At 35.8% G+C, this 72089-nt stretch overlaps 2 protein-coding genes across 3 annotated transcripts; both read right to left on the bottom strand.

Annotated features, from left to right (window-relative positions):
• Window positions 1-25993: 25993 nt before the first annotated feature.
• Window positions 25994-29416, bottom strand: LOC132180286 (pentatricopeptide repeat-containing protein At3g58590). 2 transcript variants are annotated; one of them, XM_059593051.1, is made up of 2 exons: window positions 27957-29416; window positions 25994-27824 (listed from the first exon to the last, which is right to left on the bottom strand). In XM_059593051.1, exons 1-2 carry the CDS (start codon window positions 29291-29293, stop codon window positions 27041-27043), a joined length of 2121 nt encoding a protein of 706 aa, XP_059449034.1. In that variant the 5' UTR covers window positions 29294-29416; the 3' UTR covers window positions 25994-27040. The 2 variants fall into 2 exon arrangements, with proteins under 2 accessions (XP_059449034.1, XP_059449033.1); XM_059593050.1 differs by having other exon boundaries at window positions 25994-29416.
• A 25122-nt stretch (window positions 29417-54538) lies between these two features.
• LOC132181829 (uncharacterized) lies at window positions 54539-55009 on the bottom strand. The gene has a single exon (XM_059595060.1). The coding sequence runs from the start codon at window positions 55007-55009 to the stop codon at window positions 54539-54541; it is 471 nt and encodes a 156-aa protein (XP_059451043.1).
• Window positions 55010-72089: the final 17080 nt, after the last annotated feature.

The raw sequence follows: 72089 nt of genomic DNA, 5'->3' as shown, positions 1-72089 counted from the left end.
ATTTATAGTTTGAGGAGTAGATTGTCGTTGATGTGGTAGTTTGAGGGGGATAAAAGGACTTTAATCTAAATTATAAATCACAAATATAAATATCAATAGATTCCAAAGCAGATTACGTACGAGAAAAAAACTTTAAAATCTTTTACAAAATGATGTAATCGGAAAATATTTTGATACAATTCCCATGTACTTTTGGCCTTTTTGACATTACAAGATTCTAGTTTTAATTTTGCAAATTTGAGAACCGAATTTACAATTATTCTAAATTAACGACTTTGGTCTATTTTTTTTGTCAAATAAATTAACAAAAATAATAAAAATAAAATAAAAATCATGCCCCTCTTATTTAATATTAAAAAAATATAACATAAAAATTGAAAAAAGAAATGAAGAAAAAAAAAAAAAGAGAGGTTGGGGACATATGGCCTAGATAGCTACTATGGCATGATCGAGCTGTGGTGGCTAGTGGGTTTTTTCAACAAAACAATGCAAGTTGGGGAGATCAACTGCATTATGATAAGTGTCAAAATATTTATATTTTAGCTCTTAACTTATATTTTGTTAATTCCTTAGTTTTGTTCGTTTGTACTATTTTATTTATTTTCTGTGTTTTTGTAGGATTTTGAAAGAAAATAAAGCATTTCTGCAAGTATCGGGCTTAAAGAGCAAATTTGAAAAAAGCTAGAGGTTCTGACAGTGCGATCGATCGCTGGGGACCTACGCTCAAGCGCACTACCAGAGAGCGTCAAGACAGCATGCTTGCGCTCATGCGCACAAAAGGAGACTCAATCGCAGACGTGCAATCGAGTGCACACGGACCGCAATCGAGCGCACCCGTGAGCAGGAGAATTTTAGATGCGGCGCCAGAATTCTTTTGCTTTTCATATTAGGGTTTTTCTAATCCCAATTGCACTAGGACTTAACCTTACAAGTTTACTAGGCTTTCTAGGATTTCTAAAGTATTCATAAGCCTATAAATAGACCATTAAGCCTATAGAATAGACACAACCTTCGGGAGGGAATTGGAGGCTACTTCAAGGAGTCGTTTTCGGTTTTTTCTTTTCCTTTCCTTTTTAGTTTTATTTTAATTATGTGTAACTAAACCTTTAGTAGGGCTAGATTGATGCCCTAATTATGCTTATTTAATATTTCAATATTGGCACTTTTGTAATAATCATATTGTGATGTTTAACTTGATTAATTCCTGTTTTATTGAATTCCTCATATGTGTGTGACCGGCTATGATATGCATGTGGTATGGATTAGTTATTAAAGTCAATTTAGATGATCGAGTCATGGGCTTAATAGAGTGAAAAAAGAATTCCTTACGGGTTCTTGGGTTAATCAACATGGAAAATCGGGAGTAGACACCCATGCCCTAGGTTCCATGTGTTTGTCGATTTCCACAGATTTATGTTTTTTTAAAGAATAACTTAGTAGACACTCATGCTAAATCATTTAAGAAAGAAAAGAATTAGAGTAGACACTCATGCCTAATTCATTACTTAGGGAAATCAATAGCTTAAGGAGTAAACCCCCATACCCGTAGGTTGGCAAACATTAGGTATTCATAATATGATTAGAGTATTGGCATATTATTATATTATTTGAGCATGATTAGTGGTGGATATCAAAGTCCTACCTTTTATTTATCTTAATTTATTTTTAATATATCAATATCAATTTAGTGACAACTTGATATTTTAATCAATTCTAAGGCTCTGTTTTCTTCGACGTAAAATGGTTTCCAGAAAATGATTTCTGCATTTTACGGTGTTTACTTCGATGTAAAATAGTGGTCAACGGAAAATATTTTCTTTTGACCAAAAATTTGTCTTTGATTTTCAAAAAATAGTTTACAGTTTTGAAAAACTGTAAACCATTTTTCAACTATGAGCATCTCATTCTTAAATCGATGGACCTTGCTAAGACCCGCACAGAACCTCGGTGGGACTTGATCGGGACTCTCCTAGGACCCGCTTTGGACCGTGCCAGGCTTTGCCCGAGACCTGATCGAACTTGAACGGGACCCGCCCGGACCTGATCGGGACCCACCCGGGACCTACCCAGGACACGCTCTGGACGTGACTAGAACTCACCCGTGACTTGCCCAGGACCCACCAAGGACTTGACTAGGACTTGCCTAGGACCCGCCTAGGACTTGACCTGGACTTGCCCGGGACGCCGTCGGGACCTGCTCGAGACTTAACCGGGACCTGCTCGGGACCTGACCGGGACCCACCCGGGACCTTGCCGAGACCTGCCTAGGACCCCGCGCGGGACTTGCCAGGTACTTGATCGGGACACCGCCGGGACTTGACTGAGACCCACTCGAGACTTGCCTGAAACCTTCTTGAGACTTGATCGAGACTTGCCCGGAACCACGCCGAGACCTGACGAGGACCCGTCCGGGAACCGCCTGGGACCCCGCCGGCCTGGACCTGACCTTGACCCTACAGGGACTTGACTGGGACCTGAACTGTACTTGCCCGGGAGCTGATTGGGACTCGCTCGGGACTTGATCGAACTTACCTTGGACTTGACTGGGACTTGATAAAGACCTAACCAGGACCCGCCCGGGACTTGCCCAGGACCCCGTCGGGACCCGCTCAGGACTTGATCGGATCTGTCCGGGACTTGCCTGGTCGGGTCCCGGTCAAGTCCCGTCTGGGTCTCGGGCAGGTCTTGGTCAAGTTCCGGCAATGTCCCGAGTGGGTCCCATCAAGTCCCTAGTAAGTCACGGCGGGGTCCCGGGCGGGTCCCTGTTAGGTCCCGGTCATGTCTTGGGCGGGTCCTGGTCAAGTCCCGGGCAGGTCCAGACGAGGTCCCGGACAAGTCCTGGTCAAGTCCCGGCGGGGTTCCGGGCATGTCCCGAACAAGTCCCATGCAAGTCCCTGTGGGGACTTTATTGGAAAAAAAATATATAAAAAATATATTAAGAAAAATTATTTTCCGTGTGCACGGTAAACATCGTGAAATATTTTCGACGGAAAACATTTTCAGGGAAAATGGCTTCCCTGAAAATATTTTCCGTCGGAAACCATTTTACGTCGAAGTAAACAGAGCCTAAGCAAAATCAACAATCTTTGTGGGAATGATCTCGTACTTGTTGCACTATACTATCGTTTGATCTTGTGCACTTGTGAGTAAAACGTACCAATTATATCTATTAATTTATGTAGTATTTGGCACAACATATTACTTGTGTGTGACCATAACAATACCTACTCATTAGGAGCCGCACAAGAGGAGTCTAGATGGTGGGAACCGCAGGTGCTCCCTTAAGTCTAACTATGTCATAGCTTGACCTAGTCCCATGAGGGCATTACTAAGACTCAAGGTGGCTAATATTAATAAGATTGAGAATTTCTATTTCGAGATTCGAGTTCTTACCCTAGTACATGCTCACTTACTTTAGAGATTTCTTTGAGGTCACTAGACCACCACCATTAATAGTAACTAGGGTGGCTAGGGTTGAGCCATAACCATGATGACTAGATACCCAACCACCCTAACCATCACAATTGGGTTGTAACCAACTATAGCTATGGTTGGGCTATCCTAGCCATATCAAGTCGTAACCAACCACTGTGTCTAGATAAAGGTAGGGCAAAGTCGTACCAACTATTGTTGTGGCTCGGTTAGCTACTCATGGTGGCTAGGCACAACTTAGCTACTTGTGATTTAAAATGATTGTAAACTTGGATCTCAAAACTGACAAATTTTAAAACTCAAGTCTTAATGCTAAAACTATGAAAAGTATAAAGGGGTCTATTAATATTTCCCAAAGAAATGGAAAATGTATAATCAATACAACATTAAGTAAAAAAAAGACCTTTTTTTTTTTTAGGGAATCTTTCAAATTTCATTCATATACAATCTAGAGCATAACAACTCTATCATTACAGAACATAAGCCTTAACATAGCATAGTCAATTGCTATGCTATTACAAAGTCATAAATACAATTAAAAAATTCTTACAATCAAAGTCTATCTATGACAGCAACATCCGCTAACCCACGAACAACTTTAGTTATAAAATAGATATGCTCCGACCTCTAAAAATAGACTAAATCTATGACATAGGTAGCCCATATTTCCCCTAATCTTTATTTTTTTAGCCGTGAAAGATAATCCCCTACACCGATCTAACCCTCATCAGCCCAAACGTCAAGAGAAAAATTGTAACACCCTAGTGAAATGAACTAATTGGTAATTAACTCCATAGTTCTCAACCCAACCTTATTCTTCTCGGAACAAGACTCAGGGATCTCATCCTCTCCGAAGAGAGACGGAGACTATGACTAAGATACAAAGATAGCAATGATTTGAAATCACAATCATAACAACTAGAGTGAAACTAAAAACATCATAACATATATAAGTCTCCCAGTATTGGTCATAGACCAGTCATCAAAATATAATACACATCATTACAAACTATTCTGAATAAACTAGGGCCTACATTTAATCAAATAAAACATAAAGATGATCGCGAGCAACTCATGACACATAGACCTGTCAGCGTCCCACATCGACTTGAGCCATACATGGTCTAAATCTTCAAAAATGATCATGAGCAAATCTTTCATAATGACTAAGCGTTTCCCCTGATCCATCCTCATCTAAGCTGGCTAAAGAGTGCAATTATACATAATGGAGGGGAAAGAATACAAAGGTAAGTCTGACAACTCAGTAAGTAAAAATGCACACAATGTACAAACCATTTGAATGATGAACTCAATTGTCGATAAACCACATGCAACATTATGAGATGACAGTTTATCATAAATGCAATATAGATATAGTATATACTGTAATTATGAGAATCAAGTCATAGTTCCCACTATGTGGTTTACCAAGATATTACCCATTCTCATAAAGGTTGGTGCTATCCCGAATGACGTGTAATACAATACAGGTGCCCCGGCTATTGCACACTATCGTCCATAACGCTAGTAGCCCGATCAAGTTTAACCTCGGGTGGCCTACACTACTATTGATGTACGTCCTGTAGTGACCCACCAATCATGAAACAGCCATTGGTAAGCCCATGGCTATTATCCCACACGAACCGGTAGACCATGTCATACGATGCAATTAATCTTTTTCGTATTTTACATGCATGCTCTTACAAATCTCACCATGTTCATTATCTTTCTTAAGCAACACACATTTTCACAAAATAGAGTTCATAGTAGATTAAAATATATTTCATGAGAGTTATAAAGATGCATGTTTTGGTATAGATAAAATAATCGTGCAGTGCGAAAAAGTAACAACAATTATTCATGTAAGTTTGTATTCACTTGTGTCGTAAGGTTCCTCCAAATACTTCTCCAAATGTTTCTCGCTCTCCAAATCTGTGAAAAGACCTGTCATCAGTCCTAAATTTGAGCTAAAACGAGTCCTAGACCTAGAAATATTTAAAACAAAGTTTCTGCCTGGCCACCAAACGTTATGTCCAGATAGCGCAAACGTTAGGGCTCGAAGCTGAACGTTCGGCCAGAAGGGTGCGAACGTTTCTCTGCTAGGCAGAAGACCCATTTTGAACCAAACAGCCTTTTTATCGCTGCGAAGTTAGTCCTAAGGCAACAACAATATCCTTAATATACTCTTAACCAAAAATAACACTTCCATGCAAAATAAAATACATCTAACAAGTATAAAACGTTAACCCTTACTTAAGTCAAGATTCGAACCTAAAATAACAATATAAGGCAAAATCTAGCAACTAAACTTTGGAAAATATTTAACTAGCATAACAACTAGGTAAAGAACAAGTTAAGTTAAAAAAGTTACCTCTCTAGAACAAGGATCTCCAAGAAAACTTTCATTCTTCTTATCACAACTCACAAAACACTTAAACAAGGTTTCTCTAGGACTCATAGAGTAGAGTGAGGCTTAGAAGGGCATGGGAGAGGGTATTTAAGGATTGGAAAAGCTAAGGGCGTTGGTGTGACAGTCCTACAAGTCAGCAAACATTCATTGGTCCTCAGACGAATGTTCGATGTACTATTGCATAGTGGTTCTAGGGCTACAGGTCGAACGTTTGGTCATTACAAAGTGGGTCAAAATTTAGTCAACGAACATTGGATAGTCCCCCCGTGAACATTCAGTGTACTATTATTACCCAGTGGTTCTAGGGTTGTAGAGTGAACATTCGGTGGTTCCCTTACGAACGTTCGGTCAGAACCCAAAATTCCAAAATCTTACTTTCAATGAACCCTAATGAATCGAAAAATCTTGCCAACCCTCCAACTAAGCTAAACATAGCCTAGTTAAACTAGATCTAAAATAGATCTGAGTTCAAAAAAATATATCTAAAATAAAACCATAAAAAACGGAGACCGAAAGAGACAACAAAAAAGACACTAGGCACTGCTACTAGGGGAAGGAAAGAGGGAGAGGGACATTGAAGGGGGGAGGAGGGAAGAACGACATCACCGCTCTTCCCTCCTCTCTGTTTTTTCTCCTTTCAAGTAAAAAAGACCTAGCATGGTCTCAAAGTCAAATCCAAGTTGGTCAAGTTCTCCTATGGTCTTATTTAATTGGCATCATTGTAATGACCAAAATAATTAACTGGGCCAAGATAGCTTGGTTAGAGGATTAATTGGACTCTTGGGTCACTAGGGATAGCAGAAGGGGTATTCTATGAAGTTTTGGAATTTCTAACCGAACATTCTGCAGTGGGGACCAACTGAACGTTCGCCTGCAATAGTACATGAACGTTCATTTGGGGACCAGCCCGAACGTTCGTTGACTTCTGGTTGACCACTAATTAATGCTCGAGTGTGCAATTGTAACCCTAAAACCATTGAGTAAACAATACACGAATGTTTGGCACAATCGTACATGAACAATTGCTGCACTACTGGCATGCTCCTACAGAGTTCACAGCTTTTCCTACCCTATAAACACCACCTCTCACACCCTTCACCAACCCATTCTACCCTATGAGCCCTAAAGAAACCCTGCTTGAGTGTTGTGAGATTTTAAGGGATTTCCTTGGTGTTCTTGAAGAAGGATGAGGAACCTTTTGGAGAGTGTTGCTATGTAGAGGTGACTATCTATCTATAGTATTTTTCTTAGGTTGTTATGCTAGCCTTGTATTTGTACAGTAGCTTAGTTGTTAGAAATCTAGAAGTATAGGTCTTAATCTTGTTTTGAGTGTTTCCTTTCCATTAGACGTATTCTTGTTGCATGATGGTGTTGTTTGGGGTTGGGATATGTTAGAAGTCCTTGTTGTAGCTTTAGGACCAATTTAGAACTACTTAGGAGATCATTGGACCAAGTGGAGTTCTGCCTGAAACACTTTGGCCAAACGCTTGGCCTCAAGCCCGAACATTCGCCTAAATGCGTTTCCAGGGATGAACGTCATTTTGCCCAATCATTCAATAGCTTCTGTTTTCAACGTTCTAGGGTCTATGTTCATTTTAGCATGAGCTTAGAACTAATACTAGGTTTTTCATAGATTTGGAGAACTTGGAACCATTAGAGGGATTTTTTGAGGATTTATACAATCCCGGTGAGTACAAACTCACATGATACTAGCCATTATTTTTTTCACATTTCACGACTATTTTGTCTACCAAACATGCATTTTTATAACTCTCATGAAATACATTTTGCTATGTTACGAATTCTAAATTTTGTGAAAATGTGCTACTTAACAATATAACGAATATGATGAGATTGTAAGAGCATCCATGTAAAATATAGATAAGACTAATTGCATCGTATAACATGGTACACCGGTATGTGCGGGATAACAGCCATGAGCTTATTATACATGTTAACTCTATGGTCAAAAGTGTGTGTGGAGATGTGATATATGGGCATTAAATCCAATGGTTATTTCGAGACCGGCACAGCCTTAATTGGCAGGTCAGTACTGGACGTACATCATTAGTAGCGTGGGCTACCCAAGGTCAGACTGGGTCGGGCTGTTAGTGTTATGGACGGTAGTGTACAATGGTCAGGGCACCAGCATTGTATTAAAGGTCCATTGGGACAGCACCAACCCTACTGAAAATGGGTGATATCTCGAGTAAACAATACAGCTAAACTATCATTGATTCACATGATTATAGTATGTACTATATCTATACAGCATTCATGAATAGTTGTCATGCCAAAATGCTGCATAATTTATCAAACGACATAAGTACCATGTGTATAATTCATCATTAACTGGCATAAGTACCACGTGTACTTTTATTCTCTAAGTCTTTAGACTCATCCCTTGTATTTTCCCCCCTCCAATATGTATAGATTGCACGGTTTAGCTAGCTTAGTAGATGATGAATTCGGACAGCTAGCAAGAGGTGGCGAAGGACTTGATACAAGTCATCTTCAAGGACTTAGACCCGGTGTGGCTCAAGGCCATGTGGGATGGCGAAGGATCCATCCTATATGGCAAAGGCTTAGACGTTGATGTTATTACAAAACAATTGCTTATGGTCTGTAATATTTGAGAATCTATATATGTTATGATGCTTCTTATTACTCTGGTTACCATGATTGTGGTTTTTAGTTATTGTTATATTTATCCTATAGTTAAAAGTCTTCCGTTGTAGTCTCTCTTAGGAGAGGTTATGATTCCTAAGTCTTGTTCTCTGAGGAACAAGCCTGGGAGGTAAACCATGGAATCAATTACTAGTTAATTGATTTCCACAGGGCGTTACAATCATGTACCTCTATACCTTTTTAAGACAAAATCAAGCGCGGTGAGAGGAGTTATAATTTACTTCTGTGGGAGTGTAATTATATGTTGCTTATTAATTCAATTATATAAATATGTTGTGAGCGCACTTGTGAGTATTAAGTCTCACATTGAGAAAATATATATATATATATATATATATATATAATAAAAAATAAAAAAAGTAGTTAATATACCCAAGTGGACCCAAGCCTATTAGCTTAAGCTTTTAGGCTAGAGTGGTGTCCAATTATATATATTAATGTACTCTTAGTTATAACTGTTTTATCTCCCAACAAGTAGTATCAGAGCCATGGTTAGCTTTCTGTGACAGATGTCTGGGTGTCTAGACACATTGGGTTTGGAGTTGTGTCCACTTCCGCAACTCTTAACGCGTGACACTTTTTGAAATATAAAAAGAGTCACAAGTGGGGGAGATTATTGTTGACGTGGTGTCTCTTTAAACCCAGCAATGGGTGGGAACCATGGCTTTTGCCTTGTCCTATTGACTGTAGGAGACTCTTTTACAAGTTGTACTCGGAGGAGTATTTTACGGCTTTTTGTTGAAGTCCTACATAAATGTGGACTTGTATTTCTCCCTTTAGCCGACTTAGGCTTCTGTAAAAGAGAGAGCCTCTCTTTGGTTGATGTGTGCACAAGAGAAGCAACATAGACGCACATCAAAGTGGGTTGTTGTGCTTAAGGTTCAACAAGCACTGTCAATCACATTATAGAGCCGCACAAAAAGGCAAGTCTCTAAAGGAGAGAAAGAGTGGGTTGTTGTGTGTGATAGAAGAGGGTGTCAACTATTTTCTTCTTGGTTTTAGAGGAGCTAAAACAAAAGAGAAAAAAAGAAAGGGTGCTTCTTGGAAGGAAGAAAAATAGAAGATACCAGCCGCCATTGTATCCCAGCAAAAGAAGAAAATTTTGTATTCCGATCTTTTGTATTTTCTTTGAGAAATAATTTCTATTATGTGATAGTGAGATTTTGGTATATTAGGGTTTTGGGTCTGAGTGATTTTCTCTCAACTATATTTTGTACTCCATTGTCATAGTAAATTTCTTCGTGATTGCCTCCACTAGTGGAGGTACCTAACATTAAGTGAGGCAACGACTTAAATATTGGTGTTATTTTGTACGTGATTATTCTCACCTTATTTACCGTAATTGTGATCGTGTCTTTGCACAACATAATATATATATATATATATAAGAAGCTGTAGATTATAATAATAGTTCTACATTTAATTCCGAAAAATTATAAAATAAAGTTTATAACACGAAAAGGTTATCATATAAATCAAGTCACTCATTCAACTTTTTGGTGAAAAAGTTAACGAGAATAGCAAACACAAGATGTCCTATATTTAAGATGAATTTAAACTCATTGTTTCACATTGTAAAATTTCTCGGTATATTTAAGATATGCGTTTAGTGTCTCATTTTCTTACACCTCTTATTTTTTTTATTTTTTTTTAATTCACCATTAAATTTATAAGACTCACACAAGAGATAAACAAATTCACCATTAAACATATTCAATGGTAAATTTGTCCGTCTCTAATACGAAGATGGACAAGATCAAGATCAATGGGTAGAAGAATCAAATCAAACATTTTTCAATATTTAATATTCAAATGATTATTTACTTTCTGATTAGATTGACCAAATTCTTTTTATTTATTTTAAGTGGCCTAGGCTGCGCATCTTTTTCGAATTCATGTTAAACCTAGCTTTTCTTGACCAGGCCTGACTTTGAAAACCAACAGAACTTAAATATATTTACTCATTTTTTTAATAAAAAAAGAATTAGTGGGGATATATAATTACGCCAATACTAACTTGCACCTGCTCAGAAAAAAAATAAATAAATAAAAATAAAAATGTTGCACCTAAATGCGTGGTTCCACCACTACGTACACATTTGAATACGGACGAATAAGCTACATTATGTGTGAAATTGCCAGTATAATAATTTAACTTTAATATATATATATATATATAGTTAAAAGATTGGCTTGGGTATGATTGCCTAAAAGTGGTGGATGTCCCTAGTGAGGCCTGGGACGGCGGATCCCCACGAAAAGCAGCAAAGCTTTAGCATATTAAGTTTATATATATATATATATATATATATATATATATATATATAATACTGTCACGCAAATAGTTCTTAATTATGGTTATATATGCCATTAAAATTCTCACAAAAAACAGATTATAATATTATATTGAAATAAATTCAAAATAACAACGTACACCCACATTAAAAGTTAGAAATTAAAAAAGAAGACAAAAGAAAAGAACAGAAAATTGCGTGTTATGGGCGTAAAAGTTTCACCCTGCACAACATGCAAATTACTCCATCATATATATATGTATATATATAGCGTCAAAAATTGCACAGAAAACCAGCACGTTATTCAATCTCCATTTCTTGTCTCAAACATTAATAATATTCCTGCTGGATGATGATCATTAGTGATGGTCCTGATTTGGTCCTCCTGGTACAACTCTATCCGTCATCGAACCAGAATTGGCCAACCTTCGATAATGCTCAACTCTTGAGACATCAAAACCCAACTTCTTCCAAAGATGTTGACTGTGCGTGGCTTGGCGTCCATGAAGAACACGTGCCTCGGAGTCCACGAAAAAACCCGAGAAGCCGACCAAGAACATTATGCAGACCGCAGCTATGGTGATTGTGTTTGCCATGTTAATCGGAAAAAACTGAAGAAATAGGGGGAGTAAGCGGAACAAGTAGTGATCAGCAGATTGAATGAAGTAGGGTAAATGGGAAATGGGTGTTCCTTTTTATAAACAAAAACACAGAGGACAACTTTAATTATTACAAGTGGAGAGAGAAGAAAACGTACACATATATAAATAAGTATAAATATAAATATAATAGCTTTAATATATAAAGCCACAAAATCCTAGTAAATGTAAATTGTCATCTACTGAAAGTAGTGGAGATTTTCGTCTGTTGCTGAATATCATATTGGTCGAGCCAATGTTGGAGTACCAGGCGCTATGGGGGTGAAGCAATCTGCCGTAGACTAATGTTTTCTGGATTCTCTCTCTCCAAAATGATATAGGATTGATATCGATCCTCGCTTTTAGAATCCAAACAAAAGTCTTTAACAGATATGCCAATTTGATGGATTTCGATCTTCTCTGGATCATTTGAACCGTAGAGAAGCAAGTTGGCAAAAATATTGTCCAAAACATTGAAATAAGTACTATTTTGTGCTTCTTTTCAAAAGAGAGGATTTGGTTCCAAATTTGATATGAGTGCTATTTTTTCTTAGGATAATACTAGACATCCTAACATTTTTTTTCAAATTCCTTTTCCTAAATGATCTAGTCCATTCAATAAATAAATAGATTTATATATATATATATATATATATATATATATATTCTTAAATGAATGTAGGATCCAGATCATTTGAGAAAGAGAATTTGAGAAAAAGTGTTGAGATGTCTAACAGCTCTCTCTTTCTTAAGAAAGAAAATCCTAAAAGTACTAAAACTTTTACTATGAAATCATTTACAAATTGATGTGACAATTCATAATTGATGAAATAATTAAGAAAAACTGAGCACTTTGATTTTATTTTATTTTTACTTAATTATTTCATTACTTAAGAATTGCTACATCAGGTTGTAAATGATTCATATATATAGCATCACTTTTCTACAAAACTTTTGCAACTTATCGATTATGTTAGTGATTAATATAATATTATAATTGGGCTCAAATCTATAATCTTGAAATTTTTGAATATTAGGTATTGTATGATCAACGTGTGATATTATATGGGCTTACTAGAAGCAAGGCTCATCAAAATATTAGAAAAAATGGTGGTGTCTATCATATATAATATCATATGTTGAATCCTTGTCGTTCTCTCTCCCCAAAATAATATGGGATTGCTTGGAATGCTATTTTGTATTGCATGCTCGTGGGCGAGCAGAATCTAACTTTTACACACCAATAAACCCAAAGATGCATCTTGGCATAGATCAGACTGCATGCATTGAATTTTTAATAAAGTAAAAAGCAAAAAAGAAAATAACCTCGATCCCCTTACAGATATGCCAAATTTGAAATGGGTGCTATTTTTACTTACAAAGAAAATGCTAGGTGTTCGAACAGTTTCTATCAATTATCTATGTTAGGAATAAATTCACACTACAAGCCTACCAAATTCTGGGCCCAATGGCTAAGGATAGGCTCACGAAGATATTAATAAGCAAAGGATATTAATTGATAAGAAATATTCCAATTAGGATAATATCGGAATGAAGAAGCTCAATTCCAGGTCAAACTCCTACGAATCCTAAGCTTATCTCTACAAGATAACTAACTATTCAAGATTATCTCTACAAGGTGACTTCCCAAGATTATCTCCACAAGATAATTGTTCAGGTTTATCTCTACATGATAGTTGTTGAAGGTTTATCTTTACATGATAGCTATTGAGTTCTATGTTAACTCTGGACTCTCAAACCAACTCAAATAAGGAGAACTAGTTCAAGTCTACTTCAACCTTCGAGCCTATAAATAGGCCCCTACACAAGGTACAAAGATACCTTCTCATACCCTCTGAATATTATCTCTCAGAGCTCAACTAATCCCTTTGAGCATATTGAATGATTGTACGCCGAAGCACGATCTCTCTCGGTTTCTGACTTTGGAGACCGGGGCCCCCTTTGACAATTGCTCTTTTAGTGATTTGGAGTGCACGACGATCAATTGCTTGCTTATAAGAAGGGAAAATTACAGTTTACCCCCCTAAAGTTGACAGTGTTTTTCAATTCGAACACTAAAGTTTCAATTTTTGCAATCCACCCCCCCCAAAGTTCCCAAAACTTCCCATATTGCCCCTAATTTTTATTTTTTTATTTTTTATAAAAATAAATAAATAAAAATAAAAATAAAAATAAAAAAATTCAAGGTGGTCGTAGCCACCCATTTGCCCATCTGGCCATTTTTGCAACCCCAATTTTTTTTTCATAAAAAATAAAAAAATAAAATAAAATCAGGGGCAATATGGGAATTTTGGGATAATATTGGTCGAATTGAAAAAAATTGAAACTTTGTGGGGGTGGATTGCAAAAATTGAAACTTTGATGTTCAAATTGAAAAACGCTGTCAACTTTGGGGGGGGGATAAACTATAATTTTCTCTTATAAGAATATGTAGAACAATTAAAAAAAAAAAAAGAGATGTAATCTTCTCCTTTTATAAGCAAGGCAGCATATATAGATCATCCCACCAAAATTACGAGGAGTCCCATTTAACCTCTCCATAGCAGTGTGATGTACAAATTTAATTGTATTCGCAAGCGTACGAGTCATGTGCAGTAAAGTGTGTGCAAGTGCGAGGTCAATCCACAGGAAATTGTATTTGCAAAATTCAATTTCTAATTTAAATCACTCATATTTTAACCTAGTTCCACGTTTCGTGATTTTGACATGTAAACAAAACATAAACTAAAGAAAATAATGAAATCAAATGAATTAAAACACCAAGGTTTCAGAATTCACTTCGCCAAATCTTAACTCTATATTCTCGTATTTGCTTATACAACCGACAAACTATTATGCTCAAAATGTTGTTCGATGTTTGACAAAAATGTAGTTTAAATCATTAGATGAATCCACCAATTTTTACAAATCACAACAAATATCCGATTGAAATTAAATCATCCTATGTATCTGTTTAATTAACGAATCATAACGGATATCCGATTTCAATTGAATGATTTGATGTATCGGAAGGGTGAAACTCATCAAATATCCAACTCCAATACATAATCGCTTATAACATTCAATTAAAAGAGATAAATCAACCAATTGAATAGAAAACTACAACATTCTTATTCAAAGTCATACAAACAACTAACGAGAATATATGAGTTTGTCAATGACGAAGCTTCATCTTCAACCTTAGTTGAAGGACTTAGCCTCTCATGACTGAACACAACATAATGAATTCAATTGAGAGAATAAAATTAATCATACTTACAAAAGAATGCAAAATATGAACTCGAAAATCGTGAAAACTCGAAAAGAGTTAGAGAATGGGGCCTCCAATATGTTTTTACAAGAGAAAAATTATGTTATTTATAACCTAATCTAGGGTTTCGTCGTTGCTAGGTCAGCGTGGCTGCGCTCGATTGCACACTAGGTTCACTCGAGCGCACTCGGGACTTCATCAGATCTTCCACGGTACAGGCACGCACTTGAGCGTGCCTTGCATGGGCTTGAGCACAGATGCGCTCGATGGTCGCACTATGCGCTCGATAGCTCTTCCAAAGAACTTCAACTTCTTTGTAATTTCCACCTTTTAAACTGCAATTTTCTCTCAATGACCTGCAAAACAAAAAAACACAACAACTACCAAAAAAAACATCAGAAAATAACAAAGCTAAGAGCCTAACAAATACAAGTTAAGGGGCCGAAATATACAATATTTGGCACTCATCAAATACCCTCAAACTTTCATTTTGCTAGTCCCTTAACAAAACAAAATGAAAAACAACATCAAAACAAGAAACATAAGTTTGCTGTCGTGGGAGAAATGATTGCATTTAACATATGCAACAATCCTTTTAAACCCCTAGGCATCCCTAGTGGACAAGTGAAGTCTATTGAGGGTTTACCAACAATAATACGCACAAACATTTCAAACACTATGTTATTGACAAACAATGATTTCCACGCAGACACATGGTTTATACATCATGAGCAAGTTTAACCAAATGAACACCACAATCATCAAGACATCCAAAAATCATTCAACTCAACACATGCTCCAATAAGTGCAAAGTGAGACTAACGTAGACTTATGTGGTTTAAACTATTCTCAAAGCTTGTGTACCCCAAAATTTATAAGAATTCAATCAGATGAAAAACAACCAATGCTTGAATCACAATGTGCAATTTTTTTGTGTAGGCTGTGCAATACTTGACTCCATTGTACTTCTAATTGACCTATGTAACGAGTGTTGAGCCAGTGACTCTCAAACCAGATAGTTTTAGGGCATTGGATATAGAAACATCCATAAAGGCTTAATTAATTACTCAAGTCAAAAAGAGCTACGAAACCAAACTACCCATACAATCAATCAACTCGAATTTCTCATCGTTTTACGCAAACACTTATTTCTTAGTGAGGCAAGAGGTCCGGTTACTCAATGAGAAACTCAAACTAATGATGATTTTTTTTTTTTTAAGCCAAGGTTTTCATCAACAAATCCTCCTACAAATCTCAAGACACACATTCCTCAAGTCAAATCTCATACCTCACAGACCTTATACTAAAGTGCATGTGATAAACAACTAAAACACGTGAAGTCTTTCTAAACCAACAAATGAGTCAAAAATCTCAGATTTCTAATGGTATGCAATGTTCAAGGTGTTAAACATACAAATGACATACAAACCACAACTGAAGTGTAATCATGCTCAATCAATAACATAGCAAATTTTTTATTTTTTACTTTTACTTTTTATTTTTATTTATTTATTACACACAAACAACAAGAATAATCAAGGAAAACAACAGGAAAGGTCTACCCCACCCCCAAACTAAAACGGCACATTGTCCCCAATGCGTCTAGACATACAATACCAGATGAGCGGCGCAAGTCGGGTGTAACGTCGGAGAACACTCCCCCAAACTTGAATGGCAGACACTTGACCTGAAAAACACAACAAAAACAAAACAGACAAACAAGATCAAATGACAATGGAAAAGAATAAGGATTGCCTTCCACAAGCACTAAGTTTTAAGTCTTCAACCAAACTCTCCACAATAGACGACAATCACTCTAAATAACTTGGGTCCTCCAACAATGTCATCTCAAACTCCATATCCCTCCCCTCCAAGAATGGTTTTATCCTCTGTCCATTCACCTTGAAGGTGTTTCCATTCTTCTGATACTCAATCTCGATGGCCCCATGAGAAAAAACTGACTGAATAATAAATGGGCTTGTCCATTGAGATTTCAACTTACCTGGGAAGAGATGCAATCTTGAATTGTGGAGAAGGACTTTCTGACCAGGCTCAAAAGATCATCTCAAAATACTTTGGTCATGAGCCTTCTTCATCTGTGCCTTGTACAATTTTGCACAATCATATGCGTCATTCCTCAGCTCCTCTAATTCATTGAGTTGGAGCTCCCTTTATGAGCCAGCCTCCAAAAGATTGAAGTTTAGCTGCTTGATTGCCCAGTATGCTCAATGCTCCAACTCCACAGGAAGATGACATGCCTTCCTGTACACAAGTTGATAGGGTGACATCCCAATCGGTGTCTTAAATGTTGTACGATACACCTATAGTGCATCATTCAACCTGAGAGACCAATCTTTCCTTGTAGGGTTCACCGTCTTCTCCAAAATGTGTTTGATCTCTTGATTGGATATCTCCACTTTTCCACTCGTCTATGAGTGATACAGGGTGGCAACCTTGTGAGTGATGAAATACTTCTTCATCAGCTGCTCAAAAATCCGGTTGCAAAAGTGCTTACCTCCATCACTTATGATTGCTCGAGGAGTACCAAAACGAGCAAAAATAGTCTCTCAGAAACTGGACCACGACTCTGTGGTCATTGGTCTTGTATGCAACTGCCTCCACCCATTTGGACATATAGTCCACAGCAACCAAAATGTATAGATAGTCGAAGGAGTTCGGGAAAGGTCCCATAAAATCAATGCCCCACACATCAAAAATCTCCACAATCAAAATGGGGTGGAGGGGCATCATATTTCTCCTTGAGATACTCCCAAGCTTCTGACAACGCTCACATACAACACAATATGCATGAGAGTCACGGAACAGGGTAGGCCAATAGAATCCACACTGCAAAATCTTTGCAACGGTCTTCTTAGCACTAAAGTGGCCTCCACAAGCATGATCATGACAAAAGAAGATGACATTGGATTGGTCATGCTCAAGTATACACCTCCTAATGATCTGATCGGGACAATACTTGAACAGGTAATGATCATCCCAGAAAAAATACTTCACCATGGACAAAAATTTGAACCTATCTTGTCGCCCCCAATGCAAAGGCATTTGGCCAGTGACAAGATAGTTCACTATGTCAGCAAACCATGGTGTGGGATTGTGAGCAATGTGCATCAATTGCTCACTAGGGAAGGTCTTAGAAATGGGGCTGGTGTCCTTGGTGTAATCCACAGTCAATCTAGACAAATGATCCGCCACCACCTTTTTGGAACCCTTCTTATCCATAATTTCTATGTCAAACTCCTGAAGTAACAAAATCCACCGGATAAGACGAGATTTAGCATATTTTTTGGAAATAAGATACTTCAATGTTGCGTGATCCGAGTATATGATGATTTTAGATCCTAACAAATATGATCTAAACTTGTCCAATGCATAAACGACAACAACTCCTTCTCAGTGGTAGAGTAATTGAGTTGTGCATCGTTCAGAGTCCTGCTCGCATTGTAAATGGCATGGGGGATTCTATCAACACGCTGCCCCAAAATAGCTCTGACTGCATAATTTGATGCATCACACATGATCTCAAATGGCACACCCCAGTTGGGTGGCTGAATAATGGGTGTTGACATAAGAATTCTCTTTAGATCCCCAAATGCTATCTTGCAGTCCTCATCAAGTACAAATGGGGAATCCTTCACCAATAACTTGCACAAAGGCCTGGCGATCTTGCTAAAGTCCTGGATGAATCGTCTATAAAATCCTACATGGCCTAGAAAAGAACGAACCTCCTTCACCGTACGTGGGGGTGGAAGGTTAGAAATCAGGTCCACCTTTGCTTTGTCAACCTCAATCCCCCGATGAGATATGACGTGCCCCAGTATAATGCCTTACTTCACCATGAAATGGTACTTCTCCCAATTGAGCACTAGGTTCTTCTCCTTGCACCGCACTAAGACCAAGGTGTGGCGGTGCAGACACTCCTTAAACAATGAACCAAAGACAAAGAAGTCACCCATGAAAACCTCAAGGAAACATTCTACCATGTCAGAAAAATACTGATCATGCACCACTGAAAAGCAGCAAGTGCATTGCATAACCCAAAGGGCATGCGACGGTAGGCAAACGTCCCAAAATGGCAAGTAAACATCGTCTTCTCTTGGTCTTCGGAGTCCACAGGGACCTAGTTATATCCAAAATAACCATCCAAGAGGCAATAGTATGCGTGCCCAACCAAGTGCTCCACCATCTGATCAATGAATGGGAGTGGAAAGTGATCCTTCCTGGTGGCGGCATTTAGCTTGCGGTAGTCTATGCAAACTCTCTATCCTGACTAAATATGAGTTGGGACCAACTCGTCATCTTTGTTATTTACCGCCGTCAATCCAGCTCGCTTTGGTACTGCATGAATTGGGCTCACCCACTTGCTATCGGAAATTGGATAGATAATCCCTGTATCCAACAACTTTATCACTTCGGTCCTCACAACTTCCTGCATAGCTGGGTTAAGCCTCCTTTGTGGCTCCCTCAATGGTTTGGCATCCTCCTCCAGATGTATTTTGTGCATTACCACTGAGGGGCTGATCCCCTTTATATCCTCAATTGTCCAGCCAATAGCTTCCTTGTGCTCTCTTAGAACCTCCAACAATTTCTCTTCTTGAGCATCAACCAAGTCTGAAGCTATAATCACAGGCAAAGAATTTGCTGGACCTAGGAACTTACACTTAAGATTGTCCGGAAGAGGCTTAAGTTTCTTCTTGGGGGGATCAGGTACTGTTATCTCCTCCTTCTCACTACTCACCAGAGGAGCAGTCTCCAAAATCGCGTCCGCTTGCTTAAGCAATTTATCCAAGTCTAAATCCTCTCCAAACTGAGCAAAGCATGCCTCCAAGGGGTCCTCAATGCTTGATTCATCCACAGTCTCCTCCATGATCTCCTCTATGAAGCATACATGTCTCACTTCATCATATTCTAGTGGTTGCTTGCTGATATCAAAGATATTCAGCTTCACTGTCATTTTTCCAAAGGAAATCTTCATCACCATTGTCCTACAATTGACCAGGGCGTTAGCCGTAGCTAAGAATGGTCACCCTAGAATCACCGGTATCTAAATCCCAACATTTTGGACCGGTTTTGTGTCTAGCACAATGAAGTCCACGGGAAAGTAAAACTTATCCACCTTGATCAAAACATCCTCAATGATTCCCATGGTATCTTAACGGACCTGTTAGCCAATTGAAGCGTCATGGATGTGGGCTTCAACTCTCCTAACCCCAATTGCAGGTAAACTGAATAGGGTAGGAGATTCACACTCGCCCTAAGGTCTAAAAGAGCCTTCTCAATTCGGCTGACTCCTATTGTGCAAGAGATGGTAGGACACCCAGGGTCCTTATACTTAATGGGCAACTTGCACTGAAGGATAAAGCTAACTTGCTTGGTCAGAAATGCCTTCTTTGGGACATTCGTTCTCCACTTAACTGTGATCAAGTCCTTCAATAACTTGGCATATGAAGGCACTTTGTTGGATGGCATCCAAAAATGAGATATTGATTTGGACCTGCTTGAACACCTCCTGAATGTCCTCAAACTTCCCTCCTTTCTTGGGCGTTTGTAATCTTTCAAGATAAGGCGCTTTAGGTACAAATGACCTAGGAGGATCCTCAATAGTGGGTGTGGCTGTAGATGGCTCAGCATCTCTCTTCTCCTTGTTGCCACTCTCTTGCCCTTGTCACACAACAGGGTTCTCTTCAGGAACAACCACTTGATTGTCCACTTATCTCCCTCACCTCAGTGTGACAATCGACTGCACATGTTCTTGCCCGAGTGCAAGACTTGAGGAATTTCCAACCATATATTGTCCTTTTGAGTTGGGCACGGGCTAACTGGGAAACTTTCCCTTTTCTCTCTCACCCAAGTGATTGGCTATCTATCCAATCTGACTCTCCATCTTCATAATTGCTTGGGTGTTAACCATGGTGGCATTCTTCACTTCATCTATCGCTTGGGTGTTTGCCATAGCAGAGTTTTTGAGCTCTTGTATGGTCTGGCTATTCGATTGTATGAATGCCTTCATTGTTTCTTCCAGCGATGATTGTGACAAAGATGCAGGAGGTTGCACTAGTTGAGCCGAGCGACCATGATTCTGACTATGTGGGGGAAATCGAGAAGGGTATTGATTTTGGGCATGATGAGGGGCCCCTCCTTGATTCATTGGATGGCTCTGCTTCCATGAGAAATTAGGGTGGTTACCCTGGATTGTATGTTTCCAAATAGGGTCCGCTCGCTTGCTTTCTAAAGTCGTTGAAAGCGTTGACTTGTTCTGTGGAGCACTCGGCAAAAGCTGGTGAAGATGGACAATTTTGTGCTAAGTGCATAGGGCTAGCACAGATTGAACAACCATCAACATTGAATGTGTTGGCAGCATTTATGGATTGACCTACTACAATAGCTTTAACCTTCTTGGTTAGGGCATCTTTCTTTATCCTCAAATTAGTGTCCTCCTTAACCTCATAGATGCCTCCTTTCTTTGGGGATACAGGCAAATTTATCTTGACAACTCGAAAAATCCCACTACTATGAGCTGTTGGACAACTTGTCCAATGCCTTATACGCTTCATCCCTCGTCAAACTTAAGAATGGCCCCCTCATTCATTGACTCGATCATACTATGGTTCGATTGGGTCAATCCTTGGTAGAAAAACTGAATGAGTCTCCACTTCTCATATCCATGTGGAAGGCATCTTATCAACAACTCCTTAAATCTCTCCCAACTCTCCGAAAATTTCTCGTCCTCCTCCTGAGTGAAGGAACTTATCTCCTTTCTGCATTCATTGACCTTTGACATTGGGAAAAACTTGTTGTAGAACTTGCTTAACAAGCATTCCCAAGATGTAATGCATCCAGGCGTGTTGGAATCCAACCATGCCTTGGCTTTATCGTGCAGAGAGAAAGAAAATAGTCTGAGCTGGACAAACTCTTTGGAAAAATTTTGAAATTTGAAAGTGATGCACATGTCCTTGAATATCTTTACTTGATTGGAAGGATTTTTAAGTTCTAGGCCATGGAATGATGGTAGGAGTTGGATGACATGTGCTTCAAATCAAAATGGGTAGCATTGGTTGGTGGCAACACTATACACGAATGGGAGTTAGTCACAACGGGTGCGAACAAATCCCTAATTGATGTAGTGAAGTCCATGTTCCAAGCTCTAGCCTGCTCGGGATTCCTAGCTCTAGCATCCTCATGCTCAACCCTAGGTTGCTCCACATTCTGGGGTATATTATCTCGTTGATCTCCCATTTCACCTCTATTCTCACTCTCAATAGGTACTCTCCGAGTTCTCCTAAGAGTTCTATCAATGTCGAGATCCAAAGGTGTCAAATCTAAATTCAGGGATCTCCGACCAAGCATATACCAATCACAAGTGCTCAAACAAACTAACTAAACAACAATGAAATATTCACAAAAAGAAAACAAACAAACAAAAGATAATAAAAACAGAGACAAAAATTTAAAAATAAAAATAAACAGAAGAAATTTCAAAAAAAAAATTGTGCTTAGCTGCTTCTGGTATGCTGATGCGGCCTATGGAGTTGCGCTCGAGCGAAGGTAAAATGCGATCGAGCGTGAGTGCGTGTGGTACCCTCTGCTAGTGCGCTCGATCGTCACTGGAGTGCGATCGAGTGTGCGTGCGCTTGAGCGCAGGTGTGCTTGCTCGCTACTCAATGTGGAAGTGCGCTCGATCGTCCCTATGGTGCGATCGATCGCACTGGCAGGGACCGAAATTCTCTGAAACTACAGAAAAACAGAAACAACTAACGCCCGCTTTTTTTTTTTTTTTTTTTAAGATCAAAATGGTAGAAACAAAAAAATAAAAATAAAAATAAAATAATTTTTAACAAAAACAAAAACTCCCCAGCAACAGCGCCAAAATTTGATGTACAAATTTAATTGTACTCGCAAGCGCATGAGTCGTGTGCAGTAAAGTGTGTGCAAGTGCGAGGTCGATCCACAGCGAATTGTGTTTGCAAAAATCAGTTTCTAATTTAAATCAATCCTATTTTAACCTAGTTCCGCGTTTCATGATTTTGACGTGTAAACAAAACATAAACTAAAGAAAATAATGAAATCAAATGAATTAAAACACCAAGGTTTCAGAATTCACTTCGCCAAATCTTAACTCTATATTCTCGTATTTGCTTATACAACCAACAAACTATTATGCTCAAAATGTTGTTCGATGTTTTACAAAAATATAGTTTAAATCATTCAATGAATCCACCCATTTTTACAAATTACAATAAATATCCGATTGAAATTAAATCATCCTATGTATCTGTTGGATTAACGAATCATAACGGATGTCCGATTTCAATCGAATGATTTGATGTATCCGAAGGGTGAAACACATCAAATATCCAACTCCAATACATAATCACTATAACATTCAATTAAAAGAGATGAATCAACCAATTGAATGGAAAACTACAACATTCTTTTTCAAAGTTAGAATTGTACAAACAACTAACGAGAATATATGAGTTTATCAATGACGAAGCTTCATCTTCAACCATAGTTGAAGGACTTAGCCTCTCATGACTGAACACAACATAATGAATTCAATTGAGAGCATAAAATTAATCATACTTACAAAAGAACGCAAAATAGGAACTCGAAAATCGTGAAAGCTCAAAAATAGTCAAAGAATGGCGCCTCCAATATGTTTTTACAAGAAAAAAAATATGTTATTTATAACCTAATCTAGGGTTTCGGCATTGCCAGATCAACGCGGGTGCGCTCAATTGCACACTAGGTGCACTCGAGCGCACTCGGGACTTCATCAGATCTTCCGCGGTGCAGGCGCGCACTCGAGCGTGGCTTGCATGGGCTCAAGTGCAGATGCGCCCGATCGCTGCACCATGCGTTCGATCGCTCTTCCAGAGAACTTCAACTTCTTTCTAATTTCCACCTTTCAAACTGCAGTTTTCTCTCAATGATCTGCAAAACACTAAAACACCAATACTACCAAAAAAAAAAAAAAATTAGAAAATAACAAAGCTAAGAGCCTAACAAATACAAGTGAAGGGGCCCAAATATACAATATTTGGCACTCATCAGAGTGCATCCCGAGATTGTAGGAAGCTTTATCCTTATCCCAAATTCTCGGAGCTAAGATTTAGGAGCTCGTTGCTCACCAGTGGTCTCGAAAGCTTTATATCTTCCTCCGTGTAATGAGGGCGATGGCTCCCAAATTTGGAAATAAGAACATTTGAACGCTTCCAAAACAATTTGAAACTCTTCCCCTCTTTTAAAAGGGGAACTTCTAGCATTACTCCATTTAGCGTAGTAATTCTAGAAGTCACTCCTGTATCCTTCTTGTGTCGCTCCAAGAATGAGGTGGCTTTTAAAATCACCATTTGATCAAAATTCAATAATGATCAATTACAAGCCCGATGGTGATTTTAGAAGCCATATCATTCTTAGAATGACACAAGAGGGATGTAAGAGTGACTTTTAGCATTACTCCTCTTAACCCCCCAAAATTCTATAAAATTATTGGGTCCCTAAAAAAAATCTAAAAGATCCCCACGGATCCTTAAAAAAGAGAAGAAAAAAAAGGGCTTTTTTTTTTTAATAAAAAACCTAAAAGTTTGAGCCCTATAAATTTTCTAAAAGCCAGAAGAAAGTCTTTTTCTAAAATGCAGAAAGAGTGGCACAAATTCCTCCATTCAATCTTCCCTAAGTTTCTTCAACCCCTTTCTTTAAGACCACAACTTATAACAAACAGTAAATGTCTCACTCTTATCTAAAAAGTCATATTAGTGAAGTTATCAAATTTAAGGGCAAACACCACAAAGATAATCACTAAAATCCAAACTATAAGAAAATAAATCAATGCAAGATATTGGTTACGAAGTTGAAATATTTTGAAGAACTATTCAAAAGTAAAATCATTTTGGGAGCTAGTCAACCTCGAAAGTATTGATTATAAAAAAAAATCATGTTATAGATTGATTTTCCTTACAAAACCTTTATATGTAACGCTCAAACTAGATCAGGGTTATACCTAAATAGGATAGGTAGAGTTGGATTAGTCATTAAACCTAGAAGGACGAGAAAAATGAGATTTTTGACACTGGTAGAATTATTCACAAAATGTTCGACCAATTGGTAACAATGAAATAGGAAAAACGTTTGAACGATCCTTGGACCATTCTAACTAACAATACACCTCAATAAAATGTTCTAATGATACTTTTAAAATTTTTGAACGATGATAAAAGTTTACATGTACACATGGAGCCATTTCAGCATGGACTCGTGAAGGGGGCTTATTTAACGGTTAAGGTTGAACTCTAGAGAGAGATTTTGCCTCTTTCAGCGCCTATGCCCGAGAGAGAGAGGAGGAGGAGGAGGAAGGAGAGGTTTTGGAGGTCTTAAGATTCTAGCTTCAAGGAAGGTCACCTCTATACCTTAAACTAGGAATATATTGGTTTGATTTTGTGGATTCATCTTGTTTGTGCTTCTGTGTTGTGTTTATTTATTTATTTTTTTTGACATGTCCGCACAAGAGGGAGGAGGGAGATTCGAACTAGTGACGGTCATTTCATTAGGCGTAGTCTCAGCCGATTGAACTATCTCTTGGGGACATTGTGTTTATTTTCTTGTGTGTTGGTAGAAGTTTAAGCTAAAGGTTTTATTGTGTATACTGATTATTTTCTGCTTAGGAAGTTGGAGTTCATTGGATGGTTTGCATTATTTTCTTTCTCATATTATTTATGTTGGGATCGGAAGTTAAGCCTTCTTTTAAGGCAAGCAGCTTGGCAATTTCAATAGCTTCTTCTTTTCTTTTTCTTTTTTCTTTCCTTATTTCTTAAAGGTAAACAGTTGTCCAAGGCCTGAAAATTACAAGAAAATAGAACATGCAACTTGTCCCCAGGACTCAAACATCTGATATATATGCTCAAACTTGTCTCAGTATGAGCAAATCATATATTTTACAAAAATATTTCTTTCATTGAATACCAAAAAATTAAAATGATGCTGATATTCATATCAGAAGTGCCATTTGAAAAATTGGTTTAAGAGGATGACCCACTTAATTGGAAAGTCATACAATTTCATGTCTCTGTCTTGCTTAAAAGACCCAAAATAACACATAAACAAGGTCCTCCAGATATTTTTTTTCTTTCTCTTTTTCCTTTTCTTTTTATTATTTCAAGATTGGCAAGAAAGACATTTTTTGGACCTGAATCACAAACAAGTCGTAGTTTTTTCTTTTAGATATATAATAATCTCATAAAGCAGCCAGAAAGAACCAATTGAATTTCAACCCACAACAACAAAACACAGCACACGAAGAAGAACATGGTTCTCATATCTTTCTGCCTACATATCAACCGCTGTTGAAACCAGCAAATTTTGTCAGCTTTGCAAATTGATCAATCAAACAGACTCAATTCCACAAACGCAAAGCAAACTCAGAGAACCCAAAATGGAGTGCAATTAAAGAAAGCAACCAACCAACAGGCAACAACTACAATACAAATAAAAATATAAAATGGAAAACCCCTTTTAGAAAATATAAAATGAACTGCAATTGTTTTTTGAGCAAAAAATTTTGTAAAAGAAATGAAATTCAACTACTTGAATGTATAACTAATTAATAATCTATAGAAAACTACTTAAACCTTAATTAATCAAGGTGATTTTTTTTTTTTCCTTTTCCTTTGCTTTCCTAAGCTTTCTTAGTTGCCAAACAGTAATTTTTCGGCAAACAAGAGAGATCCAAACTGTGAATCTCTTTGCACTTCATAGTGATCAATGCCAGCCCCAAATCGCTCACCCGCAGGTGGTGATGCAAAGCCATAACTTATAACTAGGGGTCAAAGATCTCTGCCGTCCATGTACAACGACACTGTGATCCCCATGGAGCAGTCAGTGGCCAGGGAGATCCCGTCGGAACAAGAACTGGCCACTCAGCACAACCAGAACCCCCAAGAAGAAAATGGCCTCGTGGTTTCACTACCCCTCGTTAACATGTGATATGGGTTCAACTCCATAAAGTAAAACCAAACGGGCTCTCAGGTGATCTGGGTGCCACATACTAAAGAGAAGTGGATGCTTGATGGGCCACAATCTGTTGGATTTACAAAAGACACGACAACATAAAACCTGTAGAGCATCTCTCACCAAAGTGTGTATAACGTACAGAAGGATACACCCAAATATCGAGCAAGGAGGCAAAGGAAACATCCGTTGAGTCCTTCCCCGCTCTGGCTTCCATCCTTGTTAAGTGGAGCTCAGTCTGACCTTTACATAAGGGAACTGCACGGATAAACAGTGGCATTGCCTAATCTCCCATAGAAAGGTATTTGCTGGGCTGATCCGAATTTGGATGTTTTATGCCTTGATCCACTGCATTTCCTTGTCTCTTATGGCCTTCAAGGATACTACGCCATATAATGGCATCAGGTTGGAAAGGCATGCTGGCAATCATTTTCTCTGCTTCTCTAACATGTCCGTACTTAGCCAACAAGTCCACCACACAATGGTAATGATCCATTTCGGGTTCAACTCCATAACTCCTCATTCGTCCAAACAATTCCATCCCTTCTCTCACTAAGCCACCATGTCTGCACGAAGTAAGCACTGCAATCAGAGATATCCTATCAGGCTTAAACCCCAGCAGCTCCATTTCTCTGAACTTTCCTAATGCCTCATGAGCAAAACCATTAAGTCCAAAGGCAGATATTAGAGCTGTCCACGTGATGAGATTTCTATTCGTCATTTTGTCAAAGATTTTCACTGAACTTTCTACACTCCCACATTTCCCATACATATTGATTAACACATTGCAAACAAATGTATCACAGCGATTGAAATCTGCTTTGATCATTACACCATGGATGGAACTTCCTAAAGCAAAGTTGCAAAGTTTAGCGCACACGCTCAAAAGGCTAACATACGTGTAATTATCTGGATGGATGTGAAACATATGCATGTGTTTGAAAAGCTCAAAAACCTCTTTGTAATCATTGTTGCGAGCACAAGCTGCAATCACAATGTTCCAAGATACAAGGTCAGGTTCTTCAAGTAGAGAAAGCAGCTTTAGTGTTTCATTGTATTGACCACTTCTGTTATAAATTCCAGCAATGATGTTAGAGGGGACAACAGGGAGTGGATTGTAAGAAGCAGTGACAAAGACCAGGGCATCAGATATGAGACCATTTTTGGCATATGAGGTAACAAGATAGCTTGACACATACTCATTACTGAGGTAGCCCATTCTTATAATTAAACCATGAAGCTGCTGGACTTCCAATGCTAGCGATGACCTAAGAACAGCCGAAAATGAGAATTCATTAGGTCGGAAATCCAATCGCAGCATATCTTGGAGTAAAAATATAGAAGTGGAAGAGCATTTATTTGAGTAACCCAAAATCAGAGCATTCCAAGAAACCACATTCTTCTCATATATCTCATCGAAACAGTGATGGGCATCTACCAATTTATCGCATTTAGCATAAAAGTCAACCAATGCACTACCCACATATACATCAGATTCAAAAGCACTCCTAAATGTTTTAGCATGAATGAATTCTCCATACATTGGAATCTCCAGACTCGTACAAGAGTTAATAACACTTACAAATGCGGGCTGGCTAGGCAACACTCCAGTCATGCACATTTTCAAAAAGAGTTCCAATGCTTTTCCAGGTATCTCACTATTTGCCACGGTAGAAATAATTGTATTCCATGATGAAACATCCAGATCGGTCACCGTCTCAAAGAGTTTCTCTGCTGAGCATATGCCGGCACATTTCACATACAGATTGATAAGAGAATTCACAACAGAAACTTCATTATCAAACCCATTTTTAGTCAGTAGACCATGTATTTGTGTCCCATACGCCAAATCTCGTTGACACGAAATTCCAGACAAAACACTAACAAAAGAACTTTCAGACAGAGCAGTCTCCACCGTCAAGAGCTCACGGAACAAAAAAATACAATCTTCAACAAGCCCATGATGTCCAAACAAAGACAACATTGAATTCCATGTCACCAAGCTCTTACAAGGCATATCTTCAAATGAAAGAACCGCGTCTTCCACGCAACCGTGCCTCCCAAACAAACCCAAGAAAGCAGTCCCCACAAAAGCGTCAGCATGAAACAGTCCGTTCTTTAAAACCAACGCCTGCAGCTGAACACCTCGATGAAGATCCAGTGCCCCACACGATACTAACCCACCGAACGTGAACTGAGTCGGCCTGAATCCGACACCCCTCATCTCAGAAAACAAACTCCAAGCTTCCTCTACATCCCCACATCTACTATAAGCACTAATTATCGTATTATATGAGACTACATTTCTCTGGGGCATTTTATCAAACAACTGACGTGCAAACAATAGTTCGCCAAGCGTAACATAACAAGAAACGATATTGTTGTAAGGAAAAATGGGTTGGTTCGGGACTGGGCCCGTTGTGATGGTGAGCGCGTGGAGGGATTTTGTTGTTCTGAGAGATGGGAGGGTTGCGCATGTTTGTAGAAGCTGAAGGAGACGGCGGTGTTGTTTGGAGAAATTTCCATGGAAGCACATGCAGCCGTTGATGTTAGCATATGCGGATTAGACTTCGATATTTGACGAGTACAAGAGTGTGTATAGTAGACCTTATTTTGATGTGCAAAACCCCAAACAATTGGCCACTTGATTGGGAAACAGGCTTTTATGATGATGGGCCATTCTGTGATGGCCTTTTTATTTCCTTGGAGCTAATCACAGAGCTTTGAGATCAATTGAATATCTACCTTTAAGGGTTGGCTTCAAGTTAGATACATCTTGTGTAACTCTTTCACAATGTTATATAGGTTGAGTTCGGGATTGCAATTTTAAAATATGTGAATTTTAAAAATGTAGTCAAGTGTTTGGTAAAATTGAGATTTGGCCTTTAAAATCGCAGTTTATCCTTTAAAATTGTGTGTTTTCAAAAAAGTACCTTATTACCTTTTATTTGAAAACACATATTTTATGTGTTTTCATTGCAAATTTTTTAAAAAGGCAATCCCAAACAATCAGTTTTCTCTAATTTAGTTTAAAATTGCACTTTTTGTTTATAATATTGCAATTCCAAATGCACCCATAGTTTAGTAATTTTTCATCACATTAATATTTTGTTCATTTATTAGATTATATGGAAAAATACACATACTTTCTTCAAACTACCACAACTTCATTGTCAATATCCCTCCTCCCAAATTATTAACTGAGTTAATGTCCTCTCAAACTACCAAAAATTGTCAATGTCCTTTAAAAAAAAAAGAAAAAAAAAAAGAACGAAACCACCCCTAGGCTCGCCAAAGGGGATGGCTCGCCCACCCCTCAAAACCTCCACTTTTTTTTTTTCTTTTTTTTTTTTGTAAGAAAAATAGTTTTTTTGTTTTTCTTTTCTTTAAATAATTTATTTTTTAAAATATTTTATAAATGGTATTTTTGTCATTTGGGGACATTGACAAATTTTTTTGTAGTTTTTTTTTTTGGGGGGGGGAGGAACATTAACACAATTAATTCGTTAGAAGGACTCTAACAATTTTTAAGTAGGTATGTATACTTTTCCCCAAATTATTTGACTTTCGCATACCCATAGTACCTACCAAATATTGAGATCATTAAAGATTAAGAACTACTTTATCTATAACAAAAAAATGATTATATATTTTAAAAAAAATGTTCAAAACAAATGGCTTCTGATTAGAAAGAAGAATACAATTTTAGCATTAATATAAAAAACATTTAAAAAAACAAAATCAAAAGGCATTCATACTTGATGTTTTGTAAAATTACAACATAGCATGTATGTTTTAACACTAATTTTCCAATGCTAAGAAGCTAACATATATAATAGAGTAATGCTATGCGTCTCTCCCTATTCTCCTTCCACCCCCAAAGCCTAATGCTATGGAGGACTACGGCACATAGGCTTTGGGGAGAAGAGAGATAATATGAGTGAAGGTAATGAATAGAATTACCCTATATAATAGAGTATCAAGCATTCCTCTATTATACATAACACAACAAAAGATGAAAAATAGCAAAAAGAACATTATAGAAGGGGCATCTAAAAAATAAAAATAAAAAATATAGCCCTTAGGTTTTAATCTGATTTGAAGCAATGGCTTTCACGCTAGCATGCTCGTCCGTTGCTTGTTTCTTAAAGAATAGAGCATTATATCCATCTAGGCCCGGTGCCTTGTTATTCTTCAAAGAGAAGAGAACATCCTTAATTTCACCCTAAGTAACTCCCTCTCAATAGATCATTGCACCCTCGAATCCGCAAGTATGTTATTCTTTCCCTCTCTCTCTCATCCTCCACCATGTATTCATGTTTTATCTTTGATTGACTATTTAAGAATTCCATTTAGGCTTTGAATTTGTTGGAGGAATTAATTGAGTGAATGTCGTGTAATTCGATTTAGTTTTTGGAAGTTTTTGGATGCTCATTTGTAAAATGCCATACATTTTCATTTGGATTGGGTTCAGTTATAATTAGTGGGTGGTTTACAAAAATTTGGATTGGATCTGTAAATTCTATCTGATTGCTTTCATGACTCTAAGCATTTATGTTTTTGATATATCACTATTCTTGTTGTTAGTTATATGTGGATTATATTTCGATCATGACCATGAAATAGGTAAAACATGCCTTTTGAGCTTGTTGCCTTCTATTTATGGGTTTAGACCTTGTGGGGCTCCTTCAAACCTTTAGGAAGTTATCATTTTTAATCTAGTATGACAAATGATTTAGAATCAATAAAATCCCATAATTATGTCACTACAAAAAAACAATTTTTTTTTTTACTGGAGATTTTTGACGTTTTTTAGTGTCTGACGTGTCAGAAAATTTTTCTAACGGGTCGTTTCTGACACGTGTCGATTGTCAGAAGCGTAGGTATCAGGAAAAAAAATTTCCTAACGCGTCAGTGGGTAAAACGTCAGAAAATTCTGACGTTTTAATTTGTCACACGTCAGAAAATTGAAAAATTAAATAAAAAATTAATTTTTTCTTTTTTTTTCAAATTTTTTTTGGAATTTTTTTTAATTAAAAATTTATTAATTAAAATTAATTTTCAATTAAATTTTAATTTTCCATTTTTTTTGGGAATTTCTCTGCACGGCAACACATTTCCCTGCACCATGGCCGGCCACTCCCTTTCTTCTTTTCTCAATTTTCTCTCTCTCTCTCTTCTTTTCTCCGGCTCTCCCATTTCTCCATTTAATTTTCTCACCCTCTCCCTCTTCTTTTCGATCTCCATGGTGCAGATCTGCACCTTGGTTTGAGTTTTCGAAAATATTTTCAAAAACTCAAACCGAAAAAGTCTTCAAAAAATTAAAACCAACCATCAAGAAATCAAAAAATCAATATGAAAAACCCAAAAAATCTTCTTATCGATCTTCTCCTCTTCTTCTTCTTCTTCTCTTCTCCTTTTTTTCTTTTTTTTTCTTCTTCTTCTCTTCTCCTTTTCTTTTTCTCCTTCTTCTGCTTTCTTCGATCTGCTGCATGCTTCTCAATTTTTTCCCTTCACCTTCTGTTTTTCTTCTTCCTCTAGAGATGCCGTGCAGACTGCAGAGAAGCAGGGAGATTGAGACAGGAGAGAGAATGTGCTGGGAAAAAAAATGAAGAGGTAAAAAATAATAAGAGGGAAAAAGTTGAGGGGGAAAATAAAAAGAGGGAAAGAAGTTCAAAATCCCGCCTATTGGCCCTAGGGGGCCAATCGAGGTAATTTCCTGACGTGCCAAGTGTCGAACGTCAGGAATTTCTAACGTGCGACACCTGGCATGTCAGAAAATTATATATATAATTTTTTGACGTGGCACATTCCTTTTCTGACGTGGTAAATGTGGCCACGTCATAAAATATATAATTTTTTAAAATTGCTAAATCTGTAATAATTTTCTGACGTGGTAAAATTCCCACGTCAGAAAATTGCTGACGTGGCAACAAAATATTTACTGTAGCCACGTCAGAAAACCCCATTTTTTTTTATAGTGTGTGTAACAGTGTTGTGCTTCTAACACACTGTAATGGACTGAAATGGATGGAAAAGGAACACAACGAATGATGAATTGATGGAAATGGAAATTGTTTATAGAAAACTAAGCATTTCGAGGATGCTTAAACCTCCAAAGTTCACAATGAACATTCTACAAATTCTTTGATACCTTTACAATTATCTAAGGAGTCTTATATAAACTCGGCTCTAACTACTTGGGCCTAACTACTAGGCCTAACTAACAACTAATCTAGTAATAGAAATGGGCTATAATATCTATCTACTTTAGACCCATTACATTATGCGTTTAGGAGCATATTCAATGGCATTGCTAACTTTCTGCTCCTCTATTTTTCTTTAAATTTTTTTCTTTTGGCCATGGAAATACATATTCAATATTCTTTGTTCCATTAGCAAAAAGAGATTTCTATTTGATGCCATTCCTTTTGTATTTGGTATCCCCTGAATGAAACCCTCTTCTTTCTAGTGTAGAATAGGTGAGTAAACTAGAAGTAGAAGCAACATGTATATATACCTGAGATAAGTTGAGATTGTACGTAAAGTATGAAGCTTTCTTATATTCCCAGGTCTCTTTGGAGAAGCTCTTCTTTTGTGTGTGTGTATATATATATATATATACATATATATATGGAAAACAAGTGGCAACCTAGCTTTCAAATGCACATGACCTCCTTAAAAAGGGATGGGGCCAATTTACACTACCATGTTTGGATTGTAAACTTACTTAAACCAATAGAAAATGGGAAGAACAAAGTGATACAAGGGAAGTTTATATTCACCTTCGAATGTTTAGATTTCCATAATAAATAAAATTGAATTATTTTCTAATTACACAAAATATTGTCCTCTAACCCTATTTACAATATGGATTAGGTAAGACATATTGTTATTGCTAAACACTAGTGTGCTTATATGTAGGTAACGAATTACATCTGATAGGGACATTGAGATGGATAGGAGTTGGATGCGGGAAACTACCCAATGTTTAGAACAATTTCAAAAAGGTGTGGAAGAATTCATGAGAATGTCAGTTAAATCAGTGGATGCACATGATATGACAATGTCCATGACGTGATTGTGCAAATCGATATTAATGTCATATTAGCGAGGTGAAGTGTCAATTGTATATAAACATATTTACTCCGACATACACTCGATGGATATTTCATGAGAAAGAAGATCATTTTAAGGTAAATACTTTTGGAAACATGCACACACATACAAGTGAAAAGATAGAGGAGGTTGATGCAGCTGAAGAATTGTTCGGCGATGTGTGTATGGGGACATTTCTTGACGCTAACATAATAGAATCCTCTACTGCACAGGGTCCCACAACTGATGATCATGGACAAACAAGCTCCTTCTACCAATTATGGGAAGATGGTTTGCGTGAACTTTATTTAGGCTGCAAGAAATTTTTAAAAATTGCTTTCATACTAAAGATGATTCATATAAAGACGCTTTACAACATGACTAACATGACATTTGATATGATGATTGATTTGATAAAGATGGCCCTCCCAAATGGAGAGATATTACCGCCCTCGTATAGAGAAGCAACACGGTTTAGGCGACACTTGGGCTTTGGTTACGATAAGATACATGCATGCAAGAATGACTGTGTACTTTTTTTGGAAGGAACATGCAGGCAAAGTGGAATGCCCAAAGTGTAAAACTTCAAGATGGATTAGTGGCAAAGGCGAAAAAAGTAATATTCCTCAAAAGGTCTTATGGTATGTCAAAAGAAACAGCCAAGTAAATGCAGTGGCAGAAAGAAGGTCGAGAGATGATGACAAATCTCTAAGACAACTAACTGATTTTATTATGTGGAAAGTGTTTGATAAAAGATATGAGTAGTTTGCAAGTGATTCCCGCAACGTGCAACTTGGTTTAGCAAGTGATGTGATAAGCGCCGAATGTTGCACATTCAAGCCCCTTAATTTGCATATGTTAATTCCTTAATGTTGTTATTTGTTTGATTTTGTTTTGTTTTTGTGTTTTCATGTTATAAATAAAGATGCAATTAATTCCATTGATTTTGGGCTGAAAAGCACACTTTGAGATGATTAAGCTTAGCCAATCATAACAGAGGACCTATATGTTATGGTTAAGTTTAATCAAATAAAGGAAGGGATTAATTCGGAATTTCTCAAATTGGAGTCAAAATCGGATTGGATTCAAATTTGGATTCTGCATACGTCTCGGTATTTTGGCCATAACTTTCAGTTCAAATATCCGATTGAGGTAATTCAAGTGGCACTGGAAAGATAACTCAAATTTCTAAAAATCATTTTGAAATATCATTTTCCTAATTCGGGGCGCCGCAATGCCAAAATCGCCCCGCAAGATAGGAACGCAATTCTGGGTGAATTCTATTCCGATTTGGACTTAGGTTTTCTTTATCCTAATTGGACTTGGACTTAAATCTCCAAAATTTATAGGATTATTAGGGCTTCTAGGACTCTCCTAAGCCCTATAAATAGGCCTCTAAGCATTGAGAAAAAACACACCGCTTCTTAGAGCTAGAAACCAGAAAATTGTCTTTGGAGCTTAGAAGATCATGAGCGACTAAACCCCTTCGTGGGGTGTTGATGTAACCTTATCCAAGCACAATGGTTTGATTGTATTTAATTTCTAGATTTTCAATTTATGCTTATTGATTGTATAACTATGAGGATTGCTACAATTGATTTATGTTCTTCATATTAAATGCAATTGTTCTTTAATTCCAATTCAATATTAGTAAAATTATTATCTTGTCTTAGAAATTATTTTACTATTATTGAACACAAATCATTCTTCTTTTCTGTGATTATCAGAATGATGGTTATATAATGAGTTTAATTGACATATGATCAATAGGATTTGATAGGCCATGCCTAAGGAAGACGGATTGTACTACACCTTAGTTTAGTGTAATTTAGGTAGACAATTCGTGCCAACCGAAGATGGGTTACACTTATTCATTGACTGTTTGTATCCTGTTAAAAAATTTGATAATTTATACCTAGGAAAGACAGGTCGTACCGCATCTTAGTGGTTAGGTGGACGATCCGTGCCAACCGAAGATAGATTATGCTTATTCTTTAATAAGGTAGTTTCTTGTTTATTTATAACATGCATAGAATGAATTTCTGGGATTAATTATGATTAACCATTGTTGTGCGGATAGAGGTGAAGTCAATACCCTACACTCTCTCTTATTTTAAATCTCTTTTATTTTCATGCACTTTAATTTTAAAATCAAATCAATTCTCTTTTAATTAAGTTAATTTTAATCTTTTGAATTTTGATAATAAAACCCCTGCAGTCCTTGAGGTTCGACACCCTCTCTATAGCCGTATCCTACAAAGATTCGTCCTATTGCGAGTGGTTATTTTTATAATTGATATTTTTGGTCATAAAAATACCACATCAATGGTTTCAACCCATATGGTAATATAAGTATAACATATAGCATATGGGCAGTAATATTAATGGTGTACAATTTACCTCTATGGATGTGTATGAAGGCTACAAATTTGATGTTGTCCCTACTTATCCTTGGGCCCTCAAAGCTCAGAAACAAAACTGACATCTATTTGCGGCCGTTGGTTGATAATTTGAAAGAATTATGGAATTAAGGCATACACATGCGTCAAATAAAGAGACATTTCAATTGTATGCAGCATTACTAAGGACTATAAAAGATTTTTCCGCATATGAAAATTATCTGGGTGGTCTACTCATGGAAATCTTGCATGTCCAGTATGTAATAAGGTTACATGGTTCAGATGGTTGAAGTATGGGCATAACGTGAAGGTGAGCTATATAAGTCATTGTCGGTTGCTTCCTCAAGGGCTTGCATGGTGAGAAAGAAGAGATTTATTTTGATGGTATTGAGAAGCATAGATTGGAACCTAAAGAATTGTTTACAGATCAATTGTTGCAACAACTAAGGCATGTTGCAGGTTTACAATTTGGAAAACACAAGTGGGACAAAGAGAAATACCCAGATGTTGTGTTGAATTGGAGGAAGAAGAGTATTTTCATCAAGTTGCCTTATGGGTCAAGATTGAAACTACATCACAATTTAGATGTAATACATATTGAGAATAATATATGTGATAGTGTCTTAGGTACATTAATGAATGTTGATGTGAAGACCAAGGACATAGTCAATGGACAAAGAGATTTAATATTGATGGGTATACGTAAAGAATTGTATTTGCAGACAAATTGTGCAACTCATAGGATGCCACTTGTGAAGTACACTTTGACAAGAGATGAGAAGAAGAGTTTATGTAAGTAGTTGAAAGGTGTTAAATTTCCTAACAGGTATGCATCTAGCATCAGTCGATGTGTGAACAAGTTTCCTGATAAAATTTCAGGTATGAAAAGCCACGATTGTCATGTCTTCTTACAGAGCTTACTTCCTGTTGCAATTCAAAAATTTTTTACTCTTGAAATACAAACAACATTGATTGAGTTGATTACCTTTTTTTTTTCGCCAACTTATGTTATGATCCATCTAGCAGTTCATTTACCTCGGGAGGCTGAGCTTGCCAGTCCAATACAATTCTGTTGGATGTATTTGATGAAAAGGTCACTCAAAAAATTTAAGAAGTTTGTGCATAACAAAGCACTCCAAAAGGGTTCATTGCCGAGAGTTACCTAGCTGATGAGAGCTTGACCTTTTAGTCCAAGTATATTCGGAGGATTGAGACAAGATAGAACCATGAATGGAACAATGTTAACGTTGATACTATAGAAACGGGCTAGCGCTTGGATGTGTTCTCCCAACAAGTTCAGTCGTTAGGGGCAGCTATATTAGGAACATTGGATGCTAATGATTTTAATAGGGCACGAAGGTATGTGCTTACCAGCTATAACAAAACGGCCTCATATTTGGAGTAAGTTTAGTAATAGTCTTTGTTTTTTACCTTTTACGTCATGTTATAATTATAGTGTGGATGATCCTTACCATTATGTTGGTTTTTCATGCAATGAACTTTATAATAAGAGTTAAAAAGAAGGCGGCCTTGACATTGAAAAAAAACATAAGGCTAACTTTAAACGTTGGTTTCGTAAACATTTATACAGTAGTGGGCGTACTGTAGACAATGGCTCAAACCAATTATATGATCTTGTGTGTGGGTCTAATCGTCAAGTTAGATCGTACATAGGTTGCATAGTGAATAGGGTTAGGTACCACATGAAAGAATGTGAACAAACTCATACTACCCAGAACTGTGGTATTTTTATTCTAGGTAATGACAGAAAGCCAATAATTGAGTACTATGGTGAGTTAAAGAATATTCTGGAGTTACGTTACCCAGGCCCAAATCTCGTGTACCTATTTGAGTGCGATTAGTGGGACATTGGGAGTGCAACATGAATACGAACGGACCAAAGCTTCACGATTGTGAATACTTTTCATAAATGGTGTGAGTCCGACTTGTTCATCCTAGCATGCCAAGCTTCGCAATTGTTTCACTTGGATGATCCCAAATTGGGTGGCAATTGGAAAGTGGTGCAGAAGTTGATCAATAGAGACATCTATGATATTCCAACAGTACAAGGACTCAATGATGACCTATACCAAGAAGATGACCAAGGACTCTGTAACACCCCACCTCAATGACAGACAATATTGTCCGCTTTTGGCTCCCCCAAACTAGACTTCCAAGTAGGTCACCCATCCTGGTATTACTCCAGCAGAAGTACACTTAACTGTGGAGTTCTAATGGGATCATGACCATCACGACTTTAAAACGCGTTGTTGTCATTAAGGGTGTAGTATACATTTAAGAACATTCTCATCTCCATACCCAGCCGATGTGGGGCGTCACAGACTCTGCGATGACGTATTCCAAGAAGGTAAATGTATTGAGGGTAATATGTCCTTGTTGACGAAGCAAATGTTAAAGCCTCCACTTTATTATGCAGAGATGATGTGACAGTAGCAATTGATGAATTATATGTTCAACTTGATGTTTGCCAACAATAACTTGTTGGATGAGGACCATGATACAAACTTCGATGAAGAAGAGGAGTCATCTAGCCACGACAATATAGACTCTGAACACGAAAAGGACTTTGAATACGAACAATCATTTGCAAGTAATAGTGATACAGACTTTGAGTATGAATCTAATGATGAAAGGTATTGAACACAAGCTCAACTTTGGTATAAGTACAAAGTGTATTAACACATTTTATGAAGTTGATGCTATATATATATTGGTGTTTTTCTTGCAAATTTTCATATATGCATAGTAAAACACTACTATACTTATAAGAACATTTTTCATAATAAATTAGTGGCATGATTATTGTATGTTCGTCAAAAATATTTAACATGCTATATGTTTATAATTTGACTAATCTAAATTTTTGGTTTTTGAGCTGTTAACAAATTGATCGTAACAATGATAAAGACATGACGCGTACACATTCAAGTAGTACGAAGCTGAGGCCAAGGCCAAGGCCGGGTCCTTATTGACGAACATGATAGTCACAGTCCCAACTTTGTTGTTGGTGATATAGATATGCGATCAGTAAATCAATCTCAAGTGAATAAGAGAAAGTAAATCGATCTAAAGTGAATAAGAGAAAGTACCTTCTTATGCTTCTTCGGCGTTGAAGATGATGGACACAGTGGATGTCTTGCCAAACTTCGGGTGCCATATGCTTTCAATTAACAACAAAAAGAATAAATTACATCAAGGAAGCAAAAAAAGGCCAAGAAATTTCTAACGTGAACTCATTGGTTAGATGACCTAACCTTCCAAGATCGCGTCTTAGGAGCCGTAATCGTGGATTGCAATTGAATGGCTGGGCGAGATGTGTATGTGAGACTTGGCAAACGAGAGTCTCTTGTTTAAAGTACCTCCTGCTTCTGTATTGTGACATGGGCAAGAATAGTCAATACGGTTGCGTTTGGCAACCAATAAGCTGCCCTCCACAACGCTGTGCATCTACAATGCTGCTTCATGTACGACTAAAGTAGCCTCTGCGCCTCTTGTACTTGACCACAACTAAAGTAGCGTAGCTTCTAGAGACGTGACCCTCTCCAAAGGCTGGAGTACTTGACGTTGTAGCTTCCGGGTGAAGCAACTTGCAATGGCAGAAATTTGACCCATTTTTAAAATTTTTTCAGCTTAAATTACACTTATACCCTGCATTGAATACAAAAAAAAAAAAAAAAAAAAATAGACAATAACACTTTTTTCTTTCAACTTGTTTGTTTCCTCACAAAACTCTTCCTTCCTTCCACTGGTTTTAGTTTTTGTTTCCTCAATGCTTCAACAATTTTTTTCTCTCTAAAAGCCCATCAGCAATTTCGTAATTCTCAATTTAGGGAAAGTGAGGGTTGTATAGTAATTTCCATTGAAGCTGGCTTGTTGCATACATGCGAGCCACTCCTTTTCTTCAGTTGTTCAAGGCAGATTTACGACTTTTGAGGGCTACCTATGGTAATTTCTAGGTATGGTACATATGCACAGGTATGGTGTAGTTTGCACATTGTAGGTAATTATGATGGATCCACAGTGCATTGCAATGGTGGGTTGGCAACCCTTGTTTCTATATTCTCACACACACACACACACACACACACATATACATATATAGTCATATTTGCATACTAAAACACTAATATATTTGTATGAACATTTTTTATAATAAATTACTAATATGATTATTGTATTTTCGTCAAAAATATTTAACATGATGTATGATTATAATTTGACTAATCTAAATTTTTGGTTGCTGTTAGCAAATTGATCATAATAATGGTAAAGACACGATGCGTACGTGTTACAGTAGTACAAGGCCGAGGCCGAGGCCAAGGCCAAGACCAAGGCCTTATTGATGAGCATGACAGTCAGAGTCCCAATTTTGTAGTTGGTGATACGGATATGCAATTGTCGGTCCCCCATGAGTTAGCAGAGGGGCATCCTTCACACAAGTCTTTTAATCCTATTCACTCAGTGGCAGGATTGGGTTCACAGGGAGTCGTCCCTATTGCATCTTGTAAATGCATATGAATTATATATGTATTAAATGTTACTTTTTGTATTATTTCAGTTTGTTACAGACATTTTAGAATATACTCTTCTAAATATAACTAACTACTCTATCATGTTTTGCCTAACAGTTAACACGTCTGTCAAAAGTCTAAGGGGTAAGAACAAATGTAAGAAGTTGAATGGCCTGGTACTTAAACATGGTTTCATTGTTCTAAACATCCCTAATAAACACGAATGCATCGTGGTTAGCGAACAAGATCGGAGCGTTTGTTCACAGCATGTGTGAACTCCATCATGATTAATGGAAAAGGGTCCTAAGTGAACAAAAGCGCAAGCTAGTACGCAATGTTATGGTACAAATCTCAATGTTTAAGGACATGTTTTATATGAAAAAATAATGTGACACTTTTTTTACTATTATTTTGTTAATTATTATGTCTTAGTCAAACCTTGCTCTAAATTTGTTATGAAATGAGGATTTCAAAGTTGTTTCTCATAACATGGGTTGTGTCTATTTTAGAATTTGCTCCAATCTGTATAAGGAACATTACAAGAAATATTTTAAAAGCTTAAAGAAGATGATCCTGAGGCGATTGCCATGGCTAAGGCTGCTGAGAACATGTCCGAATGGGAATGGTTTTGAACAATGGAAATTAATATGTGACTCATTTGATGTAGCAATAGGCAAATATATATTATTATATTGAGTAGAAAATTAAGATTGATATAATTTGCATACAGCTGTCAAACATGTTATGAATAATTGTTTTTTTTTTTTTTCAAATTTCATAGGCCAAGTCTGAACGAAATAAAAAAAAAAAAAATAATAATAATAATAATAATAAAAATAGAAGTTTGTTGGGTACAAATCACACATCTGGCACCTGCTCATTTTTCAATGACATTTATAAACAAGTAAGAATCTCGTAACATAATTTTATGAAAGTAACATTATTTAGTGTAAACTATGTTATGTGTATTATGTGTAAGAACAAGCAACAAAAGTCAAGTCCACTTGTGTTGATCTATATAAGTATACCCATACCAAAAAAATGAGCCTTTTGTAAACTCAAAATGTTAGAGCCTATTTGTAAGTAAATGTTTACTTTCCAATCATTAATTCTATTAGTGAAGAACAGGAATAATAAACTTACTTGGATGAAGTATATATTAAACTAAGAGCAACTATGGCTTGTGTAGATTGAGATGCATGAATTAACAAACAAAGAGGACGTTGTAATGCCCCACCCCAATACCACACAATACTGTTCGCTTTGGGCTCCCCTGAATTAGACTTCGCAGGAGGTCACCCATCTTGGTACTACTCTCGTATAAGCTCACTTAACTACGGAGTTCTGATGGGATCATAACCATCACGGCTTGAAAACGCGTTATTGTCATGAAAGGTGTAACTATACATATAAGAACGTCTCCTTCTCTATCTTCATACCTAGGCGATGTGGGACGCCACAACGTGGAGGAAAGTAGTGTGGAGAAACACATAGAAGAAATAGTTACAAAAGTGCTAAGGGGCCGACGATCTGGGCACATCAAAGCAATGGGGTGCGATCTCATACCTACCCCTTTAAGTTTATCTCGAGCACATTCGTCCACCCAAACTGACAACCATGACAAATGCATGACAAAGCTCCAAAAGACACATAACAAATTGGGAGACACACAGAACAAACTGGAAGACACAAAGCACATTGCAAGTGTCACTTGCCAAAACCACTAAACAGGAGGAAGTAACATAAAATGCAAGCCAATGTGGATTTGATAATGTCACGTCTTGAAGGGTTAGAGAATCTTTCCCTATGCATTAATTTTACAAAAACACACACATATTAAGTAATGGTTAGAAAGCTTATTGATCATTATATGAAATTATATTCTTCTTACGTTTGGATGGAGCTTGATTGGAGGTGAATCAAGCCAAGCCGATATTTGAGGGAGCTTTGGAATAATTGGGTGGTTGGGTATTTTTTGGTACTTTCTATTTGGGATGTATTTTTTGATACTATCTATTTGGGTTATGTTTTTTGGTACTATGTACTTGGGTATTTGTTGGTACTTTTTGTTTGGTAATGTGTATTTATTGGTACTTACTATTTGGTGTTGCGTATTTGGGTATTTGTTTGTACTTTCTGTTTGGTAATGTGTATTTTGGTATTTGTTGGTACTTTCTATTTGGTACTGTGTATTTAGATATTTGTTGGTACTTTCTATTTGGTTTGTATTGTATTAAGATATTCACATAATTTTTGGTTCAAGAACTTTGAGTTAGTTAATCTCCTTGACATGTTTATCAAGGTTAAAGAACTGAACTTGAGAATTTGTCAAGTTCCTAAATTAATTTTTGTTAGGCTTTCTAAGTCTCTCTCCCTTATTAATTTGCAGTTTTATAATGCTCTTGTCGGATATGTCTGGAAGAATGTCGTTATACAGGAAGTATGTGAAGGGCATTTGTTTTTCAAACTTCTGTTTGTATGAAAGATTTGTGTGGGTTTTGAATATATTTCCTTTGTATTTTGTGAATGGCATTTGTTTTCTTCAGTTCGCCTATTTCAAGAGAACTTGTTAATCTCATTGATGGTAGCTTAAAAGTGTCTATTTTCTCTATTAAAATACGCTTTATCATTCTTTATTTTATACCCATACTTGCATTTTATATTTAATTGTTGAATAATGTTTAATTATTAAATGTGAGCTTAAAATGATATTATAATGCAAGTTATTGCATTTTTTAGGAAAATAAAGGAATAAAAAACTAGACAGGCCAAGGCAAGCCAAAATAAAAGCAAGCAAGCCTAGCCAATTACAAGAAGAACTCAGCACGTGAAAGCCAAGAGAAAATAAAGCAAGAAAAAAAGTGGACCTTCAAGCCACTTATGTGGGGCCACAAACATGACACAAACATGCCACTCCGTGCTCTCCCAAATTTAGAACCTGATGGGTTCTAGACACTTGGTTTTATATTAATGGAAGAAATGGAAATTATGTTGCAAAAAAAAAAAAAAAAAAAAGGAAGGAAAAAACCTAAGTCGGTGGTGGCTTTGAAAACAAAGAGAATTCTGAAAATTTAAGGAAAACCTAACACAAAACAAAACCAACTCTCCTCTATATATATATAGACCAAGCAGCAGCACGGAGAGGATATCCTAGGTTGAGAGGGGAGGCTGCCGCAGAGGAGAAGAGAGAGATAGATAAGCTTTTATGCAAGCGATTTGTCCCTAAAATTCAAGTTCTTTCTTTTCAATGTCTTTTTATTTATATATTGTTAAGTATTTTAATATTATGAATAGTTAAATCTCTAGCTAGGGCTAGGGGTGAAACCTAGTATTTTTATTATGTGTTCTTGAGGCTATTGTTATTCTTCATAGATTAATGACTGAATTTTGGGGATACCTTTTAATTTGAGAACAATTTCATGTGATAAGTTTGTTTTGACTCATTATGATTTTTGTTTATCTCAAATGCTTATTTTGTTTGATTTGTTATGATTCGAAAATATATTGATCGCTTAATTTATTGTCACATTATTATTAAAAAAATCAAATTCTCAACAAATCCATGTTCAGTCTATTTTATATTTGATTGGTGCTTAATTATTTTATCTTCCAGTTATGAGAATTGATTTTCTACCTAATTGAGTAAAAATTATGTCTCAAGAATACGTGATATAATGCTAGGTAGATCCCCAAAGCCTTAGTGTTTTTCCCTTTAATTTTATCAAATCTCACTTTTATTAATTTAACATAATTTATTTTCTAGTTTGTTTTGGTTATTTTTATCTTAATAGTTTACTGCTTCATTTATTCTGTTTAGTTTAATTGCATTGTTTACTTTTTATTTCTCAACAACTACATTTTCATTAAACTAGATGAGGATTTATTTAGCTAATATTTAGTTAGTTTTCCCACAATTATACAAGTCCTTGTGGGTTCGACCTCGCACTTGCAACCCTATATTTTCAAACGATTCGTATACTTTCGAGTATATTTAAAATTTTACAACACTTATCAAGAAGGATACAACTGTTTTACCTTGCATAGTTGCATTGAAAGATGGGTTAGTTCTTTTTGTCTTGGAAAATGCTTTGTCCTTGGCATGATGTTGGCTCTGGAACACTTTTATATGTCACCTAGTTGCTTCATTTCCTTTTTCTACATTGTTGGTTTGAAAACTTATCAGTGATAGCGATATAGTTCTCATTTGGGTGAGAAATGCAGATGAATTTCGACTACTTCGCTATAAACAACCAGGTATCTAATGCTTACTTAAGTCAGCTTGTTGCTACCATATTTGTAATATAGATATTGTGGATTTAGTATAGATAATTATTCGTTCATCTTATAGATAATCATTAATTTAGTCTAGATATGCTCTTTATCTTTTCATTTTAGTGTTAGTGATTTTATAAGCCATTGTTGTTGATGACATGTTCCATCAATGTACTTGTGGAACTTTGACTGCATATTATAACATGCTTAATGTTATAAATGGTATTTATGGGCTGTCACATGCACTTACAGTTTTTGCATATAGCATTACGTTGTTGATATGTTGATTGCTACAGTTTGTTTAAAAGGATCACTGAATTCGATGTAAAGCTTTTTTAGGTCTTGTTTACTTCTGTAACTTCTGTTAACTGATTTGGTTCCATAAAAGTTGGATGGTCTCTTGGTTTTTAGAACTATTAAGGACTAGATTTGTGGTTTCAATGATGCTGAAACTATGCTATTAAACCATAAATTCATTTTTTTTTTTTTTTTGTATGAAAATGCAGCTTGTGGTAATCCTACAGTTTTGGATTGTGAATCCTTCTCTATTTGTTTGCTTCGCATCTCATTAGCACTATGTTACTCATACCACTCTAGGAAAATTGTCGACGCTAATAATGTTTTGGTTTTTTAGCTTGTTAGGGCATCAATGGCGACAATGTGGATGCTGATGGTGCACTATCTGCGTCCACCTTCTTTGGACGCTGATAGATGCCCATCAGCGTCCACATTGTTTGGACGTTGATGGTTGCACATTAGCTTCCACAGTGTTTTGATGTTTATGGTTGGACATCATCGTCCACATTGTTTGGAAGTTGATGGTTGCACATCAGCATCCGCAATGTCTTGACGTTGATGGTTGCACATTAGCATCCACCTTGGTTTCAATTCAAATAGTCGAGCATTATTTTAAATACTATTAACGGCAATAAATGTGGACGTTGTTGGACAGTAATAAGTCGATGCTGATGGTGGAGCAACAACGTCCACTTTAGCTTTTGTTCTAGCTCTCCAACATCTAGTACAAAATGTTATTAGCATCGACATTTGTGAGCGCTATTGAGTCATCTACAGTGTAGACTCTAAAAGTGGACGCTGATGAGCTTCAGTTGACCATCAACACTGGAGTATTAGTGTCCAACTTATCAACGTCGACATGATCAATAGCATTCACTATGGAACTTTTATCGTCCAAAAAAAGTTGCCCCTAAAGATCAAATTTCTTGTAGTGAGCGTCGATCTTATTAGCGGTGATAGGCATCAACATCGTTGCTAGTATTGGCTTATTAGTATCAACATCTTAGTCGACGTTGATAGAGGTCATTAGAGTCGACTCGATGCTAATAAATGACTAATAGTGGAAACATTTTCGGTTCATGTGCTATTTTCAATAGTGTCGACTCTAAATACCGTTGATGGTTTATCATTAGTGTCACCACTAAAGACCAATGGCATTGACTATTGGACATTTAACAAGGAATTTTTGTCGCTAGTATTAAACTAATTTTTTGTTGTGATAACAAACTGTTAATTTTGACAGTAAAGTAATAGTGTGACTTTTTTTAAATTTAGGCAAAATCTAAGGACCTTATTCTTGAAATTAAAAACTTAATTAAGGACTAAATCCAAATCAAATGAAAACCTAAGGACTAAATATAATTTTTTTTTTCTTTTTTTTATAAAAAAAAAAATAAAAAAATAAAAAATAAAAAAAAACCATTGCATCTTAACATGGTCCATTGAGTGAAGTGATTATTTGCACATATTAGGCATCTCGCATTTTTTAATGTGACAAAGATCCATTTCATGGAAGATTTTCATCCAGAATTATACAGCCCTACGCTCCCATACCTAGGAGAGGCCGAATTATCATGTAAGTAACACAAACTTGTGTTTTAATTTCAATCTAACCATGTTTATCTTAAAGATTAAAGTTCATGGGATTTGTTCTTTTTGCTGTGCGCACTCTTTGCGCTATAGGATCCCAACATTAAGTCGTTCCATTGAACTATTAGGGTTTCACAAATTTCAACCAAGGCTTTTGGAGTCACTTTGTAGCATTTTACTCGAACAAGATTTGACCACCCCTTTAACCGAACGTCTCAGTTTTCAGTATTGGGACTTTATGCACTGGTTTGGTTGAATGAGCTTTGACCAAGCTATCGACTGAAGTCTTCCATGTTTAATTCCAGCCTTTGTTATATTGCCTTTTCATACCGACTTATCTCTAAACCTAAAAATCAAAACATATATAACATGTTTTGACACTAATTTACCAACACTAAAATGCTAACATATATAATTGAGTAATGCTATACATCTCTCCCTATTTTCCTTCCATTCCCCTAAAGCATAATACAATGGGGTACCACGGCGCATGGTATTGTGCCAAATACTACTTAAATTAATAGACAATATTCGTACGTTTTATTCGCAAGTGCACAAGATCAAAACGATAGTACAACAAACAAATACAAGATCATTTCCACGAGGATTAGTAATTTTGCTTAGAATTGTAATTTCTAACTAATTAACAGAATTAAATCAATTGTCACAGATTGAATTTAATCATAAAATAAAAAAGGTAATAAAAGATAAAAATAAGAACTAGGATTAGGGTTTTGACATCCACCACTAATCAAACTAATTAAGATAACAATATGCCGATGTTCCAATCATACCGGTATATTTAATGCTTGCCAACCTAAGGGCATAGTATCTACTCTTTAAGCTCTTGATTTCCCTAAGCAATGAATTAGACGTGGTATCTACTCTAATTCTTTTATTTCTTAAAGGATTTAGCATGATATCTACTAAGCTGTTCTTTAAGAAAGTATAAATCTATGAAAGTCGACAAACACATATATCACTTTACCGTCAAAGTTAATGGTTTGTGCCACATGTCTCATTTGACATGTCATGAACAGTCCAATGCAATAGAACGTTAACAAATGTTAAGTCATTCATAGATAATAATAAAAAGAAAAAATGGCCCACCAAAAAAATCGATGATACATAAAACTTAGAGAAATATAGATCTAAAGAGCAAACCTATAATAACAAAAGACGAAATATAAATCTAAAGAGCAAACCTATAATAACAAAAGACGAAATATAAATCTAAAGAGCAAACCTATAATAACAAAAGACTTTGGTTTTGTTGGCGTAGCATTGCATTGAGATGTTGAGATAGACATTAACGTATCAAATGATATGTGGCAGATGACAAACTATTAATTTTGACAGTAAAGTAATAGAGGGACATATATATTTTAAATTTAGGCAAAACCAAATGGCCTTATTTTTTAAATTAAAACTTAATTAAGAACTAAATCCAAATTAGATGAAAACCCAAGGAATAAATATTTTTTTTTTCCAAAAAAAAAAGGAAAAAAAAAAAACCTATTACATCATAACATAGTCCATCGAGTGAAGTGATTATTATTTTTTTTTTCCATTCGAGTGAAGTGATTATTTGCATATATTAGAATTTAGGCCTCTAACATTTTTTAATGTGACAAAGATCCATTTCTTGGCACTATACAGGAAAAATAATATTTTCTACATATTATTATGTGTACAAAATATATTATTTCTATCATATATCCAATTACCTTTAATTTATAATAACAATATATATGAGAGAGAGGTATTAATTTGTGGAAGACATACTAGAAGGTGTGGAATTTATTAACATTTCCATATTAAAGGTACGTACGTAGAACTGCTTTGGTCTTTCTCACGCAGATTCTTTATATGCAGATAAACTCATCTTTTCATTATATGCATTCAGTAATTATATATGCCTATAGAGAGTATTTCATATAACAGTTTCTTTTACTCTTTCAAAAAAAAAAAAAAAAGAAAAAGAAAAAGAAAAAAGAAAGAAAGAACAGTTTCTTTTACATCGAAGTGAATACATTGTGCCAATAAGTTTTAACCCAAAATAACACATTAATTTGCTACATGTAAATGATTATTAAACAAAGGAAAAGTTAAATGCATTGCAATTAGTTGTGATCATTACACTTTAACATGTTCACAACTATACGTACGGTACCATCAATCTAGAATCTCAGTTAATTAACTCTCTAGCAGATGACCTAATTCTTGCACTAAAAACATGAGGGCTACGTAGAACTACTTTGTCGTTTTGTTCTGCATGTCCAGTGCTCTTGGTTGGGTGTTGGTAGGACCTGAAAGTTGGCCTTATGTCACCATGCATGTCTCTTCTGTTGTGTGTGTTACAGAGTTGAGTAAAACATAAACATAAAAAAAATATTGAGTTTTATGTGTGTACCTTTCTTCTAGAACTGACAAATAATAATCTTTGGTGAGTGTTCTACAATGTATAGTGATGCCTCTCACGTACAGATTTGAAAGAACTCAACGGTGGTGTTTTATTACAAGAACAAAAACACATATACCTACAACTTAAATGCTTTTTGATATTGGAGAATAGAAGAGAGAATTGAGAGAGATTCTGTATTTCTGATTCTGAAAATGCTTGAAAAAAAATCTGTGTTATAACTTCCATCCATGGGTTATTTATAAACAACCAAAAGAGATAACTCTTGGCTATGGAAGTTACTAATTCCAAGAGATACAACTCTTGGTTTTATATGGACAAACTCCACCAAAAGACATAACTCTTGGCTATGGAAGTTACTAATTCCAAGAGATACAACTCTTGGTTTTATATAGACCAACTCCACTATGGGTATATTAAGGTCCAATTACTAACATCTCCCACATACACATAGTGAGCATGGGCTAACCATACATCACTCATCATAATACGTCTCTCTTATCAATCTCTAACATCATTCATACTTGCAAATAGGTTGTGCGACCGTCAAGCACACCTGTAGAAATATCGGGAGCATTATACTAAGTCTTGTTAGAGACTAGCATAGCAACATCCCTAAAAACAAAACAAGGTCTCGTTATGCCTCAGACTCATTCGGTCACATTGGATTAAACATCTCGGATCCTTCATGAATTTAATTTTTCATAAAGTATGTTAAACCCCCACTAACTGTAATGTATTTACGATTATGTCGCAACATTCAGAAGCAACGTAACCTGTCGACTGTAAATACAAAACGTGAATGTGTTACCGAATAATCTTCCCTCGCCCTCATGTCACTTAGCTTAGGTTCAACCGCTTTCCCAGTCATGTCTCTTTAGACCGCATCATTCATGGCCATAGACAACATGCTAAAGTAGCAAACGCTAAATCCTTTGCCTCACAACATAGTCAAAGGTCACATAGGGCATAATTGGGGTCTTAATAATGACCCATAAGACTCACACGATGAGGAAGAAGGGATCAATTCACTCACCTCTATTGTCAGTCGAACAAGCACATGTAGTATGAAATACATGCTACAGTGGAGTTCTCTTTCCAAAAGAGCATATGTCTAAGCCTCAAAAACATCGTACAGATCTTAGTCTAGTCGCTACCCAAGCGCCTAACTTGAGTCTTTTATTTGCTCGCCATCTCAGGCGCCAAATTAAGATCTCACATCTAGCTTATCACAGGCTAAATGGATTGTGGGATATCCACGCACGGTCCTAAAAAATAATACTCGTCATAGACCTCATCTTAGCACCAACTAAGGCGACATATCTATAAATGTGTGTCACCTTAGCACCAACTAAGGCAACATTATCTTAACTTGCTCGCTATCAAAGCATCTCTACCTTGCTACCACAGCATTAGAGGCGATCGCTCTTGTGAGAAAGCCGATCTAAACCTGTTGACATACTTTCTTCGCCAATACTAAACATGGCTTATATGTGTGTACTAGTAAAAACAATATAATTCATTTAATGTCACACAAAAAATGAAAAATCGTTACATATATAAAAATAATATTCCAAGTAAAATACATCCAATGTACATGGTCAGCAAAAATAATCATAACCTACGCAGTCCTAAACTCCTAACATGAGCCATATGAGCATTTCGAATGATAGGCTTTGTTAGTGGATCAACTATCATTTGACTCGTAGAAATATGTTTAAGCACCACTTCTTTCTTAGCGACCATATCTCGTATGTAGTGATATCTGATGTCTATGTGTTTGGTTCTTCCATGATATTTGGGATCCTTAGCATAGGCAAGTGCTGCCATACTATCACAATGAATTGTCACAGGATCATTAATTGTTGTGACCATATTCAAATGCTATAAGAATCGCCTCAACCAAACTGCCTCTTGCACTGCTGCTGAGCATGCTATATACTCAGCCTCCATAGTAGATAAAGCTATACAAGGTTGCTTTTTGCTACTCCAAGTAATCGCTCCATTATTGAGCAAAAATGCATATCCTGTCGTGGATTTGCGCTCGTCTATGTCACTACCCCAATCAGCATCACTGTAACCAACTAAACGCAAATCTTTACCTTGATAGCAAAGTGCATAATCCATTTTTCCTTGAGGTATCTGAGTATTCTCTTTACTGCTTTCCAGTGAGCAAGTCCTGGATTTGATTGGAATCTGCTAACTAACCCAACAGCATAACATATATCTGGTCGAGTACACATCATAGCGTACATCAGACTACCCATGACACTAGAATATGGAACTCAAGACATCTTTTCCTTTTCTTCTTGAGTTTTAGGACTCATTTCTAGATTTTAGGGTTCGCCCCTAAAAACAGGAGTGTCAATGGGTTTGCAGTTATGCATTTGGAAGCGCTCAAGAATCCTTTTGATGTAAGTTTGTTGAGACAAACTCAAAAGTTTCTTTGAACGATCCCTACAAATTTTAACTCCAAGAATATAATCTGCTTCACCCATGTCCTTCATCTCGAAAGTAGAGGACAACCATCCTTTAGTGGCGACAATCATGTTTTTATCATTTCCTGCCAATAAAATGTCATCAACATACAAAGAAAGGATTACAAAAATTCATTTGGATTGTTTCACATACACGCAATGATCTTCTTCAATCATCTTAAATCCATTAGAAATAATGGCTTGATGAAATCTTAGATACCATTGCCTAGATGATTGTTTTAAACCATAAATGGATCGTTTGAGCTTACAAACTTTGCGCTCTTTTTCTTTAGCTACAAAACCAATAGGTTGATCCATATATATTTCCTCATCTAGTTCTCCGTTGAGAAATGTAGTTTTAACATCCATTTGGAATAATTCTAAATCCAAATGTGCGACAATGGCAAGGATCGTGCGAATGGAGGCAAACCTTACTATTGGAGAGAAGGCTTCCTCGTAGTCAACACCCTCCTTTTGGGTGTAACCCTTCGCTACAAGGCGTGCCTTATACCTTTCAATTGAACCATCCGCCTTACGCTTGATCTTTAAGACCCATTTATTTCCAATGGCATTGCGTCCTGGCAGAAGATCTACCAGATCCCAGACCTGGTTAGTCCTCATTGACTCTATTTCTTCATTCATTGCTTTTATCCACTCATTACTAGCTGGAGATGAGATCGCCTCATGGTATGACCTAGGCTCATCATCATCTTGCGGAGCAACAATGAAAACATCACCTTCAATCTCAAAGTTTCGTCGAGGGATTTTTCCATGTTCGCTTCTACGCAATTGAGGTTCTTGTGAATCCTCTTCTAGTGGTGTGCTCCCACTAGGTGGCAAGTCACTCCCACTGTCCCTAGGAGATTGGGAAATTTCTTCCTCATTCTCTACTAGGCTACTTGGAGCGTCTCCCTCTTGATCCACTAATTCATATAGTTCCAAATCTTTATTAACCTTACCCCTGCTAGGGAATTCATTCTCAATGAAATCAACATCTCGTGACTCTATTTCAGTCACTCTTCCATCGGGTTGTTCGCCTATCAACACGTAGCCCTTAGAATGTTCTAAGTATTGTATAAAGATACACTTCTTTCCTCTAGGGCCTAACTTTCCATACTTATGGGAAGTATCATGAACAAAACCCATCGAACCCCATGGTCGTAGATTATCCAAATTGGGTTTTTTGCCGGTCCATAACTCGTACAGTGTGGAAAGTACTGATTTTGAGGGCACTCAATTACGAATGTAGGCTGCAGTCATAAGTGCATCTCCTCAATAGGATATTGGTAGGTTTGTTTGTGCCATCATTGACCTAATCATTTCTAGTAGAGTTCGATTTCTCCTTTCCGCCACACCATTTTGTTGTGGCGTACGAGGCATCGTTAGCCGCCTTTTGATTCCTTTTTCTTCACATAGCACTTTAAATTGCTCAGATAGATACTCGCGTCCACGGTCAGTTCTAAGAGCTTTGATGCTCTTGTCTAATTGGTTCTCAACCAAATTCATATAACGCCTAAAGCAATTCAAAGCTTCAGACTTATGGGAGATTAAGTAGACATGACCATATCGCGTGTAATCATCAATAAATGCGATGAGGTAGGAATCACCATGCCTTGCCCTCATATTCATTGGGCCACAAATGTCTGAGTGAATTAATTGCAATGGGAAAGATGCCCTAGTGGCTTTTCCAAATGGTTTTCTTTTTGACTTTCCCATAAGACAATGTTCACATGTGGGCAATGACGTTTTAGCGAGTGGGTCTATAAGACCTTCTCTAGCCAATCTTATCATTCTATCTTGCCCTATATGGCCTAATCTAGCATGCCATAATATAGAATCATCATAAACATTATCTCTAGAAGTCAACAAAGCAATTGTATTATCATAATATAAATTATTGATGTCCAAAACCATAAAACCATTAGAAACAAAGCCACAACCATAGTAATGTGTACCTAAAACTATCTTTACACCCATATTCTTGAAATCAATCTCAAACCCTAATCTAAGCAACTGATTAACTGATAGCAGATTTCGCCGAACTTCAGGAGCATACAAGACATCATGGAGTAACAAAGTGTGCCATCGTTGCAAATCCAGTTTGTAAGTACCAATGCCTAGTACATCCACACTAGATCCGTTCCCCATGTATAATCTTCGGCTCCCAACTGGTAGGCGACGATACTCCACGTACCCTATACGTTCTCTAGCTACATGTTCGGTTGCTGCTGAATCTACAGTCCATTCAGAAGAAGAATCAACAACCATAACATGACTAGTAACATAAATACCATGAGACATGAAACTAGGGAGTACCTTCTTCGGCTTAGTGCATTCACGAGCCAAGTGTCCTTTCTTGCCATAATTAAAGCAGTTCAACTTAGATTTGTCTTTCTTTCCACCACGCTTGCCTCTCCTGTGTTTGGTGGATTTAGCCTTCTTAGGCGCAAGTCTTCTAGTCATTCCTTTCATGGGATCTTTCCTCTGGTTCCAGCGCTTGGGCCTAAATGCCCTATGCGAACTAGATTCAGCCATATTAACAGATGCTTCAGGTTTAGCAGCCTCTAGGCGCTTAGCCTCTAGCTCAAGATGACGCGCTACATCCTCAAATGTTTTAATATTTTCATTGTGCGTCATGTTTTGGCTCATATTTTCCCAAGATTTTGGAAGAGAACGAATGACAGCTTGGACCTACTATTCATTAGTGAGATTGTTTCCAGCGACTTTAAGCTCGCGAATCATAGAAGACATCACTCTCAAATGCTGCTTCATTGTATGATTATAGCGCATTGAGTATGAGTCAAACGTCATTGTTAATCCGCGCAGCCTAGTAGCCGAAGTGCCTCCATATCTCAACTTGAGGGCTTCCCACATGTCATGGGCAGTTTGACACTCTTCAAATTCGCCTAGAAGATCGTTGCTCATGCTGCTTAACAATGTGAAGTGCGCAGAACGATCTTTCTTGAACCAACTCTCATAGGCATCAAGATCGCGTCGATGTTGAGGAGTGTCCCCTCGTTGAGGAGCAGTCATGGATTGGGTTAGGGTCTCCAAGACCTCTTGTTCATTCAAGACATATCGGATCTTTCGATGCCAAATGTCATAATTATCCCCATCCAATTTCTCTCCTTTATTTAAATCAGCAATAATACTCTTAGAGGCCATTTTCACTACATTTAAAACGAGAGGAATATTATTATTATTATGTACACACGTTTACAAATTTTGCCGCGTTAATCCAAATTAAATAAAATAATTTATGCACAAGTCGCAAGATCGAAAATTCACTAAGCTCTTAATCATCTCTCGCGCCACAAGTACCTATTATCATATTTAATTTGATTTTTGCGCAAAACCACATAAGGGAGGAGAAATATATTCAACTCAACCTAACTCCCACTATTTAAATTAATTCTAGGCAACAAACATAAATATCATGCCAAGAATAAATTCAATGTCATCATTTTAGGGGCTATACATGCTCTAAAAAGAAATTATCTCAACAAATTTTAAAAGAGTAAGCATGCATTTCATTTCTCCAAAGAAATAACTATGGATTTTGATATACAATTCTTATATAAAATAAATCCATAAAAAATTACTACCACCCCAAACAATTTTACATGCATGCCAATATTAAGCATAATATACAAAAAAAAAAAATAATATTTAACATGCAATCTTTTCAACAAATGAATTTTCATTCATTTTATGCATATGTGTTATTGTATTATAAATAAGGAAGAGGATTTCGAAGCAAAGAGGATTCTATAGCCCAAAGGTTAAGAGTGCTCACCACTCTTTCTAAATGGCATGGGTTCAAACCCTCATGCCTTTATTTTCCTTCACTGAATGCGCACGCGTGGACAGCAAGCTTTCAGTAAAAAAAAATGTTACCAAAATCTGCAGGCAAGGGGAATGGAAACAGGGCCATAGTAATCGTAGGAGTGCTGCTTGACCGTTAGGCCAGAGCCGGTTCTGGAGAAGATGCAACGATTTAATTATATAAACGCTTATCTATAGAACATTGAGCCAGGCCTTCTTCAACCTCTTAAAACCCAACTATCGCCCTATTTCCAGATTCACGTTTAATCTTAAATCCTCCAAATCTCTCTCGTTATAGGTCTGTTTTTCACATTTCATATGTCAAATTAAACCTTATGACAAGTATAATCTAACCATTTGAAAAAATTAACGCATTTGATGATAATCAACTATCAGAAAAATAAAAACAAAGTTTCATGTTCTTCAAATAAGAATGTGTATATCTCTCAACATACATGTCCAATCATCACCAAATTTTGTGCGTATGTTCATATGAATGTTCTTTACAACATATATAAATTTGGTGGTCTAATTCCTTCATTTTCGAAATTTTCCATTAAAGGCCATATATTAATGAAAATGATATATGAATCAGAAACTTGGTTTCATTGCAATTTCTCATGTATAAGAAAAATATTTATACAGGCATACATACAATGAGAAACACTCAACCTAGCTCTGATACCAATGTTGAGTAAAACATAAACATAAAAAAAATATAGAGTTTTATGTGTGTACCTTTCTTCTAGAACTGACAAATAAGGATCTTTAATTTGATGAGTGTTCTACAATGTATAGTGATGCCTCTCACGTACAGATTTGAAAGAACTCAACAGTGGTGTTTTATTACAAGAACAAAAACACATATGCCCACAACCTAAATGCTCTTTGATATTGAATAATAGAAGAGAGAATTGAGAGAGATTCTGTATTTTTTATTCTGAAAATGCTTGAAAAAAAATCTGTGTTTTAACTTCCATCCATGGGTTATTTATAAACAACCAAAAGACATAACTCTTGGCTATGGAAGTTACTAATTCCAAGAGATACAACTCTTGGTTTTATATGGACCAACTCCACCAAAAGACATAACTCTTGGCTATGGAAGTTACTAATTTCAAGAGATACAACTTTTGGTTTTATATGGACCAACTCCACTGTGGGTATATTAAGGTCCAATTACTAACACAATCTATTATTTTGCTATTGGTTTTAACAATATTTTTTTAGTTATTCCAAATATTTTACTGGTTGGCATTAAAATATTTTTATGAGATTTACTATTTATGACCGTTTGGTCATTAACTTATAATTTTACCGTTGGTTATTTCAAAGGTTAAAGACAAGTCTTTAACGCATGTCCAATTGATCATAGACTTTAACATGATATTATTGTCATGACTGTTTTTTTTGTATTTATTACATGATCATAAGTTTTAGATCGAAAGAAAAAAAACGTTAACTTAATTGTGAGCTTTGAAAGAGTCAGCAACTGACTTCTATAAGAAAATATCTTTCTTATATATTTTTCATGATTTGTTTACTTGGATATATATATAATATAGCCACATCGAATTAGTGGATTTTTCGGCACCTATATTGTCTTCTATTTCTTGTATTTTCTCTACGTGGTTTTTATCAAGAAGATCAAAGGGTTGTTCTATTACTCTTCGTTATTGAAAGTGCGTGCTTAATGAAAGTAGACACTATAGTCTAATCCTGGGAGGTTGCGTGTCAAAGGATCTGATCGCACCGAATTATTCACTCCGGCAGGCATCAATCAACCTTTAAGGACAATGCTTTTGCGTAATTCTATAGCATTGTGAGATCTTTCCATAGTACTCTACTTTTCATCTCTTGTATTTTATTTATTTTATTGTTAATATTCAGATTGTAAGTATTTTATATCAATGAGAATTTGTGCACCATCTAAAAATTATTTCCATCAATCTTAAAGGTTGATATGATGGTTGCACAAATATTTTGATTAGAGCATAACAATAGTATTTAAACTTATGAGAAGTCAAATACTATAAGAGTTTGCGGTATGCAATTCGCATACGAGAAAAATGAAATCAATTCTTGAGTGGAAAGTTTTTATTATGAAAAAAATTGATAATTGATTTATTTATCAGAAGAAAAAAAAAAGAGCTTAATGTCATGTGTAGACATTGGAAGTGAAAATATTTTGACTAGAAGAAATTTTAATTATTTGACCTCAAATTGTGTTAAGTTAATTTGTTTGTCAAATAATATTTTATTGATTGGGTCATGAATCTTGCAATAAAAATTATTAAGCCTTTTATGGATTTTTAGAACTTAGCAATTTTTATCGTGATATGCTGAGCTTGTTGGAGAACATTTACGTTGACTAATAATAATAAAGTGAGTGGTTACTCATGTTATGATGGAGAAAAACACATAGGCATTGCTAACTGTGTGCAGAGAATACAACTTTGCTAAGGTAAGCACATAGTAGGAGAAAGAGATGTGGTGCGCATATTGAGTCGATCGGTTCTCATGACACTCAGTTGGTGTGTAGTGGCGACAATCTATCTTGAAAGATCTTGGAGTAAAGTTGTTGGCTTCGCAGTGAGTTTTAAACGCTGATTCATAGGTCATATTTTTTTAAGACATAATATACCATTTCATTTATTAAAATGGAAAAAAAAAATAAAGTTATGAAGGGGCTCCTTGATTGAATTAAAGTTGGTACAAAATTTTATAATTACATGAATTTTGTATATGATAAGCGGTGGCTTTTATTGATTAATCTATTTCAAAGAAGAAATAGTATATAGCATTTATGTTAGCTATGACATGCTAGTTTAGCATGAATATTTTAAAATGATTTGATAAATCTTTATCTAGTTATATCATTCAGCTTTAAAATTTCTCTTACTTGATGGTTCAGAATAAAATATATGTGATTATTGATATTCCTTTATATCGTGGCTCATTTGATATCTGATAAATTTATCATATTATTAGATTGATACCAATGTCATATTTATGACAATGAGCCAATAATAGTTGATTATTATATGGTTGAGCTTGATACTTTGCATATTTATTGGAGCATTAGTTAAAAAGATTTTGTTTTAATATCTTGATAGAACTTGTGATATGCAACTCCTATATATAAGAACCATGCATGTTGAAAAATCAAAAGTAGTGATTAGTATTTGTTTTTAACAAATCAATGCTTCATAAAACTATCAATTGAGAGAAAAGAAAGAAGAAGAAATGACACATCATACTTCGAGAAAGATGAGCTCATAGAAGTCATTTCTTAAATCAATTGTGAGCTATTAATGAAATTTTATTTTCTTATGTTTATTTGGTTTATCCCATTAATATTTAGCATGATAGATTTATACATGTAAATCTTGGATACATCAAGGGAATGAAAAGAAATTCGAATATTGGAATAAATTATGAATGGTATGATTGTCAATTTTTAGGCTATCTACCAAAGTGTAGAGGGAAGCCATTATTTTGTTTGTCACATTTATAAGCATTGTTTGGAATACCTCGAAGTGTGGGGGTATTTGGCAAATGTTATGTTACTCGGACCTAACATGAGGAAACTTGGTTTTAAAACCTATGATTGTGATTTTATTGGTTTTTGCATGTAATAGTTCATGCTATAGATTCTATATTATCAAAAGTGATGTTTTAGATTATATTAATATTATTGTATTAATATTATTGAATCTAAAAATGCTATTTTCCTTGACCCTGTGTTTCCTTTGAAAACAAAGGAAAAACTATTTCATGAATTTTCTTTTGCTTCTAATAAAATTGTTGATGATGTATAAGAATTGAGAAGAAGCAAGTGAGCTAGAATGAAAAGGAATCTCGGTATGGATTTTATTGCTTATATTGTTGATGATGATCCAATATGTTATGGTGAAGCAATTAAATTTCTATTTGATGCATTCTTTGGTTAGAAGTTATAAATAATGAATTGGAATACATTATGTCTAACCATTATTGGGAACTCGTTGAGTTATCTCCTAAGACCAAACAAATTGGTTATATATAGATGTTTAAGAAGAAGCTTAAACTGAATGATACAATAGATAAGTACATGGTAGACTTGGTAGCTAAAAGTTATAAGGAAAGGAAAAATGTTGATTATTTGATACTTATTTTTCGGTTACTAAAATTACATCTATTAGAATGTTATTTGCCATTCCTTATATTTATAAATATGTTGTACATCAAATGGATGGCATATTGCTTTTCTAAGTAGCGAAGAGATTTACATGGAGCAACCTGAGGGACTAGTAATCCCCGGTCAAGAACATAAAGTATGCAAACTAGTGAAATCTTTGTACAGATTAAAGCAAGTTCCTAAACAATGGCATGAAAAGTTTGACATGGTGATGTTGTCTAATGCATATTTGATTAATGGTGCAAATAAATGCATATCAAATTTTACAATAATTAATGTGTCATTATTTATTTTTGATATATTGATGACTTGCTTATTTTGAACTAACATTGATGTTGTGCAGAAAGCTAGATTATTTCTTGCATCTAATTTTGATATGAAATACATAGTAAAGCTAATGTCATGTTGGACATTAAAGCTAATATTAGAGATAATGATTGCATTATTTTATCTCATACATATTATATTGAAAAGATGTTTAAAAGATTTGAGCATTTTGATTATCTGCCTATGTCTTCATCATTTGATTCAAAAATATATTTGGTTAAGAATCACGCTGATGGTGTTTTGCAAGAAAAAATATGCACAAATCATTGGGATTTTGATATTTTGACAAATTGTACATTCCCTGCTATTGCATATGTTATTAGCAGATTGAGTATATATACTCATAATCATGGTATTGAACATTAAGATGCTATCTTTAAATTATTGAGATAATGAAAAGGTACAATTAATTTTAGTTTGTCATATTATGATGATCGTACTATATTAAAAGGATATTGTGATGCTAACTGGATTTTTGATTCAGATGAGCAAAGACTACTAGTGGCAATGTGTTTACTCTGGCTGGAGGAGCTGTCTCTTAAAAGTCCTCAAAGCAGACTTGCATAGTAAGGTTTACTATGGAGTCAGAGTTAGTTGCCTTGGAGAAGGCAGGAACTGAAGATAAATTGTTGATAAGCCTATTGATAAATTAATTTTTTTATATGCTAATTTAGTTTCACCTATGTTTTCATTGTGATTGACAGGATGCCATAGCTCGAACAAAGAGAAAATAATTTATAATGAGAAAGTACACAATATTGTGAGGCAGCTTATTGAGACCGGTGTAATGTCTATGGACTTTGTGAGGTCATAAAAAAATTCTGCAAATTCTTTGACCAAGCTACTAGCAAGAAGGATAGTGAGAGAAGCATTGAGGGGGATAAGACTAATACCCCAAGTATGACACTGTGATTGATACCCAACCTCTGTGATTGGAGATCCCATGAATGAGGTTTAATGGGAAACGAAGTCACGTTTGATCACAGTATGATGCTGTCAATTTATATTTATTAACTATCTTGCTGACAAGATTATTGATGAGTCTATCCTATGGTGTAAGACAGTAGAAGATGCAGAGTGATTAAGGGTGAGCTTAAAGCTCTGAATAGGTCCATAGTCCTTACCTGTTGGGATGGGGTGTTCCCTGCACACACTCCTGATGGATACCACCTATATGAGTGTGGAGGTGTATCTCCTATGAGACTTGGGTAGGTCTCTAGAGCGCTCATGAAAGCCATTTTATGGTGTAATAACAAAAGATGTAGAATGAGTAAGGATGAGTTTAAAACTCTTAATGGGTCCATAGTCCCTACTTGTTGGGATGAGATGTTCTCTGTACACATTTTTGATAGACGCCACCTATTTGAGTGTGGAGGTGGTATAGCTTCCTATGAGACTTTGGCAAGTCTCTAGAGCACTCATGAAACCCAGAGGCACATGGCCTGTATAAGTAGGGGTGGGTATTGGGGAAATCGGTGACAGTAGGGGGATTTCCGCCTACCGTCCTGAATTTGTAGGTGAAGTCGGTAATTTCACTGACTTCATCTTGACAAATTTGATTTCAACTGTTACCATCACCGAATATTCGGTAATGGTAATGATCGGTAACCTATTAGAGAGAGAACTTCGTGGGGTGGAGAGGAATGGTTGATCTGTTTGGCGTCGCTGCTTCACGGGCTGGCAGATCGCAATTTTCGCAAAGTAGAAAGCTGGTTCCTCAAGGACCATTTTGTGTTTCTTCAGATCGCAAACAAGGAGTCAAGGACAAGCAAGATTCTAGCTGATAAACTAGAAGGAAGAGCTGTTCTTGCTTGAAAACTGGGAGTCTGGAAAAAGCAGATGAGAGAGAGAGAGAAGAAAGAAAGAAAGATAACCATTCAAAATGCGGCGTGCCCAAGAAAGAGTGTGCAGCTGCCAGCAGGTATCCATAATCAAAAAGTATTCATAATAAAACAAATATTTGAATAAAATATGAAAGAAGAAAAATGAAATATAACTTTGAAAAAAAGTGTCAAGGTTTATGTTGTACTCCACGTAATAAACAAATGAGAATCACTTAAAAAAAGACTTATCTGGTTTTTTTAACACATGCAATCACTTAAAAAAAAAAAAAAAATTAACTTCAAGTCACAAACACATCACTTAAAGAAAATCACAAATACATTTTAAATAATACAACAACAATTAAACTTAACCTTATTATCCATACTTCACAAATCACAAAATACTTTAGTGTTAATATCATACTTCACTAATACAATTAAATAAAGTGCAAATTATTAATTCGCAACCCAACTTAGAATTAAAAATAAATAAATAAAAAAAAAAAAACTAAATAGTAAATAGCATCATTTGATTCCTTCGACCAAAGAAACACCATTCATCATAGTCCATCCTTGAAGCCTTACTCCACGTCAAATGTGATGGAATTGGACATATATTCTAGCACAATAAAAAATTGACAGAATTAGTAAAATCAAAACAACGAATAAGTTGAACAGTTACAAAATTATGAAATTTATTTTGCTAATATTACTTGACTCAAGCTTATAGCTTTCTTCATCTTCAACATTAGACAAATATGGCTCATGTGCACTAATGGGAGAAGATGTCAACCAATTTTGAGTACATACAAGAGCCTCCACTATTTTCGCAGCCAAAGAACTCCGAAAATGATCTATCACGTGACCTCCAGTGCTAAATGCTGACTCAGAAGCAACTGTGGTAATTGGAATTGCCAATACATCTTAGGCTACCTCAGCGAGGATCGGAAACTTTGTTGAATTTACCTTCCACCACATTAAAATATCAAAGTTTTCACTTAGCGTCTCAACATCCTCAAAAAAATATTGTTCTATCTCTGTCTTACATTGCATCGAATTTCGAGACACCCGAATTGAATGAAAATTCTATATGAAAGTAGTTTTAGACTTAGAACTACCCACTGATGTTGTACCACTTCTCACCTCTTCATCATTTGACAATATAGACCCACTTCCAACATTTTTATAACCATTAGAGTAGTGTTCGTATAACCGACCCAATACCCATTTTAGTTGAGTGTCCATCCGTTTTGCTTTCTCAACCCCAAAACTAAGCCGGAACCAATATTCCAAAGCAATTATCTTGTAACGTGGATCAAGCAAAGAAGCCACAAACAACAATGGGTTAATCTTCTCGACATCTCCCTAATATTTATCATATTTTTCTTTCATTTTGTTCGCCATTGTACTCAACAAAGGATTATTACCTTCACAATACTTTGTCAAACATGAATAACAAAACATAATATGTCGAAAAATAAGTTGGAAGTTGAATACATAGAACCAGATATTTTCACTGTGACATCATAAAATACTTGTAAGAACTTAATAAATTGACGGTATTGTGCCAATCATCATCAGTTAGAGTTCCCAACCCCTTTTTTCCTACACCATCATCATACAAATAGTTCATAAAATGCCCATCTTCATCTAGCATAAGTTCAAAGGCCCTTTGGTACTTTTCTGCCACCTCCAACATGATATAAGTAGAGTTCCATCTAGTGAAAACATCAAGTTTCAATGAAGCATTACACTCAACGCTTTTTCTTTCCACACAAGACTTAAAGAGAGCCAATCTTTAGGGGGAAGACTTCACATACTTCACCATATTTCGGATCTTTATGATTGAATCGTTAACATTCTTCAAACCCTCATGCACAATTATATTAAGAATATGTGCAGAACATCTCACATGAATAAACTCGTGACGACAAACAACTTCCTTATTGGATGTAGTTTTTTTTTTTTTTTTTTTTTTTAAAAAAAAAAAACCAATCAATTGCAGTTTCATTAGCACTTGCATTGTCAACTGATATTGTCAGCATCCTATGAATCTCCCATTCTAGCAAACACTCTTCTAATTCTTTCGCAATTGTTTGCCCTTTATGATCCGACACTCGACGAAATGCTAATATTCTTTTATGATATGTCCAATTAGGATCAATGAAATATCCAGTGACACACATATAACTCATATTTTGAATTGAAGTCCACGTGTCGGTTGTCAAACAAACTCTTTGACCAGTTATCAAAAATGTATTCTTCAGTGTGTTTTTATCCTTTATATATAGCTTGAGACAATCCTTCATCATTGTATAGCGAGAATGAAGATTAAATCGAGGCTCAAGACCCTTGACAAACTTTTGAAATCCCTTTCCCTCCACTGTCATAAATGGCATTTCATCAACAATGATCATCTCGCAAAGTCTTTCCCTAATAACCTTCTCAAAATAATTGGCAATCATGAGGTTGTTACCAGTACCATCTTGCTTGGCCCCAAAAGTAAACTTAGATTGAGACCTATCTTGCTTAGCCTTTAGACTCTTGTACTTTTGGCATGAGCTCAAATGATACAACATGGACGATGTGCCATTGTTTTTTGGATGACATTTATAGGAAGCTCCACAGTAATTGCAATGTGCTACAGGATCATTATCGAGAGTACTTTTATCCCTAGTGAAATGGTCCCATGCTGTAGATTTGTTCATCACATTTCTTTTTTTCCTAGGGAGTGGTGGTCATCCATCACCACCACAACTATCAATTGGCATAGAACTAGCACTAGATATTTCTACATCTTCAATTTCTATGGGAGTCATTGGAGTGTCCACTGGCAAAGATGGATGACAAGGAGCACTACCTGATAAATGTGTCATTTGAGGTGAATCCATCTCTAATTGATTAAGAACTAAAAATTAGTAAATTTTTAACATTGATTCTTTTATAAGAATAAATAAATTCATCAACATTTAACATTGATTTTTTTTATAAGAATAAATAAATTTAATTTGACAATTAACATCAAATTTAAACTTGGCCAATTATTGTAGCAAATTTGACATAAAGCTTATGTCTGAAGGCTGAAGCATTGAGCCATGCGCTTGATAGAAAAGAGGCATGCAATGGGTTATCTTTTTTTAAAGCGAACTCACAATTACTCTCCCCCTCCATATTATTTACTTTATCACCTACTAATGCACAAAACACACGCATCCTCAGAAGTAAAAGTAGAAGTCTGAGTCCTGACATACACACATGCTTTGACTTGTCCTTAGAAAAAGAAAAAAAAAAAAAAAAAGATAAAGAAGTAAGATAAGACATACACTTTAAGAAAAAGTGTGCAGAAAAAAAAAAAAATAAAGACAAAAAACATATACACAAATAAGTGTGACTATTTTAAACTCACTTGGATAGAGAGACGAGAGAAAGTGAGTTTTGGAACCAGAGAGAATGTCGGCAACTGCAAGAGACCTTACTGCATTTTTTGAACGGCAATGGCAATGACGAAAGAAAGTGGGTTTTAGCATTTTCTAGTTAAGTTAGGGTTTTATTTTTTGTGTTTTCAGTTAAGTTAGGGTTTTTTTTATTTATTTTTATTATTTTTTTTAAGAGATCTAGAATCGTTTGTTTGACACAAAACGGTGTCATTTTGTATTATATATTTATACTTTAAAAAATTACAACAGATGTGGTTCGGTTCAGTTCGAAAACTGAATTGAACCGTAGTATTTCAAACCGAACCGAACCGTAGTATCTCGCCTACCGACCTGATGTCGGTAGGGAGATTTCTTGCCATTTACCGGCCGCCAGTAGTCGGTGGCGAGTTGGTGTCAGTGCGGTGATGGACGGTATGCGGCTGGTGGGCGGTAGGCGGCCGATCTGCACAGCCCTATGTATTAAGGCGCCAACCCGCTATAGAACAACCCAAATTTTTTTTTTTTATTTGATTTGATTTGATTTTTTTTTTATTTTTTATTTTTTTTGGAGAAAGTTATGTGGGTAGTAAGTTTGATTAACTTGTGGATTTGGCTAAAAGAGTTTAACTCTACCAGGATTCATTAAGTTCTTACTTATTTATTCTAGGTGCAGTTAAAACTTTCGAGTACCACATCAATGCATACTTTCAATCTCCTCTTATTCTATTGTTTGTAACATGTGGTGGATTGTTATGTATGTTACAAACAATCTATTATTTTGCTATTAGTTTTAACATATTTTTTCAATTATTCCAAATATTTAACTGGTTGGCATTTAAATATTTTTATGAGATTTCATCATCTTTACTATTTATGACCATTTGGTCATTAAGTTATAATTTTACCGTTGGTTATTTCATAGGTTAAAGACTAGTCTTTAACGCATGCTCAATTGATTATAGACTTTAGCATGATATTATTCTCATGACTGTTTTTTTCTCTTTATTTCATGATCATAAGTTTTAGAAAGAAAAGAAAAACGTTAACTTAATTGTAAGCTTTGAAAGAGTTAGCAACTGACTTCTATAAGAAAATATCTTCTTATATATTTTTAATTATTTGTTTACTTGGACATATATTTATAGCCACGTAGAATTAGTGGATTTTTCCACCTATATTGTCTTCGATTTATTTCTTGTATTTTTTTTATTTTGTTTTTCATCAAGAAGATCAAAGGCTTGTTCTGTTACTCTTCGTTATTGGAAGTGCGTGCTTAACAAAGGTAGATGCTATAATCTAATTCTGGGAGGTTGCATGTCAAAGAATTCGATCGCACCGAGTTATTCACTCCGGGAGGCACGAATCAACCTTTAAGGACAATACTTTTGCGTGATTCTATAGCATTGTGAGATCTTTCCATAGTACTCTATTTTTCATCTCTTGTATTTTACTTATTGTTAATATTCAGACATCAATGAAAATTTGTGCACCATCTAAAAATTATTTCAGACATCTTCTTCTCGTTGCTTGGTTGTTATGGAACACCCAGTCGTACTCATAACCGGATCAAGTTTTCAAGCTCAATATATACCTGATCAATGGTATATATTCCAAATATATACCTCAATATATACCGGATCAAGTTTTAACATATTTTTCAATTATTCCAAATATTTAACTGGTTGGCATTAAAATATTTTTATGAGATTTCATCATCTTTACTATTTATGACCATTTGGTCATTAAGTTATAATTTTACTGTTGGTCATTTCATAGGTTAAAGACTAGTCTTTAACGCATGGTCAATTGATTATAGACTTTAACATGATATTATTCTCATGACTGTTTTTTTCTCTTTATTTCATGATCATAAGTTTTAGAAAGAAAAGAAAAACGTTAACTTAATTGTGAGCTTTGAAAGAGTTAGCAACTGACTTCTATAAGAAAATATCTTCTTATATATTTTTAATTATTTGTTTACTTGGATATATATATATATATATATATATATATATAGCCACGTAGAATTAGTGGATTTTTCCACCTATATTGTCTTCGATTTATTTCTTGTATTTTTTTTATTTTGTTTTTCATCAAGAAGATCAAAGGCTTGTTCTGTTACTCTTCGTTATTGGAAGTGCGTGCTTAACAAAGGTAGACGCTATAATCTAATCTTGGGAGGTTGCGTGTCAAAAAATTCGATCGCACCGAGTTATTCACTCCGGGAGGCACGAATCAACTTTTAAGGACAATGTTTTTGCGTGATTCTATAGCATTGTGAGATCTTTCCATAGTACTCTATTTTTCATCTCTTGTGTTTTACTTATTTTATTGTTAATATTCAGATTGTAATTATTTTATATCAATGAAAATTTGTGCACCATCTAAAAATTATTTCAGACATCTTCTCGTTGCTTGGTTGTTATGGAACACCCAGTCGTACTCATAACCGGATCAAGTTTTCAAGCTCAATATATACCTGATCAATGGTATATATTCCAAATATATACCTCAATATATACCGGATCAAGTTTTAACATATTTTTCAATTATTCCAAATATTTAACTGGTTGGCATTAAAATATTTTTATGAGATTTCATCATCTTTACTATTTATGACCATTTGGTCATTAAGTTATAATTTTACTGTTGGTCATTTCATAGGTTAAAGACTAGTCTTTAACGCATGGTCAATTGATTATAGACTTTAACATGATATTATTCTCATGACTGTTTTTTTCTCTTTATTTCATGATCATAAGTTTTAGAAAGAAAAGAAAAACGTTAACTTAATTGTGAGCTTTGAAAGAGTTAGCAACTGACTTCTATAAGAAAATATCTTCTTATATATTTTTAATTATTTGTTTACTTGGATATATATATATATATATATATATATATATAGCCACGTAGAATTAGTGGATTTTTCCACCTATATTGTCTTCGATTTATTTCTTGTATTTTTTTTATTTTGTTTTTCATCAAGAAGATCAAAGGCTTGTTCTGTTACTCTTCGTTATTGGAAGTGCGTGCTTAACAAAGGTAGACGCTATAATCTAATCTTGGGAGGTTGCGTGTCAAAAAATTCGATCGCACCGAGTTATTCACTCCGGGAGGCACGAATCAACTTTTAAGGACAATGTTTTTGCGTGATTCTATAGCATTGTGAGATCTTTCCATAGTACTCTATTTTTCATCTCTTGTGTTTTACTTATTTTATTGTTAATATTCAGATTGTAATTATTTTATATCAATGAAAATTTGTGCACCATCTAAAAATTATTTCAGACATCTTCTTCTCGTTGCTTGGTTGTTATGGAACACCCAGTCGTACTCATAACCGGATCAAGTTTTCAAGCTCAATATATACCTGATCAATGGAAAAATGTAGGCAAAGAAAGTCCGCAAAATACATCCATAATCACATGAAAGGGATTGTCTTTGAGAGTTGGACATGGGAATTGAAAAAAAAAAAAAAAAAAACAAAACAAAACAAAACGATTACTATCAATGTCACAAACTAGGATTGGGATCCATAGCAATTCAAACACATAATGTGAGAAACTTCATATGAAACCTTCTTGTTTGCATAGGTGGTCAGACAATCTAAAATTTATTTAGACAAATAGCTACGTCTCATCATATAAGATTTTTCACATTACCTGTCTTAATTACTAGCAATTCGCCTGGTGAATCCTTATTCCAAAAACTAGTCCTACAACCCTCAAATTGCTAAAGCAAGAATAAGGGCCTCCGCCAGAGTAGTTAACTGGTTAACATAGATTCTTAGAGTGGTGGCAAGGGTCAGGCCCTCCAGGACTTTGTCGCTTGGAGTCATAAGGACGGCTAACCACGTCAACTTCATCCTTAAACCCTACCTTGAGCCTTTTTGATTTTTCAAATAACTCTCGTAGAGCCCTGGTCATCAGGTTCTTCTTCTCTAGAAAGGGATAATCTAGAGGCCGAGACTCTGACGACACAGCAAATATAACCGTGACCATGATGAGGAAAACAAAAAAATTCAAGTTGCCCATGCTTCTCACGAGCTCTCAAAACTCATAGTAATGATCACAACATAGAGGCTCTTGCTTATATATTGTCTTTGGTCGTAGTGGAATCAAATTTTGGGCACTTTTTTTGTGCATCTATTTGCGAGTCCTGTCATATTTTAGTGTGAGTCTAGTCATGATCAGTTTGTTCTTTGTCGTTGTTTACGTACCATGGTTTATGACTTGTAATGTTGAAGAGCTGAATCAAGTTGCCCCTTAACACTTTTTCCCTACGAGGTATCGAAGGGACACGGTATCAAAGATTCGGACGTCAAAAAGAACATTTAATATTATCAAGCCTTTGATGTTGAATTCACATGACGGATGCAATCCATTTACCATGAGAATGTAGTGCTTGCTGGGAGAGAGACATTGATCGAGAAACAAGAGCATGGAGCAATAAGATTAGGAAGTGCATATGTTGTCAAAACTACAAAAATATGAGCAATATTAATGATCATGTTCAAATCTATGGATTCTCCCAACGGATCTTCCATTATTTCTTCCATGCATCCGGACCAAGAATGAGAAATATCTTCTCTTGTAACCCATTTTTCATATTTAATTAAAAAAAAAAAAAAAATCTATGGATTCTCAAGCCTTTTTTTTTTTTGGATGAATCTTGTATTAACAACACAAAGAATACAACAATATGCTAGAACTCGCTACAACCAACAACCAGCACAGAACAGACAAAACTATATAGACACCAAATCTCAATCTTCTAAGATTTAATTCTCTACATCAACCTATATATGCACAAAGAAACTGAACAACTACATTCTCAAATAAACGAAATAAAAAATAAATAAATAAAATAAAATAAAATAAAAAAAGAAACCATCTTTACAACCTAACTAGCAACTACAGCACAGCAAGCCAAAAATGAAATATGAAAATTTAATAAAGATACCAACTTATGCAAGGTGGCATAATGAGTTTGCAATAGCAAACAACAATAAAATCACAACTCTTCTCAAATCAAGATTCTATTAAGAAATTGAGGCAAAAAAGATAGAAACCCAGAGTTTCTTATTTTTTTTTATCTAACATTTAACATTTTGAATTAATGAATCAACCAAATCTTCTGTTTTCTATTCCCATTGGCCTGTCTATTTTTTTGATTTGGTTCACTCCTTAAGAATATTAAATCAAATGAGCAGAAATAAGTTATAAACCTCGTTGATGTGATCTATATATCATGTCCTGATGTGCAAAATATCTACCTAAATTAATAGGTAAATAATTGTACGTTTTACCTGCAAGTGCTCAAGGTCAACATAGTAATATATATATGGTGCAAGTACAAGATCATTCCCACGAGTATTGCTGAATTTTTGTCTAAAAATATATTCCTTAAGTAAAACAAAGATTGATTGTCTAAGTGATGATAATAAAAGGTGGGGCTTTGATATCCACCAGTAATTATGTTTAGCTAATATAACAATATGCCAATGCTTTGATCATGTTATGCATATCTAATGTTTGTCAAATTAAGGGCATGGCGTAAACTCCTTAAGCTATAGATTTCCCTAAGCAGCGAGTTGGGCATGGCGTATACTCAAACTCTTTTCTTTTCTAAGGGATTTAGCATGGTGTATACTAAGTTGTTCCTTAGGAAAGCATATGTTCTATGGAAATCGACAAACACATGAGGCCTAGGGCATGGCATATACTCCCAGTTCCCCATGTTGATTAACCCAAGAATCGCGGTGTGGATTCTTTTGTTACTTATGTTAAACCCAGGACTCGGCCATCCAAATTGATTTAACTAACTAGTTCATACCACATGCATATGTTGATCAGGCACACACATATGAAGAATTCATGTAAGTAGGCAATAATCAAGTTAAATAGCACAACAAGATTATCACAAGGGCGCCAATATTGAAATATTAACTAAACATAACTAGGGCTTCAATCTAGCCCTACTAATTAAATTAGCTACACATAAAATTGATGTTTAACATCTTCATAAAGAAAAGAAAAGAAAGGAAAAGAATAAACCCGAGACTTGAACTTGAAGAGCTCCTCTTCTTTTCCTTACAAAGCATATATATCCTAGAGGCTTAAGGGTCTATTTATAGGTTTTAGAAGTCCTTGACAAAGTAGTAAACCTAAGAATTTCGTAGGGTTTCAAAATCTATTACAATTAGGAGTTGGAAAACCCTAATATGGAAAGAATGACAATCTGGCCGCCACTTGATATGTCTCCTGCGCACAGGTGCTATCGATCGTAACCCAACTGCGCTTGATCGCAGGTCTGCGATCGATCCTCTTCTGGCATGCGCTCGATCGCTCCTGGCCTGAATTGTGCTTTGTCTTCTCGAGTACTGCGCTCAATCGCAGGTACCTTGTGATCGATCGCAGTGTCAGAGAGCTCCCAATTTTCCATCTTCTCTCTTTTGAGCCCAAATCATTTAGATTTACTTCATTTTCTTCCAAAAGCCTACAAAAGTATGAAAAACACAAAAATTAATTAAAATGACCTAATTAACCAAAACCGAAGGATTAAAACATGCAAGTTAAGGGCTGAAAATATTAATATGTTAGCACTTATCACACCCCCAAACTTATATATTGCTAGTCCCTTAGCAATACAAAACTAAAAACAAAAATGGAAAA

Source organism: Corylus avellana, chromosome ca5, assembly GCF_901000735.1.
Source record: "Corylus avellana chromosome ca5, CavTom2PMs-1.0".
Classification (NCBI taxonomy): Eukaryota; Viridiplantae; Streptophyta; class Magnoliopsida; order Fagales; family Betulaceae; genus Corylus; species Corylus avellana.
This window is presented reverse-complemented; position numbering and strand designations above follow the sequence as displayed.

Excerpts from the sequence above, each read along its gene's own strand:
- LOC132180286 (XM_059593050.1), bottom strand. The coding sequence starts at position 29,293 with ATGTGCTTCCATGGAAATTTCTCCAAACAACACCGCCGTCTCCTTCAG.
- LOC132181829 (XM_059595060.1), bottom strand. The coding sequence starts at position 55,009 with ATGGCCTCTAAGAGTATTATTGCTGATTTAAATAAAGGAGAGAAATTG.